The 60,077-nt window shown below is 40.7% G+C and overlaps 1 protein-coding gene across 3 annotated transcripts; it reads right to left on the reverse strand.

Annotated features, from left to right (window-relative positions):
* Nucleotides 1-5,558: 5,558 nt before the first annotated feature.
* Nucleotides 5,559-54,338, reverse strand: BCLAF1 (BCL2 associated transcription factor 1). 3 transcript variants are annotated; one of them, XM_063443267.1, is made up of 13 exons: nucleotides 54,217-54,338; nucleotides 49,960-50,016; nucleotides 48,038-48,154; nucleotides 45,563-46,456; nucleotides 37,063-37,701; nucleotides 36,797-36,966; nucleotides 30,136-30,241; nucleotides 28,877-28,961; nucleotides 26,087-26,262; nucleotides 12,290-12,449; nucleotides 8,980-9,126; nucleotides 6,691-6,885; nucleotides 5,559-5,940 (listed from the first exon to the last, which is right to left on the reverse strand). In XM_063443267.1, exons 3-12 carry the CDS (start codon nucleotides 48,133-48,135, stop codon nucleotides 6,691-6,693), a joined length of 2,670 nt encoding a protein of 889 aa, XP_063299337.1. In that variant the 5' UTR covers nucleotides 48,136-48,154; nucleotides 49,960-50,016; nucleotides 54,217-54,338; the 3' UTR covers nucleotides 5,559-5,940. The 3 variants fall into 3 exon arrangements, with proteins under 3 accessions (XP_063299337.1, XP_063299336.1, XP_063299338.1); XM_063443266.1 differs by having other exon boundaries at nucleotides 8,980-9,129; XM_063443268.1 differs by lacking the exon at nucleotides 8,980-9,126.
* Between the last annotated feature and the right edge of the window lie 5,739 nt (nucleotides 54,339-60,077).

Consider the following 60,077-nt stretch of genomic DNA (forward strand, 5'->3'; position numbering starts at 1 on the left):
TGATGAGGGTAATCTATTATATGATAAGGAATTTCCAACAGATCTGTGTGAACATGGGCATACCAATTCACAGTTTAAGGAGAGTATTGCTCAGTGTATCTTACATTCATGGACATGATAGCCTCTGGAACAACTTCCACTTATACCCAATACAGACTGAATACCACTATTTGCCTGCTGGGCATCTAGGGACTGCCAGTCCCGGTTTAGGTTTATTCACACGGCATTACACTGCCTAATGGGTTGGAGTCTAGAGTTCCTATGTCAGGATGCTCTCAGAATCTGCTATTCTTATAGACCTCCACTGGAACTAGGAGGTCCCCATTACTCATTCAATACCCATTGTAACACGCTACGGAATCGGAGGGCGCTATTTTGAATAACATGTTATCATAATATAACAATAATACACAACCAGGATCGGCCTGCTATGTCTGTGCCCATAAGAACGGCCTGCTATGTCTGTGCCCATAAGATCGGCCTGCTATGTCTGTGCCCATAAGAATGGCCTGCTATGTCTGTGCCCATAAGAATGGCCTGCTATGCCTGCGCCCATAAGATCGGCCTGCTATGTCTGTGCCCATAAGAACGGCCTGCTATGTCTGTGCCCATAAGAACGGCCTGCTATGTCTGTGCCCATAAGAACGGCCTGCTATGTCTGTGCCCATAAGAACGGCCTGCTATTGTCTGTGCCCATAAGAACGGCCTGCTATTGTCTGTGCCCATAAGATCGGCCTGCTATTGTCTGTGCCCATAAGAACGGCCTGCTATTGCCTGTGCCCATAAGAACGGCCTGCTATTGTCTGTGCCCATAAGAACGGCCTGCTTTTTGTCTGTGCCCATAAGAACGGCCTGCTTTTTGTCTGTGCCCATAAGACCGGCCTGCTATGTCTGTGCCCATAAGATCGGCCTGCTATGTCTGTGCCCATAAGTACGACCTGCTATGCAAGTGCGGCCGGCTATGTCGGTACCTATTAAGACGGCCTGTTAGGTCTGGGTGCCGAACCCCTGCTAGGCCGCAGAACTGGGGGAATATCACTGGGGAATGCCGGTGCCCACCAGTGACATGGAAATAGGCAGGTGTCCAGACAGGCACCTTTGCCAATCTATCCAAGAGGAAACCAGTATACGGCCATCTGAATATGGTGGGTAGGGTGAAGGCCCTGAACCTCATGCCTGAAGGGCAGGGTTTTTTGTAAGGCACCCGGTCATACATCTCCAAGGAAGACTTCGCACAGGCAAGGATCGGTGCTCAGACACCTAAGGAGAACGCGGTGTTTTTTTTTTCCTTGCCTTTACATCTACCTCCGTATCTGCTCCCCGGTATCCTTAGAGGTATCGGTAGTTACTTCCCACGTTAGGTTAGCTCCTGGCTCGGTTCAGTGGGTCTTACCTTCCGGCCTGCTATTTTCCCTTCTATCTGTTCTAGAATTTATGTATTTTCTCTTATCTACGTTAATTTTTTTGTTTTCGTAACTTCCTTTTCCTTTCGCTCGGGTCGTCGAGAGGCCTGACTTGACCTCCCCCGACCTCCCGGGCGCTTGTGGATTGCGGAGAACGTCTCTAGCTTTCCTCCGGCTACCAACGGTCGTCCTGGACCCTGCGCGCGTGCACGGGATCCGGGCGGACAGTTGGTAGTTTTTCTTTTCCATTGTTGTTTTCTTCCGTGGATTGCCATCAGCCTTATACTGATATTGGTATTGGGTGTACCCTGCAATTGGTCACCCCGAGTCTCTAGGGACTCTAGTTTGGACCACAGGAGGGTGCGGCCCTCCATCATCCCGATTCAAGAATACTTTATTTTCAGGAACAGAGAGCGAACCCTCTCAGATACAGGACGGACACTGATTTGTTATTGAGGGACACAGCCCTCCCTCAACCTCGGCCGAATACTGGGCTGGATACAGAGTACATGTTTGGAGGACACGTTCTCATAGAAGGAACCGATCACGGATGTAAACCCTACTGTTTGGTTGTTAACAGGCGCGGCCCGCTCAGGCTATCGGCCGGACGCTATCACGTTAGTCGATCACATTAGATGAGAACGCGGCTCTCTCATACACTCGTCACTCTACAGGGCCGGCCATTCGCTCACCACACAGGCTTGTACCTGTGCAAGACATCGGTGACTACATAGAGGGGCGTCCCTCCTGCATTCAATTGGATCTGACGCCCGTACTACTGATTTCGTTATAGAGGACTGCCTAGCCATACAAGATATAAACTTTAGTCTGGATCCCTCTATTCTATCTCCTGTGAGGGCTCTACTGGGTCCGGATCACTTAGGTACACACACTACTGAAGATAGTATGGCTAACGGATGGCTTCAGGTATTACGAGAGTGCAGGTGTTTGGTATTTTCTACACCTTATAAATCGTAAATCTGCTTTCTGTTTTGGATATCCAGGCTATTGCGGACCAACCGCACAGACCGTTTCTCCCATATCAAGATGACAGGAGCTACGGAAACCTTCATGGAGCGAAAGGACACTGCCTCGCTCGGATACCAAGATTAAGGAGGGCCAGTTATCCGGTCTCTGGGTAACCGTACACATGGTTCACATGGTAAGACCGGACATCCCGGTTGGCTTGAGTTCCCTGCTCATTACGACCTTGGGAGAAGGGGGCAGGACGGCCCCATCTCCTCGGAACGCATATCTGGTGAACAGGATTCGGAGTTGGTGGGTCCTCCGTCTATTAGCTATTTACCCCTCGCGGGAGCCATTCTGCCTTTTTTGATTCACGCTAACCTACTCTTCAACTACCGTCGAGGAGACCTACGAGACCTTGTGAGAGTACCTGGGGTACCCTGACTCCTACACGGACACCTTTCACTCTTAGGCGAGGACATACCTGGATGGAAATCTGCACTCCGGTTTGCACTCTCCATCCCTTTGAATATTTCTGGGATTCACTATTCCAGAAAATAGTCGACCACTGTTCCTCCACACGAGTTCAGTTCGGAACCATGACTAGACGTCCTTTTGGAATCTTTTCTCTACAGAGTCCGAGGATTACACAGTCCATTTGGAATGTCGGAATCACTCAGGATACGGCTAGTTGACAACCCTCTCGCAGGCACTACAGATTTATCCTCGGATGAGACATCTCACCAGGTAGACCAGGAGAGAACGAAGGATCATACTCGGTTATATTGCGTCTTGGTGGCAGTTTCTCCTCGCGGCCTTGCATCCGCAAAAGGCCTTCGTTATTTTACAACTACAGGAAAATAGCTGATAGGTCAGTTGCAAGCTCAGGTCCCAACCGCTAGGAAGCGGGTGACAACACAAGTTTGTTGGATCTATCAGCAGATGGTGTTTTTTCTGTGTGTTGAGATGCTTCATCGGCTGACATCTTCATTGATTCGTCTACTGTCGTTTTTTCGCAGTTGGTAAGTACAATTAGGATTACTCTGCTATCTCCTGGAATAGGTACCAGCGACACAACCAGCGTTGGATTGGTGATCTGAGCGTTGAAACAGCAAATACGAAGCCTCCTGTCATGTTATAAAATTGTAGATTATGCTAGCTTTAGTGTACCTATAATCTTAATTTTATTAATGACAGGAGGCGAGTATTTCCCACCCATTTTTATCCCTCCCTTGTTCTATGTTTATAGTTTGGTTTAATCAGGTACCTATGCAACTCTGCTTGTTGTCTCTGCTACCTGTTGCATGCTCTTATGTCTTTTCTTTCATAAGTAGGGTTGGGATATCTTCATTTTAAGGTAATTTTGGTTGCTACATTGGGTACCTACATGTTTATTCAGAGTACATTTCATTGGATAATCAACCTGTTCGATTCTGTTTTTCTTTCGTTTCAGTTTACAGTCCATCAACACTATCTAGTTTGACGGTTACTCTCGGATGGTGGACGTCATTATATTCATCGTGTCTAGGACTTCGTTTCTTCCCCATGATGTTCTCTGCCTTTTATTCTGTTTTTGTCGCAGCTTGAAAGAGGAAATGATGCATGGGGAGGGGAGTTTTATAGTATTTAACTTTTTTCTGATTGGTTGTTTTTCTGTGCTGCTGTGGAGTTCTAGTAAAGAGAGACTTAAGCAAATACGAAGCCTCCTGTCATTAATAAAATTAAGATTATAGGTACACTAAAGCTAGCATAATCTACAATTTGTACCTTTTAAAACTTTAGCTACTTATTTAAGATTACTAATCAATCAACAGTTGTATGGATATCCCCATTACACAGATCTAGTTCACATTTCAACCAATCCTATCTATATGGGCTGTGTCTACATATTGTATATGTGACATAAACTTTTATGATATTATGTATAATTACTCTTTATGTCTCTTATCATTTCCCCCTTGTAGGGGATCCACAGAGAAGAGATATATACGATTATGGTTATCTTTTTTTTTTTATAGATGCACATGTTGCTATTTTACTTTATATTATGATTAATTTTCTATTTTTATGCACTTTACGAGTTATTATAGGTGCCCATTTATAATATGGAGCTTTCTGCTTCAATTGGGCAAATTAACTGAATTAAACTAAACTGATGAAATTAGCGCAGAAAATACCGGAAATGACATCGGACGCTGGTCAGCCAAACTTCCGCCCACGTGAACGGCAGCCATAGAAGCAGCAAATTTAAAAGGAAAAGCAGCTGTATAATTTTTATGCACTGATGAAAACTCTGACTGAGTTGAAACGCGTCTGCATAGCTGTGAGCTTGTGTGTCACCATATGGGACCTGCACCGTTTGTTTAACATTTATTGTAATAAATTTGTTTATTTTTAAATATCATTGCTGCTTTTTCCTGAGTCTTGGGGGACATCATTCAAGATCCTCCACATAGCCTTTTGAGCCACCCTTGGGCATTATACACAGAGCCTGGCACGGCTCTGGAATTCGTGAGTGTATCCAATTACTCTTATACTTATTTATTTGTAAATACAGTCTATACTATGTATTTTTTTTTGTGTTTTAGGAATCTATTACATGGAACATTATCTGCACATGTATAAGTATTCTTAACTACTTTTGCCCATTTTCTATTGGTACCATTTGTACACGGGGAGTGGTGTGTGTATGTGGCACTTGTTCTCAAGTACCTTTATTTTACTAGTTCATATTTAGATTTATTTAATTTGGATTTATACATTAGTTTCAATCTGACAGGGATAGAAATATCTGCATTACTAGCCCAGATTTTCTATATTATTCTAAATACCGAGGTATATTGTGCAATGAGAAGTACGGTCAGAAATATGAAGGGGGGAAAACAGCTAGCCTATGACTGAAAGACATTATTCGCAGGCACCTTCCAGATCTACATAATAGACTGATAATGCACATTTGTTTCTCTTATACAGACTGTAAACAAGCAAACTTAAGTTTCTTGCCCCTTTACTAAATATCAGTGCTGTTAGGAAGAAGACAAATCATTTACTATGTGTAAGATATCAGTGAATACAAGCTTAATTTCTAATGTTGACTTATGTGACATTAAATACAATAAGCATTATATAAAACACTAGTATTACACCTCAGCAAACAAGATTTCATAAAAAGAGACACATACACATCCGTTTAGGAAATATATTATCCATAACATTTTGTTATAAACTTACATTTACCAACTGAACAAATGTTTACTTTATGACAGGATTCACAGAAAAAATAAAAAGGACATTCACAATCATTACCACACATCTGGCAGAAATACATGAAATGGAACTCTTAAAAAGCAGGTTTTTAAAAGTTGATGGTTTTTCAATGGCCAGAAGACAAGTTCTGTTCTTTTCTTCAGCAGGGGTGATGGCAGAATGTTATGCCGACAGTCTTTAAAACTAAGTTACAGTCCATCAAAATTTAAACTATCGAGTAGAATTAAAATCAAATGCTTACATTCAATTAGTGGATCTCATTAAAAAAGTTAATTGTAATTTCTTTCTTCTTTGCAAGTCAGTCCTGCCAAAAGGAAGATAATGTTATAAAGCCATGTTTCGTGTTTTTAATACCTTATTCATATAGAGTCAACAGTTTATGCAGCAACAATGAAAAACAGAGCAGCTCTGGATCACCACATACTAGTATAATTAAGAGGATGTTCATGTAAAAACCATGACAGATCAGTTTTAAACAAACATTTTTGTTGCATCTCTTTCTCCACTGGAGCAACCACCTATAAGTCATCTTTGGTTGCAAGCACCACTGCTGTTTTTGGATGCTCAGTGCTTCTGCGTGACAACAGGATTAAACAAAAAATGCACCAAGATCTTCAAAATGAATAAGCAGTATTTCAAACCAAAGACCACTTACATGTGAGTGCCCATAATGGAACATTTATAAGTTAGTAGATGCACCAAAATAAATCACAATTTACTAAAATGTCTGTATTACAAAATTATATAGAGATATTATACAGATACTCATATTTAACATAATTTTTTTTAAAAAATGTCAGTTTGCAAATGTATATAAGAGGTTACATCCCACAAAGCTTGCACACAGAAAATAAAAATAAAAAATAAAAAAAGTGAAAGCACAGGTTCATGAGAACCAAAACTATATTCTAGATTAGCATTTCCCTTAATTTTATTGCACAGCAGTGAAATCATAAGTTGCTTTAATTGCGGCTTTAAAAAAAAAAAAAAAAAAAATCAATCTGTAAATGTAGATAGCCGTTAAATAATTGAAAAACAGTCCAACATAATATACCTATTCATCTTTGTGTCTCTCTTCCAATACTTCTTCTTCATCCTCTAGTATGCCATCTCCTTGGTATTTATCATGAGTCCATTTTGGGCTGCTCCCAGATTTTTTAAATGTAAAGCGACCCCTGTCACGTTGAAAGTTGCCACGGCCTCTTGCTCTTTTTGCCCAGTAATCAACTCCATCATCTCTGTCATCATGCTAAAACAACACAGCAAAATCCAGATAACTCCACTTCTACAAAGCCATAGCTACAATGTGAGGAAAATCCTTTAACCACATGGGAAAATACAAATAAGGCCACAAAAAGAAGCAAATTGTCACTGAATGAGAGCTAGTCTGGGTTTTCACCATAATACAGGTTTGTAGCTGTAATTGTAGCATCAAAAACTATTTCATAAACATGTTCAAAGCAAATTTTTATACACAATACTTTGAAATAAAATGTAACCCACAAGACTGACTTACCACAAGGGTTTATTCCAAGCACTCCCAATGAAAACAGTAGCAGGACCAGTATTGGTCAAGAAAACTCAGCCCCTTACTGGTCCCAGCAGAAACTGGGAACAAACAGAGCTGAGCAGCTTTCATTTTAGAATGCATTGTCTCCATGATCAAATGATTAAAGTTGTGGGGTGTCAACTTAAGCCGTGAGAGTTTGAATAACCTATATTGTCACCATTAATAAGGCTTGGCTTGCAAATAAACAGGTGATATTTTGTTTCCAAAGTACTACCCTTTTATAACTGCGTTTCAAGTACCCTTTTTTGTCTGACATTTAACATATCCTTTTTACTCATGTGCCCATTTTTGAAGTACAGGTTTCCTTGTTAATGTGCTGTCTTATGGACGATAGACATGTCCTCTTCTAGACATTTTACTTAAACACAAATCTTAAAGCAGCACTGTCACATGAGTTTTTGCTATCATAGAATCTTTATTAAAAAAATACACGTATACGTTTTGTAAAACTTTCACTGAAATAAAAAAAAAAATTCATATACATAAGACAAACTAGCAACATCTTTATGGTATGCATCCAATGGCAAAAAGACGAGTTTTAGTGAGTCTTTCGTACCTTGCAATTTCATATAAGCTACCACTTGCCTCTTACTGTCTTTGAGAAAAGGGAATAAAAAATAAAAAAAAAATGCAAGTGACAGTGGGCCTTCAACTTTTTCACTACCGAAAACTTTATTGACAAAATATTAGAATAACATTTATTTGAAGCAAGGGATGCATAGCTAACAAACATACAACTATTTTAAGTATAGACTGCTTTGCAAACGTAAAAATGTTAAATATGTAAATGTACACATCTCTATGTAAAATCACTATAAAATGGGGGATACCACAGTACCAGTTAAAAAAAAAAAAGTAATTCAAACAATTGTAATTTTGTGCAGGTAGTTCAAAAACCACATTGGCTCCTAAGTAGTGTTATATACAACAACAGACAAAAACAAAAAAAAAATCAGAACAAGTGCAACAAGAATTTCTGATGCACTACCACAGTGCTGCAAGTTTAATGAAGGACACAAAAAAACAAACATTTAGTCAATATGTAATGCCCTTAAGAATACATTCGCACCTACCCCTGTTTATAGACAGATAGATATTCTCCCACCATGTACATCATGCAAAGTGATCCCAGCAAACACCAAAAATAGAGGCTTGGAACACCCAAGCCTGCCAAAATCCCGGTCAGAATTTATTCAGATTGCAGCAATCGTACCACACAAGTGGTGCGATCTGAATAGATTATGACCAGGATTGTTTTTTGTCTGTAAAAGCAACAGACTAAACAGACATTTGAGCGTAACATCCACATACAGAAAATACAGTTAAATCCTCTATTTCTAAAATAAAAGGTACTATGCTAAACTGCTATAGCAATTTTTTTTTTATCAATCTCTGGACTGCAAATGTATTGCTGACATTGAAATGGTAGAGTCAACTCACTCCTCCCACTCCATGACTTAAGAAGGCTATAATCCATTGAAACTTCTTGTACTATTTGAAAGCAGGAGGTAAGCTTATTTTTCAAGCAACTTTAGATTCACTATATCAGTGACTCGTGGCTCATGGCAGAGAAATTTTTTTTTATCTATAGGTTGGCAATCAGAGTATACTGAGGATGAGTGAGGTTTTATGAAGTAATTTCACGCCGCAAAATACATGAAAATAAAAATGTTTATACTTATTATGGTATTGAAGGGGTTGATTGTAATTTAATAAACATATTCCATGTTTGTGAGCAATTGGATCATGCATAAAAACCTCTTCAACACCCACCAGAAAATATTTCTTGCTCTTAGGAGTATATTCTGGATCCCACTCCTCTTCTTTAGGACGCTTTTGAAAAGCTGTGGACATATTCACAGGACCAGTACTTGTTCCAGCAAACACTCCTCGTCCACGGGCTCTGCCTCTAATTCGAAACTGCTAAACAATGTTTTAGTTGGTGGAGGAATCACTTTGAACACGAAAATAAATATTATCTGGTCTATTCTCTCCGATTATTAATCCGGTCATGTTTAAGAAAGCAATTCATATATCAAAATGCAATTCAATATATCAAAAACAATTTCTTTTTAATGATACACAATCCCACTAAAAATGTTTTTAAAAAAACAAAACAAATGGTATATAAGGCATAATGCACACAGATTTTACCATTTGTAATCATTAAAATGATGCTAGGTTGATGTCAGCTGGTGCAATATTCCTTGACAAAATCCTGACGAAGGACATACTGACAGCTAAAGACAAAGTCTCAAATCAAAAGTATGGTTTTTAGATGTAAGGGAAAACAAAAGGAGTATTAGGAATTTTCGACCTACAGTGAAAATAATTTCTATGCATCTTGGTACCATGCTATATAAAACATCTCTTGGCTGTGAATCATTTCTAGATAAGCTACGTGAAAAGAGAATTTTATTGAATAATAAGTGTGTGTGGGGGGGGGGGGGGGGGGGCTAACAAAAGCAAATTAATACAGGTAAAACTGAACAGGATCAGGGCCAGGGTTACAAACTTGGAAACGGGCAGTAACTATGTTCAGAAAATACTAATAAACTTTTTTTAAATGAGTTGATAGGGGCATCAGGGAACAATATAAATTACTCTCCCATAGTTCCTCTTCCATACTGTTTTCATTTGAATTGCTTGGACTACCAACATCAGTTTTGCCACAAAACCATTTAATAATGGTTGTACTTTAAAATACATATACATGCCACAGTATTTTGCATTGAATATTGAACTGGATCACAAGAAGTTCCTCATTGCTGCCCACAGTGAGAAACGGTCATTTTACCAGGTAATTAAAAAAACAAAACAAACCAAAAAATGAGCCTAACTAAACCACTTAACAGAAAATAAAGGTGTCGAAGAGAATGTGACAGTGACCAAATTAGCATTTTCAGGCGGCTTTGCCGAGATAGGCACTTGGTCAAAATGACATGTACCTAAAATACTAAAATAGATTACTAAAATTGTTACTTCCACTAGGCAAGCAAAAGGGAATTAAAACAGTGTCATGTAGTGTGCAAGCAAAAAAAATAAATAAAATTTAAGACCTCATTTACTTCCCTGCATGTGACTTATACAGCCTTCATAAACACTTCCCGATAGGAGTCATCTAATGATTACACTTCCTGTAGTGTAAATTCTGTTTAATTTAGTATTGTATTTTTTTTAATCTCCTGCTCTGTTAATAGCTTGGTAGAACCCACGGATGCCTCCTGTATGTTATTAAAATTCAATTTACAGAGCAGAAGATAAAAACTTTTAAAATAAGTTACATCTGATTAAAAATAAAACCATTTCGTTTTAAGGCAGGCTGTGTGGGTCACAGCCAGGGGAGGTGTGGCTAGGGCTGAATAAACAAACAAAACTGATTTAACTTCTAACTGGCAGAGAATCTAGCAGTGAGACTGTAGGAATATAAACCAATGCACCAAAACGGCTTTATTAAGCTAAAGTTGTTTTGGTGACTATAATGTCCCTTTAAGACAATAATGGACTGTCACAGATAACCTGGAATATATCTCTAAAAAGTGTAGTACTGTACTAAGGGAACAAAAAATATAAGAGCATGTACAATAATTTGATTTGGAAACTCAGGCCTAAATCAAACAGTACTCTTCAATTTAAAGAACTCTCTGTAGGTCTGTGCCTACAGCATAACAAATAAAGTTCGTTTGGTTCGGCCCCTGTAATTCTTTGCCCAACAGTCTAATGTGAAAATCCACAAGTGAAAGAGATTTACTAGGGGAATGTTGCCATGAAAGGGTTTGGAAACGGAACTTGGGAGGTTAAAGGTACTCTGATACAAATTAACTACATTTGACAATTTTTTGCCTCCTTAGTATGCTCTATTTTTTGCACACAAAACTGCCTCCTTAGCTTTTACTCAGGAAAACAAAAAAAGTAAAAAAAAAAAACACTTCCTTATCAATTATATGTACACAGTTCAACCACTAACAGCACTAAGTTGCCTGAACTAAAAGGTAATCTGCAAAAAGTGGGGACAACCTGGGAGACATATAGAAATAATTTCACTACCAGCCTCTATTATTTCTGATTGTCTGCAGTCAGGTTGTGAATTAAAAGCAGCACATTCAGTGCAGTTAGGACAATGGTCAAGTAGAAAGCCTTATGGTGCAGCATTCTGCAAAATATTTGAGCAAAAACATTTAAGCGTGGAAAAAAATATACAGATTATACATGAGACCAATACCTATCAAATGCATGAATTGGTGTCAGAAAACATCTGTAGTGATGGGTAAGACTTGAGAACAAAATTACTGAAAGCTGGGGCCCAGAGTGGGTGATTGAGTGTTGAGGAGGCAAAAAGCCTTAGAAAAATGGTTAGGAGGGAATCTAATATATAGATCAACTGAAATAATTTGTGTGGGGTGAAGCAACATTGATAACATAACAGCAAAGAAGACTATTGGAATGAAAGGGTTGATGGGGAAACGTGACGCACACAGAGGAAGCAACAAATGAAGACTGCTCTTGACCACAGAGTGAACAATCAAATCAACAAAATAACTGCCACAAGATTAACAATGAGGACAAAAAGGGCATGGGGTGGTAGAGGGAAAAATAGCAAGCAGGAGATGATCTAGACTAGAAGGACATCTAAACACTTAGAAGTTATTGTCACAGGTAAGCCCACAAACATAACAAGGGAGATCAAACTAGTGGCACAGATATCTTATTATGTACCATCAAAGTACAATTGCAAGACAATGACATAGACTTATGAAAATGTTGCTAAGTACGGCAAAGTTCTAAAAGTAGACCTAGAACAATAAAAGCTAGTGAAAAATGCATTCCCCTGGTTTCTATGGTGACTGCTTTTACAACTTTGTAAGTAACAGTAGCAGACATCTCTTCAATGTCTCATTACTAAATAAACAGAAATGCCCAAAGAGTGAACTATGTATGCCCCATTTGCAAGTAACATTTAAACCCCCTCCTCGGTAAAAACAACAACAAAAAACACCACTTTGTTTATGGTAAGCCGGACTATGAATACTCCATTTCTCAAATATACTTTTACACTTGGCACCAATCTTTAATATTAACTTACAAATGTCCCTCTGGATCTGTTCACTCCAGAAAATCCAGAAAACTCTTTAGGCTCCTGTGGACCTTTAAACTCTTCATTTCTGTCCTTCTTATTATCCCTTTCTTCATGTGAACTGGCAGAATCAGGAGAAGACTGTGGCTCAAGCTCCTTTCTACGCTTACTGCAATAGAAAAGAAAACACACATACAAACAAAACTCTTAAAACGAAAAATAAAGACTCCCACAGAAAGAAGAAATGTACAATAAGAGTGTCTCTCTAGGGCAATAAATTGTTCACTAAATATAGTGCAAATTTATCAACTTCAATCAGTTTTGTTAGAAAACAATACAATTGGATGTCACCAATCTAAACTCTAAATTTAACAGTACATGTTACTTAAAGGACAACCGTCACCTCAACACTATTTTACATAATGATCATTTCATGGTGTTTTGAAAGGAAATGTTAAATGAAGTAGATGCAAAAAAAAACAAAAAAAAAACATGCAACAGGATCCTTCACCTTGGGTCAGACAGAGTCTGAAAACATCCATAAACTAGTCTCTGTAGTCTTCCCTGCTTCACTCCCAGCACAGTACAGGAATATCATCAGATCTATTGTCAAAATCAAACCCTGACTGACCCAAGATGCATGTATATGCCTGAATGAAAAGGCCTTATGTTAAAGTTAGGGTTTTCATTATTTATTTATTTTTAACATATTTCATTTATCAAATAATGCATTTCCTTTCAAAACTTGATGAAAGAAACATTATATTAAAAGATAGTGTTGAGGTGATGGTTTTCCTTTAAGTGAACCATTCAGCTGGTTATTTTATAAGGATTTGTGTGATTCTGTCTCCCCATTTAGTTACTCCTTTCCATTGAAGGTAGTGGAACCGTTCCTTCAGTCTTAGGAGTGAAAAATACGTAATTCAGGGTTTGCCAACATTACTCAAAACTTACCTCTGATTTAACTTTCGAAAAGTTTACATTTAAATTATTTGAAACACACACAAGCAGAATGCAGTGCATATAAACACAGTAAAAAGACTTCCATCCAAAAATATGAAGTCACGTATACACATATTGAGCTGATACAATTGCCAGAAAACATACAGAGTTAAAGATATACTTGTTTGATTATTATATATGCCACCTTCCAGGTGGCATTAAGTGCAGCCACCAAATGATGTGCATGGTATCAGACAATAAACACTATGCGTGCAAAAAAAGAAAATATATATACATACATACACACATACATACATACATACATACATACATACATACACAAACACACGCATAACCCAGGGTTCCGCACTTAATGTTTCTCCACTTAACTGCTCCTGCTGCAATATCTCCGACCTAAAAGTTATAGTTCAGCGTATAAGAGCACTTGAGAGACCTGATATTGATCAAAAGTGACGTCGCTTTATTTAAGCAGCCATCATCTTCGCACAAAAACAAACAAAATCAAGGTTTTAGTCCCCACTGAGACATTTATTTTAAAAAAACAAACACAAGATCCAGTGAATGCGCTCATTCACTAAACAAGGCATAACATGACCCCTAACCAAGGGGGTATCGGGTGGGGAAAGGAGTTACGAGTAACTAAATGACATCGGAAAAAATGTTCTATGGAAAAGTATCTATATAACAATTGAAAAGTAATATCAGCACAGATACCACCTAAACTTAAAGGACCACTCTAGTGCCAGGAAAGCATACTCGTTTTCCTGGCACTAGAGTGCCCTGAGGGTGCCCCATCCTCAGGGACCCCCTCCCGCCCGGCTCTGGAAAGGGGAAAAGGGTTAAAACTTACCTTTTTCCAGCGCTGGGCGGGGAGCTCTCCTCCTCCTCTCCGCCTCCGTTCCTCCCCGTCGGCTGAATGCGCACGCATTTCACAGTGAGAATCACGCAAGCGCCTCTAGCGGCTGTCAGTGAGACAGCCACTAGAGGAAATAGGGGAAGGCTTAACTAATTGATAAACATAGCAGTTTCTCTGAAACTGCTATGTTTATAAAACAATTAGTTAACCCTAGCTGGACCTGGCACCCAGACCACTTCATTAAGCTGAAGTGGTCTGGGTGCCTAGAGTGGTCCTTTAAATGTAGACACCTATGAAGTAAAGGTTGTGAGTAACACAGAACGTAAACTTGTAAGAAAAGCGGAGTATAAACTAAAGTAAATAAAGTTAAGTGGCAGAGTCCGGCCCGTGTCTAGGGGTGAAGGGAGTCTCGTGTGCCACATTCCAGGTGCGAGTGGGAGGAATTCCTGATTGCTCCTGTGTTGCATCTCCCACCCCAAGCGCTGAGAGAAGGTTGGTGGCCTGCACCACATTTATAGCCTTAAACAAGCTCTTCTCAGAGACTGGAAGCAGACAAGCGGTGCGTTACTTTCGCTTCCTGGAGCTCTCTTTGTGATGGTTGCATTGATGTCCGCCAAATTAAAGTGGAGCGGTAAAGATTGTTAAAGAATGTGATGTTGTGAGACCCAATACGATTTGCTTGTCTTGGAGTGTTTGACAGAGCAATATTATGTCTCTTGGGGCAGCAGCCCGTGCCTTAGAAAGCGGTAGACACCATCTATGTTGAATTGCTTTGCAGGTAATCGAGTGGCCACCAGCCGTCTAATAAAGTGGGGCAATTCTTCCACCATAACCGTGTCTGCAATTCCCCTTATGTTCAGGTTCTTTGGACGACCTTTTCCATCCAGGGTACCCACCCGCAGCATAAGGGAAGAGTAACGTGCCTGCAATTGTTGGACCATCTCCCCAATAGGAGTCAGACTTTGCTTGAGGTCTATGATGTCCTCTTCCGAGGCTCTGACGCGAGGGTGACCACCTGCACTTCGGATTTCACCACTGCCAAATCGTCCGTGAACAACCTTTGAATGTCCAAATAGATTTTGAATGCCTTGTTCTAGAGGGGGTTCTGTGCACAGAGCCCTCCATGACTGGGATCACAGGTGTGTGGAGATGGGTGTTGAGGTCCCCATCATCCATACCACCCTCAGATGGGAGAGTGTAGGCCTCTGATCAGCTGACTCCATGCCCCTTGTCCACAGTGTACATTGGAACAGTCCCGATATCTCAGGTGTCTTTTGCTGCAGATGTTTGTAGCCTTTGAGATCTACCTATGTCGTGAGCTTGTGATAACTGGTACAATGGGAGTTCAGAGTTATGCTTCTTCAAGCACCAGTGGAGCGCACAATTCCTTGTGGGCTGCCCTCATGACAGGCTGGAGTATTCTTTTGGTGCCCGGTAGAAAAAAAGAAAGGCATCCACGTGATCCTCTCAGCACTCTGCAGCCAAATCAAGCAATGGCAAGGCTGAATGAGGAATAAATCCCTTGAAAATTAGCACAGTCCGCAAACAAAAGCAAAGTTTTAAACATAAAATTGTAAAATAAAAACGTTTCAGTTTTTACAGCAAAAAACTTTCATCAGGACAGAGCTAAAATAATACATACAGGGGGGGCGGGGCCTGGCAGCCAAGATGGCCGGTTGTGCTCTCTGAGTGCTCCTGCACTAGCTGGCACATAAACGCGAATCTCATCGAAAATAATAATGCCAGCAGCACACGATGCCCAGAGAGTGATGCAGGTCCACAAGAGTAACAGACAGATACCCGTCTGGCACCGATGCGCAATTAAACCATCTGTTCCGGGCATGAGGCCTACACTGGAGCGGAGCCTGCAGCATGGGGGAAGCGGCCGATCTCCTGGCGCGGGAGCCGCTCACAAGCGTGAAAATAACACAGCCCTGCTACCCCCCCCTCTGGACCGGTGGGGGTCATCCCGGTCCTCGCTGGGGGAAAACACCCCCGCAACACAGCCTGAAACCCAGCGGTCTCGTTGTGCCCCTGGGTCTGCCGCTATGACAGCACTCGAGCAACCCGGGGAGAGCACGGAGTTAATGAACGCAAGCCTTACCGACGAAGCTGATTACAAAACACGGCTGGACGCAATATTCGCAGCATTCTGGCTCAGGCTGGAGAGGCGCCTGCAACCACACGCAGAAATTAAGCATGGCACCCCCTCACAACCACAGCCATGAGGACGGCACAAAATGGCCGCTGCGAAACAACAGCAACGCTCGCGAGGCCAACGAAACCGCCCAACCCAACATAACCGACGAAGATTCCATCTCCCCACTCGGTACAACAAACCTCCTTCTGGGCAGGGAGGCATACCGGAACAAAATCCGACCCACAGTCCACACACCCAAAGGGGCTTCGGGAGAGCGAGGTTCTGGAGGGTCCATGGCCCCACCACGTACGGCATGGGGTCCAGAGGACACAGGGAAGTGCTTCCCGCAACACCCCGGGCTGGAGGATCTGAGTGGGTGCAGCCCCGATGCAACAACCTCCCGGGATATGATCGTCCAAAAAGCTCTGAAATAGACGACGGCTGCCACACGGCAACAACACCGGCATGGCCCGCAAGAGGGGTCGGTTGAATGAGGGTGAGATACACGCCCTACAGCACGAACTGGGCACCAGGACACTCTATACATGGCCAAACCGAGCAGCAGGACAAAGCTTACAACGAGACAGGTCTCCGCAAGTGGTTCATTGATATGGGACTGTAACACTTCTATGCTAGTGGTAACCAGACTGACCCGACATGAAACAAACAGGACTCACTGCCTAGCTGGCATATTCATCGGAATCAGCACAGCACTCCCTCATAGAGGTTACATGCCTGAATTGCTTATTATTTATAGATGCTCGGTGGTGCAGGGTAGGCTAGCTGGGGGGTAAATCTCACATGTTCTGACTTAAGGCTGCTGACAACAAGCCCAACACCACTAGCTTTGACTGCTTACTTAACAGATACCTGTAATACTCAAGCTGTTGTTAACCTAAAGCCTTCTAGCCTGTATATAGTTTACACATACGGCCACAACCAATGTTATGCAGTAGGGCCCGCTTATAACGTAAACACGCTTGACCGATACTTGTGTTACAATGACTCACAAGACCTGGCCTGTAAACCACTTACAATTCAAACGCGATAGCCTGTATAAATAACTACTATTATATGTACGAAAACCCTGTGTTATCCATTGCTTAGTTTCAACAATGTATACTGCCTGGCAATTTCTTGGTATTTCCTTCCTCTCCCTCACTGTAACTCTGCTATGGTGCCTTACTTTTATATAGTGCAGCACCGTCTTCAGCCTGAGTTTAACAATTGCCACATGTATGGGTATGTTCATGATATGACAGGATGTACTCATCCGTGCCTATGATTGCTCCGAGTGACAACCTAGCCCGTGAAAAAGCATAATGTACAATAAGCGTACCGCTGATATACGAGTAACCTACCCTTAACCTGTAACTAGTTTTCTTTAACATGTGAGCGGAACACGGCGCAGCTTGGTAATACTCACTGTTTAATGTTTACCATGTTCCATAATCGGATTCTCATAACAAAAATGTGCAAAGTTTCTTAATACCACACTGTTATACTTGTCTGCATATTAGCTTACGTTTGCTGTTGTGGCAGTGCAAGCATGTTTGTTATCTCAATGCACAAATAAAATAAAGATTGACAAAAAAAAAATAATACATACAAACAATTTATACTTTATGACAGTAGACTTTACACCAATAAAGATATAAACAAGTGAACTTACCAACTCACAAACCCTCATGAAAATCAAAATCACATGACCTAAGCAGGTGTCAAATATAAGCCAAAAATAAATAAATAAAATCGATAACCATGCGCAGCTGCACATATCCACAGGCTGGTTGTCATGGTACCAAATAAAAACAAAACCCATGTGGGGAATAACTTTGTAGTGAATTAAAATAATATTCATCTAACTTGCTTAAAGGAACACTATAGTCACCTAAATTACTTTAGCTAAATAAAGCAGTTTTAGTGTATAGATCATTCCCCTGCAATTTCACTGCTCAATTCACTGTCATTTAGGAGTTAAATCACTTTGTTTCTGTTTATGCAGCCCTGGCCACACCTCCCCTGGCTATGATTGACAGAGCCTGCATGAAGAAAAAAAATCTGGTTTCACTTTCAAACAGATGTAATTTACCTTAAATAATGGTATCTCAATCTCTAAATTGAACTTTAATCACATACATGAGGCTCTTGCAGGGTCTAGCAAGCTATTAACATAGCAGGGGATAAGAAAATCTTAAACAGAACTTGCAATAAAGAAAGCCTAAAAGGGGCTCTCTTTACAGGAAGTGTTTATGGAAGGCTGTGCAAGTCACATGCAGGGAGGTGTGACTAACAAAGGGATTTAACTAAATGGCAGAGGATTGAGCAGTGAGGCTGCAGGGGCATGTTCTATACACCAAAACTGCTTCATTAAGCTAAAGTTGTTCAGGAGACTAGAGTGTCCCTTTAAGAAAATAGTCATATGAAACATATGAACAAACAACTGTAGACAGCTGTAGTAAAGGCCTTTCAAAGAATCACAACAGAGGAAACACATTGTTTGGTGATGTCTAGGTGTTCGAGACTTCAAGCAATCAATGCTTGCAAAGGATTCTCAACAAAGTGAATATTAAAAATTTATATTTTAAGATGGCTGAGTCATAGGCTTTCACAGGGCTGAGACCACCTAGCACAGCCCACCCATCGCTTTATTAAGCCATTCAATTAGTGGGCACTCTTTTTACAGTTTTTACAGTCAAGCAATAAGACTTGCTTTTCCCACAGAAATCGCAAATCTGCAGTGATGTTACTACCGCATTCTGGGTGGGCAATATTCCCATTAACCCACCTTTGACCTCAGCAGTCGCTAAACTACTTTCAATTACTTCCTCCCTCAGGCTATCACAGTGGGCTAACTCTCCCACCCATGTAGCTGGCAATACCCTTGACCTAATTTTCTCTTATGCATGTACAGTATCTAATATCTGCAACCCTCCATTTCCTCTCTCTGATCACCACCTCTTATCGTTTGCTCTCAAGTAACCCCTCACCTAACAACCTCAGCCTAATCCCCCTCAACTCAGGAGGAACCTTCATTCTATTGACCTCCAGCTGAAATTGATTCACAACTGCTATCCATCCCTTCCCTCTCCTGTCCCTCACTGGCCATCTCCACATATACCACACTACCCTCACCTCTGCCTTGAACGCTGCAACACCGCTCCAAACATGCACCTCGAGGAGGACAAGCCCCCAATCGTGGCATAATAAATCAACACACTACCCGCAAAGATGCTACCATTGTGCTGAACGCTCCTGGAGGAAGTTGCACACCTGGGCAAACTATCTACATTATAGATTAATATTGTGTTCATACAGCGCAGCCCTTGCCCTCGCCAAACAGTCATACTTTTCCTCTCTCATTAGTTCATGCTCCCGCAATCACAGACGTCTCCTTGACACCTTCCACTCTCTTCTTCGCCCTGCTGTGGCCACCCCCCAAATTAACCTCCCAGACGATCGCTTTGCATGCTACTTTACCGACAAGATTGAACAGCTAAGAAAATAATTCTCCCCACCTTGCCGCTCACTTTCTCAACCACACGTAGATCAAGACTTTCCTACCCTTCAGACTTTTTCCCTGGCTACTGAACAAGAGGTGGCTGCGCTTTCCGCTCGCCAGCTCGATCCTGTCCCATCTCACCTTATCAGATCTCTCTCCCTCTGTCATGTGCCTTCCTTAACACACATCTTCAACTGCTCTCTCTCTTCTGGCGTGGTCTCTGCTGACCCTAAACATGCCACTGTAGTACCTATCCTAAAAAAACATCTCTTGACCTGTCCTCCCCCTCTAACTAACGTCCCATATCCCTGCTCCCTTTTTACTCAAAGCTTTTGGAAAGACTTGCCTTTATCCGTATGTCTCACTTCCTCAATTCCAACACTCTCCTTGACCCTCTTCAATCTGGCTTCCGCCCTCTCCACTCTACTGAGACGGCTCTTATCAAAGTTACTAACAACCTAATCACAGCTAAACTCAAAGGCCACTACTCCATACTAAATTTTTCTTGACCTCTCTGCTGCCTTTCACACAGTTGATCATGCTCTCCTTCAAACTCTTCACTCACTCGGTCTCTCTGACTGTCCTCTCGTGGTTTTCCTCTAATCTCTCCAAATGGTCGTTCAGATTCTCCTTTTCTAATGATACCTCCTCCCCACGTCCTGTCCTTGGTCCCCTTTTATTTTCTCTTTATACTGCCTCTTTTGGCAAACTTATTACCTCATTTGGATTCCACTACCACCTGTTCGCTGATGACACCCAGATATATCACTCCTCCCCGGACCTCTCCCCTGCCATCCTGCAACATGTCACTGCTTGCCATTCTTCCATCTCTGACTGGATGTCCTCCCGCTTTCTCAAACTTAACCTCTCTAAAACTGATCTCCTTGCCTTTCCTCCTCCTAATACTGATCCTACTCTTTCGCTCTCCTTTCAAGTTAGTGGTATCCACATAAGTCCATCCTTGCAAGCGCATGGTCTTGGCGTCATACTTGATTCTGGCCTCACCTTTTAATCTACAGGATTTGGCAACATACTGGATGTAAAGTTCAATCTTAAAAACATAGCCCGCATCCGCCCCTTTCTTACGCAAGATGCTACCAAGGAGCTTGTCCATGCTCTAGTAATTTCCGCATGGATTATTGTAACCCTCTCCTAATTGGTCTTCCCAAAAGCTGTATTGCCCCGCTACAGTCTGTAATGAATGCTGCCACCAGACTGGTTTTCCATTCTAGTTGGTCCTCTCACACCTCACCCCTCTGTCAGTCCTTACATTGGCTTTCTGTATCTTATAGGATTCAATTTAAAGTGCTAACCCATACCTATAAAAGCACTGAACAATTATAGCCCCTCATATCTCTTCACAGATCCATAGGTATGGCCCTTCTCTGTCTCTCTGCTCTGCCCATGACCTTCTCCTGTCCTCTGCTCGCAACTGTACGGCCATCTCACGCTTGCAGTACTTATCGCGGGCGGCTCCCTTCCCATGGAATAGCCTGCTTACCGCCATCAGACTCTCCCCTAGCCTTCAATCGTTTAAGAAGTGCATTAAAACCCATCTCTTTAGGTATGCTTATGGCCTCCCAGAGTAACCTCTACTTCACATACCTGTCTCTTGCTCTCTCCGAAAGGGCAGCACTTTATTCTCTCCTCCAACTCTGCTTCACTCCCACCTTATTTGATTGCTATTTCCTGTTCTAATGTGTTTTATACCCCACCTCCTATAGAACTAAGCTTGTGTGAGCAGGGTCCTCTTCAACCTATCGTTCCTGTAAGTTTTCTTGTAATTGTCCTATTTATAGTTAAATCCCCTCTCTCATAATATTGTAAAGCGCTTCGGAATCTGGTGCTACATAAATGGCAATAATAAGGTCAATAAAGACATGGTTGGATGAGTTTGGTGTGGAAGAACTTGACAGGCACGCACAGAGCTCTGACCTCATCCCCATGAACACCTTTGGGAAGAACTGGAACAGAGATTGTGAGCCAGGTCTTCTCGTGCAGCATCAGTGCATAACCTCACAACTGTTGTACTGTATGAATGGGTACGAATTCCCACAGAAACACTCCAAAATGTTGTGGAAAGCCACCCCAGAAGAGTGGAAGCGCACGCAAATATCAACATATGTATGGTAAGAAAAACAGGAATCAGGGAAGTTTCTGTACTGTTTACACCTAAAAAGGCTTGATTAGAAATTAAAAAAAGCTGCTCAGAGAAAAACTGCAAGGACAAATGCTTTATTCCAAAAGGGAAAAAAGTAAACAAATTAAAAAGCTGCAAATAAAGCTGCTCCAATGTTAAAGTGCTTGATATCACAGCTTTTCTTTCATCTTGCATCGTCTTTCTCAGCCTCAAGGCGTTTCATCAAATCCTGTGGCTCTCTCATGAGACCGATAAACTAGTAAAATACTACAGTATATACTCCTCCAAATTAACCAAACATTTAAAAACAAATCATAAATCCCACTCAATTTACTGATAAATTATATTGGTTTAAAACTTCCAACATGGGGCGGAGCTTGACTGCCATGCTGCCTAGATGTGTTCTGCAAGAGCTCCCAAGACTTGCTCTGATTAATGGGGACTAATCCCGGCCCACTCGCTCTAACTGACCGCAGTTCATAGCCTTTTTGATCACGGGACAACGCTGTACCCGGGGATACCTGCTGCAAGGTTCCCCCTTGCTGAATTGCCTGACTCGAGGCTTGCGGCCTACCAGAACTGGAACTGAGGGGAGGTGGCCGCTCCCCCAATTCCTAGGCCGGAGGAAAAGTCCCCACTCGATGCTGTCCCGCCCCTCCCCCCCCCTTTGGACCGGTGGGAGTTATCCCGGTCTCCGCTGACTCTCCCTGCACGCCCAGATTAGCTAAATCCTGCTATAATGACACAAGCACTGAACACAGCCACAACATGCAAGATGGCGGCCGGTCTAACCCAACGCGCGACCACGAGGTCGGCGCCAAACCCAGAGAGCACACTGGATACCCTAATGCAACGCATAGACACAGCCTTCGACCACATCTGGGCGCAACTTGAGGCTTACACTCTGGTGGAGCCGGTCCTGGACCGGAAGGGTGAGCGGAGCGGAGAGACGCGGGGAGTAAGCAGGCCCCCTCTGGGTGCAACTATCAAATCTCCACTAGTACCAGCATGTACTGGCCCACCCGGGCAGAGAGCGCACAGGGAGGTAAACTCCCAGCATTGTCCACAGAAGTGGGGACTCAGACGCCGCAGGTGGCGAAGAAACATCACGGGCTCCAGCTATACCCAACATGGGAAGGATCCGGACTCCAAGACGAGCCACCGAATCCGTGGAGCGGAGATGCGAGCTCTCAGAGCCAGGGGCTGGAGGGACACTGATCATCGCACCTGCTTTCCACCGCACCGCAATAGTTTCAACGGGCCCCCGAGCGCTGGCATCGGTTGACGCTAGACTCATGCTGCAGGACTGGTCCCCAGCCACCCTAGGCTGTTATCCATGTGGCCACCATCAACCACCTGCATTACTGTGCCACTAACCTGTGGGTATAAATGGTGCAAGACCTACTTTAAGCGGCAACCTCAGTTACACATGGATATGCGGGACTCAGTTACTTATATGCCCTCTGAGTTTATGGTTTTGTCTCCCTCAGTGAGGCATTTATTTCTACAGCGCGCACCATACATATTGGACAGTAACTAACATCAGCATGTTAGATTGTAAGATAAACCTGTCCCTTATAATATGTCTTATCTCCTCACCATCTGTTTCTTCTATTATGATAAACTGAAAGGTGCATTGTCCATTTATATGCAATATCGCGCTTATAATGTCTGCTATTGTAGTTCAGCATGTTTACCCTATTATATGTTTTCCGTGCAAAGCTCAGATTGAGGAAGCGCTACCTACTCTCACACAAAAGTTAAAACTAGCATGTTTAAATCAACCTTAAAGCTACTTCACAATACTTGCGTGTACCTAACCGAGCTGCTGAGTCTGAGGGACACTGTTGTCACCGAGGATGAGACCTAAGACCACATGGGCCTGTTCAATGTATTTTTTTTTTTTTTTGTCTAAGTAAATATTCTTAGCGCGAGCCTGGGCATCGCCTGAATTACCTACTTGCCCGCGCATGTATAGCTATTAGCAATACGGGGCAGGGGAGTCTCACTGGAATATGCACAGCGGATGCTAGCTACTAGAATTCAGCCTGTTTACATTCATTCTAATGTACCACAGTTTACCTTGCATTTAAATAATCAGCAATTAAATAATCGTTTAGCCCTAGCTTGAATTAACAATCAGTAAAATGTATCTATACCACTCATACTGTTATAAACACTGCCTCAGCACTGCTTTAATAGTCCTGCAGTATAGTCATAGGCAGTCCTTTACTCTTCCTAACATAAAATGAGGCTAACAAATACTCAGAGATGATATAAACTGCATTGTATTTTACCCGTCTTGTATGTAACCTTATCGTCTCCCCTCTCTCATTCTGTACCCTCATGATTTTCTGCCTCAATAAAAAAAGAGATTGACAAAAAAACTTCCAACATGGCTGTGCATTCCCTGTGTGCCTGTATAAGAACTATTAAAGAAAAAAAGAAAAAAAAAAAGTTTTTTTTTTTTTTACATTCAAATTTACACACGTGTCACAGATTTGACAACTGTTCATCCTGTATAAACCGAAATAAAACTGTCTATCTTGCCAGTTCTTGAATACGCAAATATTTTAAAATATAGACATTGGGGGACAGTGGGGCACAATATATAGGACATACTTTAGATAACTTCATGTGCTGGTTCTGGGATATTATAATGGTAGTAAAATGAAAAATGTCCCACAAAATGGTAATAAATGTCCAGACTACAGTTGGAAGACTTGTCAGTTTATCAGGAATGATCATGCAAAGATGAACAAGAAAGAAGCACAATAGATTGTTATTACGGGCACATTAAATAAATTGATTTATATGAATTTGATTATGTAAAGGAAATGGATTTAACTCCTCATGCATTTATCTGCATTCTTGTTTTTAGAGGATTTGTCTAAATACAATGTATTTTATTACTGCTATATATGCATGTTTTTTCAGTCTCTACAGGCAGACATAAAATATATGGATGGATGGAAATATGCAATTAAATAATGTATACTTTACATTTATTGATCCCCCTATTTTTTACAGGTTTTATTTTTTATGCTACTTTTTAGATTTTTTCTATTAATTCGTATTTAGAATGTTAATATTAATTTTAAATTATAATAAGGGGTTGTGCTACAGACACACATACACATATATATATATAAAAATAATTACAATCTCTGGCACTCTTCCCAAAATAGCAATCGCTAAAAAATTCTGACCAAGGTGCTTCTCGGTGCATATATAGAATCCCAAAGAATACACATACATATACACACATACATACATACACACAAAAAACCAATGTCCTTGCACTAAGGCTAAAATATTAAAGTGCCGGGTGCTTAACCTTTGGGCTTTTGTATTCAAGAAAAAAAAAAAAGAAATAGGCATAGGTGGGGACGTGGTCACACGTAAGCTTGCATGGTTTGCACATAGGAACGCCGGGAGCAACACCATTTACCTGGGGTAAGTCACTTTTTCTAATTATTGTTGCTATATATTCTGACAATGTTTTTTTTGTATTGTATAACTTGATCCTGAGGAAAGTCCCTGAGAGGACTGAAATGAACTCTATTTCTAATAGCTAGAACAATAATATAATTTATTGTAGATTTTACCCATTTTATCTGTTTCGTTTAAAGAAATCCCCTGCCAATGATTCTCAATTCTTGATTTAATGGAGAAACCCAGTAGTAATCCAAACAGAAATAACTACAACGTTCATTTTGAAGAAAAAAAAAAAAAAAAAAAAGGACACTTTCACAAAAAGTGAACAATACTATAAATGCAGAATTCCAGAAATGTAAAAACAATTCAAAATAAATACAAATGAAAACATTTGTAAGAAACGTTTTAAAACAAACAGGTCTACAGCAATCAATTTTGTTTATACTGCGGTGTTATGAGTTTAAAAAGTGCGGAATCAAGCATAATGAACCAAAGTTCTTACACAAACTGTTTCTAGATATGCACTGCACTGAGGTCCAACTTCCTGATGATGCCTGGACAATAGGACATAATAATTTGTCATTTTTTTCAGTTAGCTTGTTATTCCAAAGTTTTTGTCCTCATCCACCATTAGCCGTGTAAAAGACAAATACATTTTTTGCTGTAAGACAAACAATTGTGATTGTTTACATTAAATGTTTTCAACTGGAATTTCTCAGAAAGCAAAGCATGCACAGCTTATTTTGAGAAAAACACAGTTTGCTTACCTGTCCTCTTTCAAAATTTTGATTTCCTTTAGATCCTTTGGTGCTTTTTCCCGCTTGTGTGAAGTACTGGATTCTCTTGAGCACTTGGAATCTGCACGCTCTTTGCTGTGTGCTTTTTTGGGGCGGCCAACGTTACATTTTAGATCAGCTGAGCTGCTCCTTCTACATTTTTCCACCTGTTGATTAAGATAAATGCATCATTTCATTGTGCAGTTTTATCTAAAATATTGCGTAACATAAAAAAAAAAAAAAAAAAAAAAAAACAGCACATATAAATTTTATAAAGCCTTTATGAGATGAATTGTTTTCTTTTAAATTTCTATTGGAGATTATCTATGCTGACAACCTAGATAAAGGTCTCCGGCAGAGTGTAGAATCTAGGCGGGATATATTTGTGTATTAGTGAGGATAAGTGTCAGGATCTTAAACTGAGCCCTATATCTTACGGGAAGCCAATCGAGGGACTGACAAAGGGTTGAGGCGTGGGAGGTGCAGGCGGACAGGAAGATGAGCATCGCCGCCGCATTCATTATAGATCGTTACGGGGCTTGTTGGGAACATGTAAGACCACTAAGTAGCGGATTACAGTAGTCAGGGCGAGAGAGGACAGCAAGAGGCAAAAAAAATGAGGACTCATTCTACAGCATTGTCTCAACCATATTACAAAGATGCTATAGGCACCCAGACCACTTCATCTCAATGAAGTGGTGTGGGTGCAACACACCTGTCATTTCAGTCCAGCATCTTAAACATGGACAAGCACCTTTGCGTATTGGACGTTATATAGGGTCGGATGCACACAATATTTTTGAGATGGAAGTTGCAGGATTTGGCGATTAATTGGACATGAGGGGTGAAGGAGAGGTCAGAGAACACCTAGGCAGCGAGCCTTAGAGGTAGAGCAGATAGTAGCACCATTGACTTGGAGTGACACAGACAAGGGAGTAGCAACAATTGAGGGAGGGAAGACCTGTTTTGGACAGGTTCAGTTTAAGGAAATGAGCAGCCATCTAGTTGGATATAGCAGAGAGGCAGTTAGAGACACGCGTCAAGAGTGGTGGTGAAAAATCAGGGGAGGGCAGATAAATTTGCGGTTCATCCGCATATAAAGTATACTGGAAGCCAAATGAGCTGATGAGTTTACCAAGGGAGGCAGTGTAGATTGAGAACAATAGGGGACCAAGGATAGACCCTTGGGGAACACCAACAGAGAGGGATTGGCGAGAAGAGGCAGAGCCAGAGAAAGAAACACTGAATGAGCGCTGGGAGAGGTAGTAAGAGCACCAAGAGAGAGCGGTATCTCATAGACCGAGATTAGGGAGAATGAGAAGAAGCTGTTGATAATCAACAGTATCAAAAGCAGCAGAAAGGTTGGGGAGAATTAGGATAGAGTAGTGGCCGTGGGAATTAGCAGTGATAAGATCATTGTATACTTTGGTCACAGCTGTTTCAACAGAGTGATGAGCACGGAATCCAGATAGTAGCGGGTCAAGAAGAGAGTTGGATTGGAGGATATCTGTCAATCTCGTAGACACAACTCGCTCAAGGATCTTGGAGACAAACGGCAGTAGCGCATAGTGTGGAAGTTGGACGGGGAATTAGGGTCAAGGTTTGGCCTTTTCAGAATCGGGTTAAGGTTGCATGTTTGAAGGGTAGAGGAAATGTGCCAGAGGAGAGGGAGAGATTTAAAATTTTAGTGAGAGGCAGAGCAAAAGAAGGAGATAAAGTGCAGATGACATACGAGGAAATAGGATCGAGGTAACAGGTGGTGGGGTGGGAGGAACAGAGCAGAGCAGAAACCTCTTCTGCTGTAACGGGTGCAAATCAGCATAGGACAACTATTCATCATGCATTCCTCAGTGGTAGTCTAATTCTCACTCAAAATCAATCCAAGATGTCCATGTTTAAGCTGCACAGATGCAAAATCACATTCTGCATGTTTTACAAACATGCAGAAAGAGGCAAAAAAATTAGGACTCATTCTACAGCATTGTCTCTTAACCATATTACAAAGATGCTATAGGCACCCAGACCACTTAATCTCAATGAAGTGGTGTGGGTGCAACTCACCTGTCATTTCAGTCCTGCATCTTAAACATTTCCGTTTAGTAGATATGACAATGTGTGCATTGCAGGGCTAAAAACACAATTCTAGTGACGGCCACTAGGGACACTTCTGCTGTAAGAATGGAGTCAGACTCTGCTCACACACATCACTCTCATAGAAATAATTCGATTGGAGGAGCATACATGCTGTGAGAAGCATTGGATTAGAAGCTTGTCAAATGTCATGGGAGGAGGAGCAGACGGCCGCACTGAGTGAGTCTCAGCATTGTAATATTAAAAAAAAAAAAAAAAAAAAGCTTTTCCTTCCTAAACTTGATAAAGGGACACTAGAGGCATCCAAACCATTTCATCTCAACGGTCCTCCACATTTTAACCTTGCAGTGTAAATACATGGGATAGCATTGGTTTGGCTGAGATCATCAAGAGAGAGTAGCACCGCGTCGGAGAAAGGGTGAGAACAAAGACACTATCGTTAGGAATACACATTTACAATCATTCATTAACAGTGTTTTCTTACTATCATTAGCACCATTGTAATAGAGGACAGAAAACAAGTCTGTGTACAATTAAGCAATTGTGCAACAGAGATAAATGCAATGGGGAAAAAAAAAAAAAAGACAACGCACATATATGCAGTCCAAAGTGTGTGTTCTACAATACCTTTCACATTATTAGATATTTCACATTTTGTACTACTGTAACAGACTAAACACCATCGATTACCTTTGAAGGTTCTTCTTTCACATTTTTTTCCTCTCCCTGCAAACGAGCTTGTTTCCTTGGCACATGAGGAGATAGGTCTATCCTCCTGTATTAAGATGGAAGCAACCAAATACCAATAATAAAAAAATCAACATATTTAAACAGGAAACTGTACATTTAGCCTTCCTGCTAGTTTTTGTGCATATCTCAAATTCTGATTTAATCAACCTTGGAAGGATGAAAGTCTGAATTGACCTTTCCAGGAATAGAGATTAATATTTCAGGACTTTGCACTAAGCTATCTCACAGTCTAATGAAATTTTAGATTAGTAGTTTTTTTTTTTGGAAAGTGACAGACATTAAAGAATCACTATAGTGTCAGGAAAACAAATCGGTTTTCCTGACACAATAGTACCTTGAGGGTGCCCCCACCCTCAGGGTCCCCCTCCAGTGGTGCTGAAGGGATTAAAACCCCTTCAGTTACTCACCTTATTCCACCTCCGGGCTCCCTTAACACTCCTCCCCTGCTGACGTCAGCTCCCCCATCTGACGTCAGAGGAGCGGAATAAGCATTTTTCAATGCTTTCCTATGGACGCTCTGCGTGATGGAGGCATTAAATACCTCCAGCGTCGTAGATGCGCCTCTAGTGAAACTGCTATGTGTACAGCAGGCAGGGTTAACCCTAGAGGGACCTGGCACCCAGACCACTTCATTGAGCTGAAGTGGTCTGGGTGACTTTAGTGTCCCTTTAAAGTGTGTAATAAAATACTATCCCTTATAATTAACATATGCATAATACATCCAGGGCATATACTACATGAGCACTAGATGTCACACAAAAACACTTTGTAATGCTGAGCTTTAAAAAATAAAAAAATTAAGCAAATGAACATGAGGATGGCAGATAATTAAACATGTTTACATAGCTCACTTATTCATGCAAAGATTAGGCACTGAGTACACTGATGAGGGAAAGGGTACTAATGAGAGGAGGCAGTGAGATCATGAGTGAGCAAAAATATAAAGGATAAATTGAAGGCTTTTATGAATAAGTGGTTTTCCGAGTTTTGAGGGAAGTTATATGGGAAATTGCTGATTAGATGTGAAAAGAGAGGTTACATTCCAAGGACAGCAGAAGTCATAAACAGTGTCCATCTTTGTAAGGGCCTTGTTATTTTGTAAGATCCACATTTTAAGCAATGCCAGAACTGTAGTAACCAGTAACATTAAAAAAATAAATCTGGTTTAGTCTGCACCTGCCACTGAAGCAACAACATACCTGTGTATCTCAGGACTCTTTGGGCGGTTGCCTTGTGCCTCAGTGACTTTCTTATAGCCTGCAAATCGTTCACTGAGGGTCTTTCCGTCACCCTTGAAGTAATGCTCTGTTGGTTTTAGAGGAGAAACACTGCCTCATTAGTTTAACTCCCCTTAACATACAAAGCCACATTCCTGACAGTGGGACTTGCAGGATATGAACAAGTAAAACATATTCAATCCTAATAAGAGAGAAAAAAACAAAAGAACAACAACAAAAAAGTTACATTTAAACTCACCCCTGTATGCTTTCAGAATCTGAGGATATTATTGTTATGATCACTTAATGTGAAATTACAGAGTTAATACATGCTATGTGTTCAAACGATGGGGAAAAAATTTGAAAAACTCCTACAAGTCAACTCTTAGATGTCTATTAAACTACAGCTCAATCATCAAGCAGCATGGTAATTTTAGAAGGGAAAAGATGAAACTAAAATCAATGCAACCAGAAGTTTGTAAATTAAATCACAAATAGAGCTGAATTATCTGTCCACAAACCGTGTAAAAGAGTCAAGAAAAGCAGATCAACAGAAAATGACATATTATGCAAACAGACGCTATTGCTTACGTCCATTTCAACTGTTTCTGTTTAATCCACTTGAAAGCACCTGGATGTGTTGACTGAGAACCAAGTGGATGAACTGTGAATACATACTGTCCATCATACAACCAGATGTGAGATCATTTTAGCCATCAAAGTTGTTCAACTTTTGACCGCAGTGTGACTTTATAACAAGTTATTCTGGAAATCTCATTATGGTGCAAGGTTACAAACAAAACAAAAGTACAAACCTCACAACTGTACTGGAAAAAAAAAAAAAAACATTTACAGGAAACTACTATGGATGTAGGCTTTACAGAATCATTAAGAGTGAGCAATAATCACTCTATATACTAATGGTTATCATGCAAGGAGACAATCCCTTCAGGAGGGGCTGTAGCATTGGCATGGCTAAATATTACTATATACTCTGCAAACATGTATTATAATAACTTATATGAGGGTCTTGAATGAAGGGGAATTAAAACCACTTAGAAATGGACAATATTAGTTATAGAACACAATACCTGCTAAGAATATAACATTATTAACCAGTAAATGCAAATTTAAAAAGTGCATTTAGCCGTTCTTCAGTTATATATTGGGGTTGAGACGTTACCAAACTTGATGGAAGTATTTTTAAACTTCTTTGACAGATTAAAGGCTTTATACCTTGCCAAGAATCAAACTTGTAACTCTCTAACATTCTAAAGCTTGCTTTTGTAACCACTGAACTATATTTCCGACTATTACTAAACAAGTTATTAACACAGGATACATAAAACAATGCAATCAAAGGTTTCTGGTGACATGACCATTAAGTTCAACACGCAATGTAAAGTGATTTATTCAAGTCTCCAGAACATCATGCTTCTCATAGACTCTTCAGCATTACATATATATATATAAAATAAAGTCACTGACTGGTCAAACAGCCCACACAAGTGAGTATGGTAAAGCGCCAAAAATACACACACTTTCCCCTTAAAAAGGGGAGATAGTTCTTCCTATAGGAGGGAAAATGAATACACATTTAATAAATACACGTGGTGATGGTCATTGGAAACACTCACATTGAGCAGAGCCTCAAATCACACTACCATGTGTGCACTTTATTGACACTGCCCCTGTTCAAACTGATGATCTGGTACAGAACCCTTTGTGACCTGACCCTCGGTAAGAGTATTTGTGCCAATAAAGGGGGTCACAAGGCGTCCTTGCTGGGTCAGATAAGTTGAATAGGACCCACAGGACTAAATAGTTCAAAGTAATTACATTTATTGAAATAAAAACAATGAAATCAATAATAGGAAGTCCTTCACGCGTTTTGCCAGTCCTTTGCTTTTCAGTCTGTGTAATTCTTTCTGATCTGGTTTCATATTTATATCGGTGTCTTCATCCTGATTGGCCTTGTACTCCACAATTTACCAGAGCATGAATTGGAAGAGGGACAGTGTCACCAGAGCAGACATGTGAGCTTTTGAGCCTATACTTATTGACGCTCTGCTCAATGTGAGTGTTTGCAATAACCATCACCATGTGAATCATTTAATCATATTATTGAAACTCGATATGTTTTTCCTTCTGTAAGAATAACTTTTTCCCCTTTTTCAGGCACTTCACCATACTTACTTTTGTGGGCTGTTTGACCACTCAACCAGTTTATTTTATTGTGTTAAGGGAGGAGAAATGTACAGCAGTGGTAGCAGCTTGATTTATTTTGTCACTATATGTATTTAAGCAAAGAGAGCGTTACCTGCGCTCTGGCCTAAATCCCCATGTACATTTAAACAAAATGGAGGCTCTTAAGTTTTATTCTAATGCCCATTTGAATATATAAGCTCACCTGCCACATCAAGGCAAGCCTCAATAGGTGTACATGGGGATTTAGGCCAGAGCGCAGGTAACGCTCTCTTTGTTTTTACTATGTATTTTAAGCTGTTGGATACTAAGCTACTGCTGCTGTAAGCACGGTGCTTTAGCTTTGTGTTTGTATATGTATTTAACCCCTTAAGGACCAAACTTCTGGAATAAAAGGGAATCATGACGTGTCACACACGTCATGTGTCCTTAAGGGGTTAAGCGTCTGTTTTTTCACAAAATGTTCACTATTTGCATGCTTATACATTATGTATTTTGTTTTTTTAATTATGGTGAGAGCTAGCATTTGCGCCAGGGTTCCGTTACTGTCAATGTGTCCCAGTCTGCCCTGATACTGTCAAGATATACAGTGCTTGGCAGAAGTTGATATCCTTATTGTAGCCATTTACCTTTTGTTATATGACAGAAGGGAAGATGGTGAGAGCAAACTGTACTATTTCTTAAGCTCTTCTTCTGGCATTTCAACATCAATAGAGACTGAATTGATGGTAGCAGCTGCTACCGAAGAGTGTAACCCTCAACAACATCCAACAGGCCCTTATTTCTATGTCCCTGCAGTAGACAATTCCAACCACTTGCATGTACTTTAGTTTACTAAGCAACATCAACCGCCATTTAATAAGGGATTTGGAAACATGATTTGTCTACTAAAATATCACGTACACACACACACAGATCAGCCACAACATTAAATCAACCTGCCTAATATCATGTAGAACCCCTGTGGCGTCTGGCACAAAAACATTAGAAGATCATCATTTAAGTGCTGCAAGTTGCAAGGTGGGACCTCCATAGATCGGCTCTGTTGTACCAGCACATTGGAAGACACTCAATCCCTCTGTTCCTGTGTGTCTAACTTGTCTGGTTACAAATATGTGTCTGTTAGTCCACCCATTGTACAGTGCTGCGGAACTTGTTGGCGCAAATAAATATATATCTAGTTAAAAAACAAGCCCAACGTTTCAGTCCCCTCTCAGGACTTTGATCAGGATGATCCTGATAAAAGTCCAGAGAGGAGACTGACATGTTGTGCTTGATTTTTAACAATACTTCAATAAAGATTTTCGGAGGAGGGGGATATATATATATATGCATATATATATATATATTTCCTGTATATTTCCCCGAGTAGTCCCTGCACTCAGACTTCGTCCATACGATTGCCGGGTATATAAATTACGTTAGATTATGTTAAATTGTATGGCACGCATTTAGAAAAATAACACTAAATTGTCATAAAAATTACTACTTGTTTACATAAAACCTCATTCTGTATTGTGAAAAAAAACATTTCTACTCCTTGAGCTGAATGATTCATGACCAGGTGTCCTATGTCACATAGATTTTATATTATATGCCTATTTTATGCTAGACAGGAGCTCAGTGTAAATGATACAAAAGTAAATATTAACATGAAAGCAACTTATAGGTACACTCCAAGCACAGAAACAACAGCTTATTTTAATGTACATGGTGCAACGAATCTATGGGTGCCATTTTTTTCTCTTCATCTTTTCCATAAGACAATACAAAAACATGGAAACTATTGCAAGTTGAGGGGGCTTTATTGTTTCCCCTCTCAAACTATTAAAATAAAGCAACTGCACCCCTAACCTCCTTAAAATATAACCAATAAGCTGTAATAGTTATTGTGCTTGGATTATCCTCTGAAGAAAAACATTTTAAACACTTATTACTAACTAACTATCCATTAACAAATATTTATTAGTGCTTATACAGCATAACCTCTGACAATGTAATATGATGGAGAAAGTGATTTATAATGTATGAGATACACAATACCCTCTTTAAAAAAAAAAGTTAAATAAAATAATGGTCAACATACAGCTTGTGTCCACTTACCGCCCAGCATCCAGTACATGCTTTAAAACCAAGCATTACAACTTGCAAGAGCCACTATAAGGATAGGGCTGTAAGATTAATTCCATCATACCCAGGAATTTTTGGAGCTAGTAATTCATTTTAGGCCATTTGTGCCAGGAAGACTTGTTTTGCATGTTTTTGCATCAGCAACAGTATATTTTATTGTGTTACAGGGATTTGCCATTTCAAAATATTTTTTCCAGCACCTAGTCACAATGAAAAAGAAATCAACACTTGGGCAATTTCAGCTCATGATCAATAGAGAGCTGTGTACATGTGCTTGGAAAACGCCAACAAATAGAACAGCACTTAAAATAATGCACAATTAAATTTGTGTCAGTGTTTGTTTACTTATTAACTGCTTTCTCTAAAAATGCAGGGAATTTTGCAAGAACAAACATTTAAAACATTTTCAATTTCCCAAGGTGTGCTATATTATAGAAAAGCAATTCAAATTTAATGTATTACTGAACCCTTTAGGGTTGACCTTTTTTCTTTCACATAAAGCTTATTATTAAGCATTCAAGATAAATATAAATCCCTCCCACCCTTTTTGAAACGTAGAACAGAGCAACGTTGTATGGACTTTTAAATGGTGTGGTTTCTCACGGAAACTGTGAATCACATACTGTAACAAAAAAAAAAAAAACTTAAAAAGTGGGGGGGGGGAGCAACCTAAGATTGCTCATTTTTTGGTATACAGTATTACTCTGCACTTTTTGGGCAAAAACCATTTCACACACACAAAAAAAAAAAAATAGTACTTGATAAATTATACAAACTCATGACATAAGGAAGATGTGCCACGTTAACGGTAAAGCTATGCCAACGTTGACAAGTTATACCAAAACACAGATTGTAAACTATACCCTGGCTTAGATTCCTTAAAGGATGTATTACTATGGGGTGATACAAAGAGAGACTCCCCAGAAAATTAGATGTTATTTTACACCTACCACTGAGGAGATAAGTCAGAATGCATTGAGAACAAAGGTTTATAGATTAATCCTGTATATTTAGCATTTTCATTTGTTTAAAGTGCTTTGCCAGAAATATATTCGGATTTATCTTGTTTAAGAAGTATATTCCAGAATGCTCAAAACAATCCAGTATTTTTTACACACATTTAAATTACAAAAAACATAAGAATGCCATCAGTTTTTATGTTTCACTTAGAGAGAGATGGTGCCTTACAGAGATTGTAGGCTTGTGGACGATTTGTGTTTGCAGCCCTAAATGGTTCCACATACTGCTATTCGTCTTACCTAAAAGCCCTACACATATATCAATGAAGGGATGAGCCTAACAGAGCCAATGGTGACATTATCTATTCTCACTAAATTATACAGATTTTGCAATTATTATTTTGGCAACTGTTGGATCAAGCTGTATGAAACCATGGAACCATCAACGGAACTGAAAAATGTGGTCTAATGGAAATAAAAAAAACAAAAAACATTTCAGTCTTAATTTAAGGTTTTTGATTGTCTATCTGAAAGGAAATGTGTTCTATTCACTTGTCTGAGAAAGAGTATATAGGATCAATAAAATTCAACAGGTAATTAAAAAAAAAAAAAAAAAAAAAAAAAAACACGAAATGGTCACTTGGGTCATTAACTTGCTTGTTCATTTACCTATGTATACAGGAAGATGAAAATACAACCAAACATAATTACATGAAAATTTAAATTTTTCATATAAATCTGCATCATTTAAACATTCCTCTAGTGGCTACAACATAGTTACAAAAATCTTTCTCAATACATTAAATTTTTTAAGGTCTTCACATTCAGTGTCATTACGCAGAGCATGATGATGCCAAACCCTGCTAATGCTTCTCTATGACAAGCATTAGACTGACAGAGCTCAGCAGTTATTTGACACAACTTTGATTGGACCAGCGATCTGAGAGTTAAAAGAACACTAACATGAAAAATGATTGTCTAAGTATCTTAAAGATGTTCAATCTTACTGACTGCATATAGTGAATTAAACAGAAGACATAGCAAAGTATATGCAACTTGTCCTTTGTTTTTGCTACCTAAACTTGTAGCTAAAAGCACAGGTCAAATAAAAACTGATCTGATTAGATTAAGATTTTATACGGTTAATGAACTAGAGCGAACGAAGACAGTCACTGGGTGCACATGGTAATATTCCATCTAAAAGGATCAGAACTAAAAGCAGACATAGAATAAGGTGGTCCACTCCATTAAGACATTTTGCTGAAAATAGGTTCACTATTCAGAAAGCCTAAGCTGTAAAGAAAACAGATCAATAACTTGGAAAAATGCAGCAGTACAAATGTGCTTACCTTTCACATGCTGAACTAACGATACAATGTGGTAGGTAAATATTTCTGGGGATGCTTTGCTGGAGAAGGAAATCTTCATGTGGTCAAAGATGCAACGGAAGTCTTGTACTTTCTTCACTGAATGGACAAGCGTACTCGCTAGAAGCCGGTCATTAGTCAGTGACGGTGGCCTTTGAACAAGAGACAAATTTGTAAATTAACAAAGAAGGAAATGGAAGGGTGAAAAAAAAAAAAATAAATAATTCAACTTATTTAATGAAAATTACCTGCTATCATCAAGTGGTACATTGAACGTTCGGAGTTTGACCTCAGGATGATGTGATTCAGAGACTATTACTTTCATTCTAAGTGGGCTCTCTTCCCTGAACATCACCTTCTCTCTTCCATCAACACTCTGGTGTAAAGGAAGGCTGTAATCAAATATGTCTTTCATCTTCTCTAACTTTGCCTGATCATGTGACTGGCTGTCTTTCTTCCCCAATGACCTCTCTGTATTTTTCTCATCATCCTTGTGCTTATCTTTTGAAGCACCTTTATGTCCCTTTCCTTCCCTAGTTTTCTCTCCTTCTTTAGCACCTTTCACTAAAACCTTAGTCTTGTATTTTGTTCCTTCATCCTCAGAGTTCCAGTGAGACATAGTGGATATTCCTTTGCCCTGATCTGCAAGGACTGCCTTTCTAAACTGTCTATAATCCTCTGGCTCTTCTAGATCTTCAGTTTCAGAAATGGCTGTGAACTGAGGTTTTACACTATCTTTTCCCCCAAAATAATCTGAAACTTCATTATCACCCCAGTCTCTACTACATTCCCTTTTTCCTTTATCCGAACTTCTTTCCTTCTGACTTTCTTTTTCTCTTGCACTGATCTTTTCAATTGGGAACAACCTATGTTCTTCATCTGTATACCTGCAGACAAGAGATATAAGAGATATATACATATAGATATAGACAGATATTCACACATGCAGGATTGATAGGCTGTGATTACAAGGGGACTCTAATGACCATAATCACTACAGTTTGTAAAAGTGTTTTTCACTTTTTATCTTTATTTTTTTTTTCTTAAACAGCTTTTAATACACCAACACAAATTGAGGCTCTCCTCTCACCTACAGTTAGACTCATCTGTAGCCACACAAAATACAGAAGTTTCATATATGAATTAGCAGTACAAAACAGTCTGATCTTGGACACTGAAGATAGGTTGACAGTGCACATCTAAGCAGCAACAGGAATATGCAACTATGGACACCAGAAGAGATCACATACAGACTCCTAGCATATCAACATCAATAAGCTGTAGCAGTTATTTTATTTAGTGTCTCTAACTTTTTTATGTCACAAAATGTCACTCACATCAAGAGATTTAATAAGTTACTGGAACAGCGATTGATACGTTTACTTGGAATGTCGGAAGCCAGGCAATATATTAATAACCGACATACACGCAGAAATGTAGCAACAGTCTGGACACTTGCCATTCAAACATTAATACCTGCAGACACGGCATCTGGAGTGCTGCAGGTTACCTACCCCTGATCTAAAAAGACACACCAAAATAGGCAATAGAGAACACACACACTTGCCAGTTTAATTATTCTTGCTCTCCTTTCTCTTACTGCTCACCTGTTACCTGTGAGAACATGGGAGGCTTGTAACAGGTCCCTGATGTTCGTATGCTGTCTCTTTGTGATGCAGTACATATAACAGCTCAATTTGCACCCTGTTGGGTGTTGTGACTTTAAAGCAGCTGTGTTGCAATTCCACATTTTGCAAGCAAATGCAAGGGACTGCAGAAATCAGCCTCTGATATTGCCACCATCTACAGGACGTTTTCAGAATTACACTTGGTTCACAGACGAATATACCAAAATCGATGCTGGGTACCTGGCTAAACCCAGCAACGTCAGCTGGGGACAGGCTTGGAGACCAATCGCTGGAAAGAGCTCATTAGTCAGTAGGGGGCCATTAAAAATGGTCCCAGCTGACTTACAGGAGCCCCAGGTATCCATTGATACATGAGGTTAGTGGTGTGAGCAGGGATTTAACCCTGCTCACACTGCAATCACTACGTAGGCATTTTAATTAGGGATCGACCAATTATCGGTTTAACTGATATAATCGGCCATATTCGGTATTTACGGCAATATCGGTATCAGCCAATAGAGATACCGATATTGCCGATAATACATACCAGGACCGCCGGGCCCATAACAAGTCTGGCGGTCCTGGGGGGCCAGCAGCAAGCGGTTACTTGCCTCCCAGCAGCTCCCTTCAGCTCCCATGTCAAATCTCGCGAGTCCCGCGGCCGCAGAGCGTTCTCACGGGTTACCATGGCAACACTCCACGCGGCACTAAGGGCCGCGAGATTTACACAAGGAGCTGCTGGAGTAAGCGCTTTGCTGCTGGGCCCCCCACAGTACTCAACAAGCCACCGGACCACCAGGGAATACTATATCCCCCCTCCCTGCTAAGAAGCAGGGAAGGGGGACTAAAAAAAAAATACATTAAATATTTAAAAAAAAATTTACACAAATGACATCTCTACACACAACACACTACACACACTACACACACACCGCATTATAAACACACTACACACACACACCGCATTATAAACACACTACACACACACACCGCATTATAAACACACACACACTACACACACACACACCGCATTATAAACACACACACACACTACACACACACACACACCGCATTATAAACACACACACACACCGCATTATAAACACACACACACACTACACACACACACACCGCATTATAAACACACACACACACCGCATTATAAACACACACACACACCGCATTATAAACACACACACACACCGCATTATAAACACACACACACACCGCATTATAAACACACACACACACCGCATTATAAACACACACACACTACACACACACACCGCATTATAAACACACACACACACACACACTACACACACACACCGCATTATAAACACACACACACACACACACACACACACACACACCGCATTATAAACACACACACACACACACACACACACACACACACACCGCATTATAAACACACACACACACACACACACACACCGCATTATAAACACACACACACACACACACACCGCATTATAAACACACACACACACACTACACACACACACACACACCGCATTATAAACACACCGCATTATAAACACACACACACACACTACACACACACACACACACACCGCATTATAAACACACCGCATTATAAACACACACTACACACACACACACACCGCATTATAAACACACACACACACACAGCATTATAAACACACACTACACACACACACACACCGCATTATAAACACACACACACACACACCGCATTATAAACACACACTACACACACACACACACACCGCATTATAAACACACACTACACACACACACACACACCGCATTATAAACACACACTACACACACACACACACACACCGCATTATAAACACACACTACACACACACACACACACACCGCATTATAAACACACACTACACACACACACACACACACCGCATTATAAACACACACTACACACACACACACACACCGCATTATAAACACACACTACACACACACACACACAGCATTATAAACACACACTACACACACACACACACACCGCATTATAAACACACACTACACACACACACACACACACACACCGCATTATAAACACACACTACACACACACACACACCGCATTATAAACACACACTACACACCGCATTATAAACACACACTACACACACACACACACCGCATTATAAACACACACTACACACACACACACACACCGCATTATAAACACACACACACACCGCATTATAAACACACACTACACACACACACACACACCGCATTATAAACACACACTACACACACACACCGCATTATAAACACACACTACACACACACACACACACCGCATTATAAACACACTACACACACACACACACCGCATTATAAACACACACACACACAGACACACCGCATTATAAACACACACTACACACACACACACACACACACACCGCATTATAAACACACACTACACACACACACACTGCATTATAAACACACACTACACACACACACACTGCATTATAAACACACACTACACACACACACCGCATTATAAACACACACTACACACACACTACACACACACCGCATTATAAATACACACTACACACCGCATTATAAATACACACTACACACACACACCGCATTATAAACACACACTACACACACCGCATTTTAAACACACACTACACACACACACCGCATTTTAAACACACACTACACACACACACACCGCATTATAAACACACACTACACACACACACCGCATTATAAACACACACTACACACACACACACACCGCATTTTAAACACACACACACCGCATTATAAACACACACTACACACACACACACACTACACACACACACACCGCATTATAAACACACACTACACACACACACACACACCGCATTATAATCACACACTACACACACACCGCATTATAAACACACACTACACACACACACACACACCGCATTATAAACACACACTACACACACACCGCATTTTAAACACACACTACACACACACACACACCGCATTTTAAACACACACTACACACACACACCGCATTTTAAACACACACTACACACACACCGCATTATAAACACACACTACACACACACACCGCATTATAAACACACACTACACACACACACACCGCATTATAAACACACACTACACACACACACCGCATTATAAACACACACTACACACACACACCGCATTATAAACACACACTACACACACACACCGCATTATAAACACACACTACACACACACACCGCATTATAAACAAACACTACACACACACACACACCGCATTATAAACAAACACTACACACACACACACACCGCATTATAAACACACACTACACACACACACACCGCATTATAAACACACACTACACACACACACACACCGCATTATAAACACACACTACACACACACACACACCGCATTATAAACACACACTACACACACACACCGCATTTTAAACACACACTACACACACACCGCATTTTAAACACACACTACACACACACACCGCATTTTAAACACACACTACACACACACCGCATTTTAAACACACACCGCATTTTAAACACACACTACACACACACACACACCGCATTTTAAACACACACTACACACACACACACACCGCATTATAAACACACACTACACACACACCGCATTATAAACACACACACACCGCATTATAAACACACACACACCGCATTATAAACACACACTACACACACACACACCGCATTATAAACACACACTACACACACACCGCATTATAAACACACACTACACACACACCGCATTATAAACACACACTACACACACCGCATTATAAACACACACTACACACACACCGCATTATAAACACACACTACACACACACACACCGCATTATAAACACACACTACACACACACACCGCATTATAAACACACACTACACACACACACCGCATTATAAACACACACACACACTGCATTATAAACACACACTACACACACCGCATTATAAACACACACTACACCCACCGCATTATAAACACACACCACATTATACATTATAAACACACACCACATTATACATTATAAACACACACCACATTATACATTATACACACACACACACACACCATTATATACACACACACCATTATATACACACACACACACACCATTATATACACACACCATTATATACACACACCATTATATACACACACACACACTACTATATACACACACACTACTATATACACACACACTACTATATACACACACACTACTATATACACACACACACACTACATTATATACACACACACACACTACATTATATACACACACACACACTACATTATATACACACACACACACTACATTATATACACACACACACACACTACATTATATACACACACACACTACATTATATACACACACACTACTATATACACACACACACTACTATATACACACACACACACTACTATATACACACACACACTACATTATATACACACACACACACTACACAAACACTGCATTATATACACACACACTACACAAACACTGCATTATATACACACACACTACACAAACACTGCATTATATACACACACACTACACAAACACTGCATTATATACACACACACTACATTATATACACACACACACTACACAAACACTGCATTATATACACACACACACTACACAAACACTGCATTATATACACACACACACTACACAAACACTGCATTATATACACACACACACTACACAAACACTGCATTATATACACACACACACTACACAAACACTGCATTATATACACACACACTACACAAACACTGCATTATATACACACACACTACACAAACACTGCATTATATACACACACAATGTATTCACTTTACCCACACTACACAAACACAGACACTGCATTCACTATACACACTACAAAAACACTCTGCATTCACTATACACACACTACACAAACACGGCATTATACACACACACACACACAAACTACACAAACACGGCATTATACACACACACACACACACACTACACAAACACTGCATTATATACACACACACACACAATGTATTCACTTTACCCACACTACACAAACACACACTGCATTCACTATACACACTACACAAACACTCTGCATTCACTATACACACTACACAAACACTCTGCATTCACTATACACACTACACAAACACACACTCTGCATTCACTATACACACTACACAAACACACACTCTGCATTCACTATACACACTACACAAACACACACTCTGCATTCACTATACACACTACACAAACACACACTCTGCATTCACTATACACACTACACAAACACACACTCTGCATTCACTATACACACTACACAAACACACACTCTGCATTCACTATACACACTACACAAACACACACTCTGCATTCACTATACACACTACACAAACACACACTCTGCATTCACTATACACACTACACAAACACACACTGCATTCACTATACACACTACACAAACACACACTGCATTCACTATACACACTACACAAACACACACTGCATTCACTATACACACTACACAAACACACACTGCATTCACTATACACACTACACAAACACACACTGCATTCACTATACACACTACACAAACACACACTGCATTCACTATACACACTACACAAACACACACTGCATTCACTATACACACTACACAAACACACACTGCATTCACTATACACACTACACAAACACACACTGCATTCACTATACACACTACACAAACACACACTGCATTCACTATACACACTACACAAACACACACTGCATTCACTATACACACTACACAAACACACACTGCATTCACTATACACACTACACAAACACACACTGCATTCACTATACACACTACACAAACACACACTGCATTCACTATACACACTACACAAACACACACTGCATTCACTATACACACTACACAAACACTCTGCATTCACTATACACACACTACACAAACACTCTGCATTCACTATACACACACTACACAAACACTCTGCATTCACTATACACACACTACACAAACACTCTGCATTCACTATACACACACTACACAAACACTCTGCATTCACTATACACACACTACACAAACACTCTGCATTCACTATACACACACTACACAAACACTCTGCATTCACTATACACACACTACACAAACACACACACTCTGCATTCACTATACACTACACAAACTCTGCATTTACTAAACACTACAAAAACTCTCTGCAATCACTAAACACATTCCCCAAAAACACACTCTGCATTCACTATACACACTACACAAAAACACTCTGCATTCACTATACACACTACACAAAAACACTCTGCATTCACTATACACACTACACAAAAACACTCTGCATTCACTATACACACTACACAAAAACACTCTGCATTCACTATACACACTACACAAAAACACTCTGCATTCACTATACACACTACACAAAAACAGTTTTTGTGTAGTGTGTATAGTGAATGCAGAGTGTTTTTGTGTAGTGTGTATAGTGAATGCACTCTGCATTCACTATACACACTACACAAACACACTACCGACAGATTATCGGTACTAAAAAAATGTTTTATATCAGTCGATCCCTAATTTTAATGCCTAGTTAAAGTGCAACTTGCAGCGCTTCAAGCAGCTCGTCAAAAAGTCTAAAGGCCAGTAAAATTTCCACAGCAAACTCAGAGGAGACCCAGGTATCCACGAATACCTGGGGTTAGTGGTGTGAGCAGGGATTTAACCCTGCTCACACCGCAATCTTTAACAGGCACTAAAAATGGCAAAGGGGAGCCTTCCTGGTTTGAACAGGGATGCACACACCGAATATGCTGGGCATTCTATGGTGCTCTACAGGCTTTAAAAGCCCACTTTATGTAGGACGGCATAAAACTCCCTAAATGGATTAAGAGTTTAACATAGCATGAAATAGAAAAATATTTTTTATTTTTATTTTTTTTAAACAAACATTTACAGCAAAATATGGAAACATTTTCTTACTTAGTGATCTTACCTTTTAAGGAACTTGGGACCCTTGTTAACTTCCTGCTCTACAGGATCCATATACACAGAGTAGCGAGAACGGCCCTCTTCTCGTGTAGGATTCTGTCCCAAAACAGTTTTTGTTGGGCTTTTGTGGGCAGGCATGTGAATAGGACTATTTTGTGAGGGACTATAGCGTGTTGAACCATTGCCACCAGATCCAGACCTCTCTGGAGTTTGTGCAATGGAATGTGAATTTTGAGACATTGTGTCTTTAGTAGAGTGAACAACACTCAAAATAGGGCCATCAGAATGTGATGAACCCTCACTTGGGGGTGAAGCCACAGGCGATGGGCTACAAGGTGACCTGGGACTGTTATCATATGCAGACAGACCTGCCCAGCTTTCCCCATGAAGATCTAAATCTTTGACAAGTTCATCTAAAGGTTCAGATGGGTCAAATGCATCCTTTTGATCATCACATGTTTTAGTATTCAGGGGAATTTCTGATTTATCCCCATCAATTCTCTGTGACTTTTTCTCCTGGGAATTACGAGATTTTGTGACAGGTGACCTGCTGTAACGTGATGAGGATCGGGAAGATGAGGATCTGGGTGATTGAGAAGACTTGTAGGATCGATGTGATCTGCTTCTAGATCTTTGTGATGATGTAGATCTCCTCTTTGGACTCCTGGAACGAGAGCGACCACGTTTTGGACTTCGGGAGTACCTCCGATTCCACATAGGTCTATAACCACCACGATGGTATCTTCCACCTCCTCCTTGATAATAACCTCTTGCTCTCCCTCTGAAGCCAAAGGGACGTCTCATTCCTCTATTGTTTCTATAATCTCTGCGAAAATCCCTGTTGTAAACACGCTCTCTACTGCGAGAACGAGAGTATGTTCTGGACCGTGATCTGGAACTTAAATTAGAATAAAATTGAAAGTGTGTGTCTATTCAATAGGAATTTAACTGATAATTCCACTGTACATTTTAATGGTATATGCTGGTCCAAAGACAAGAGATGGTTTTAAAATTAACATTTATTTACAGGATTGAAAACCTGAATTAAACTGCACTGAAGTAGCATTAACTTAAAATTTCATTAATATAATTTGACCTTGTTAATAGTATAAGTACATACAAAGAATGATCTTTATGATACACAAGTGAATATTATACCAGTTCACCAGTGGTCTTAGGGCAAAAAAATAAATTAAAAAAATCTGACTCATCCTCCTAAATATTTAACCCTACCTGGTCAGTTTTCCGGTTTACATTTTGAGGGGGAAAAAAGAGCTGGTATTCTTGGTGTCTTACATGATTATGATGACATCCACCATATAAATGTCCTAATTGGCAGAGGGACAACAGTCAAAATGTCCAATAAATTCCAGCCAGAGAGCCTTCAACAAAAGAAATTAAAGGACCAAACATGACTCAATAATTAAAACAAGGCAGACAAAAAGACACACCCAACTAAAGAGTGGTGAGGAAAACAAACGGTTTTGTAAACTACAACATAAAAACTCAACTAATGTCGCAAGAGTGGATGGAGTGACCACACTGCATTACTTTCCTCTGGAATTCCTCTGGATACTAATCAATTTGCACAATATCTACCACCTTTCAAATTAATGAAATTAACTTAATGTTGGTGGTCTCAAGTATATGTCTCAGTGTAGTAGTCATCAACACCAGTTATTCTCCACTTTCAGCTAGCTATAAAATGGAGTATTAGATAAGCACAAGGCCTAAACAAATAAGACCTGACCACCACCGCATTTGAGGTCTTCACAGCTTAATGAAGGCGTTGCGCGCTTTTGGCCAAGGCAGCATAAACTGCAGCTACAGACTATGCCATAATGCACACTATCTAAAGTTTGAGTCAGTTTCCTGACTTAACCAGGAAAAACGGCAGGGCACATTTTCATTAAAAAAAATAAAATAAAAAAATAATAATAAAAAAAAAAAGTTATGCTTCATGAGTATAAGAAAGAAATAGCCTAAGAAGAACACACCGCTTACACAGTGAACTCCACAGCCCCTTCCTTGAACCTATGAACTTTCTTCAGCACCAGTTAATGCTGCCTACTATCTACTACTCGTTTAAAGAGCTTTGAGTCAAGGCATAGTTAGGTTTTAGGGAAAAGGAAGAGCCAGTATTCTTTATTTATATATTTGTCCTGTCCCACGGAGTAAACTAGGATAATAAGGCCATTTGTCAAGTGGTTATAAGAGTATTACTTTGTAATGTCTTTATTTCCAAGGTAATTCAAAGAAAGTTACTTACATTTCTGCACTACAATTCCTTGTTTAAGACATTTAAATTTCATTTTAAGTCACGAAGAAATAAATTAACACTTAGTTGTGGTGATTGTATTTTTGCTGGCTACAGCAATCTAGTTTTCACTGACTGTAATACAGTTAAACAGTCATATTTTTGGCTCTTTGAAAAGATATTGCAGGATCACCAAACACCAAAAAAGAGCAGTCTACTTACCTGTATCTTTTTTTCCGTGAATGTGATCTCGACCTAGATGATGATGGAGATCGAGACTTTGACCTTGAAGAATGAGATCTGGTGTTTGATCTACCCATTTTGAAAAGGTCTATTTTTCTATTTTAGAAAAAAAAAAGGCAAAGGAAATTATAATACGATAATCACTTCATAGTAGAATATGATTCACCTTGAAGATTTGGGCATACCATGTGATATATTTATTGTTCCCCCTCTCCCTCTTGCAAATAAGTTGAATACTAGAGCAAATTCTGTTTAATTAAAAGCAAACCAATAACCTTCAAAGGTTTTTGCATATTTTGCAAAGCCCCCATAAGATGACATCCTTACTAGGGGTACAGAGGACCAAGGATAGAGTAGAAGGCATATACTTACCTTAGAGGAACACAAACACGTATTCCTGACTCTACAGTTGAGGCTGTCAATGAGGCAGATCAGGGGCAGAGCCAGCACAAGCCAAACACAACCCTGGCCAATCAGCATCTCCTCATAGAGATGCATTGAATCAATGGGTGGAGACACTGAATCCTCTAGTAGCCAGTGAAATTGTCACTAGACTGCAATGTAAACACTGCATTTTCTCTGAAAAGGCAGTGTTTACTGCGAAAGGTCTGAAGGCAATGATTATACTCACCAATACAAATCTAATAAGCTGTAGTTGTTCTGGTGACTATAGTGTACCTTTAACCCATTAATGACCGCGGACGTACAGGGTACATCTGACAAAAAATGGTTGTTAACAGTTATGTTGCCTTTGAGAGCGTATGGTAGTCCAGGAATGAGATTACCCCCACGATGGCATATCATTTGCAAAAGAAGACAACCCAAGGTATTGCAAACGGGGTATGTTCAGTCTTTTTTAGTAGCCACTTAGTCACAGACACTGGCTAAAGTTCGCATTCATAATGTTTTTTTGCATTTTTAACACACAAATATAAATGCTAACTTTGGCCAATGTTTGTGACTAAGTGGCTACTAAAAAAAAGACTAGACATACCCCATATTGAATATCCTGGGTTGTCTACTTTTCAAAAATATATGGTTTGAAGGGGGTAAGTTACATTGGCCGGCTTAAAAAAATTTCCCAAATTGGACATGGGTGCATGATGACCAGCTGTTAAAATTCCAAGTTGGAAAACTGGACTGCGCACGCTCCAAATTAAGTATTTTAGCCCCCAGAGAACCCAACACACCTATACACGGGTGGTATCACTGTACTCAGCTAAGAACATGTTAACATTGGGTATTTCTAAACTCAGGACAAAATTTATAAACTATTTAGCGTGGGTGTTTTTTGGCAGTTGTAGGTGCGTAAGATTTTGGGGGTCAAAGTTAGAAAAAAAAAATTTTTTTTTTTTTATATAGTAAATTATATGCTATTATGAAAATAATGGTATCTTTAGAAAGACCATTCAATGGCGAGAGAAACTGTATATAATGTGTGTGGAAAATTACAGCTAAACACAAACACCGGAGAAATTTAAAAACAGCCCTGGTCCCAAACAGTAAGAAAATTGAAAGGCAATCAGGTTACTAAATGGTTAATCCGACCCCATATTCGCTGCCATCTTCTCTGCTTCATCCGAATGAAGTCATGCTAATGCGGTACTCTCATGCATGTGCAAGGTAAAACATTGGATGTCTTTGTAGGATCCATGGCCATTACACTCTTTATAGCTGCAATGCTGCTTGCACGCAGCAGAGTAAAAAAAAAACAAAAAAACAAAAAAAAACAAAAAAACAAAAACAAAAAAAACCTGGCACCCAGCACCTGGAACTACTTCTCCCAGGTGTCAGGTGATAGGAATTCCACATCCTTGTTTAAGAATATCATATTTGATGATCTGAAGTTCAGATACATGTTACTAAAATATGTAAAATGCACATTTAACATAGTTTCTTACCTGTAATTTCTAATAACTTTGAAATTAACCTGGATTTTTCTTTAAAAGAAAATGCTTCTGCAAAAGAGAAACCATTTTAATTACTGCTCTCAATAAAAATAGTTGAAATCTCTACCAATCTTATATCCACTAAAGTGAGTATTCGACTTAAATTTCAAGCTTAATAATTATTCTGTCTAGTCCTCTTTTATTAGACTTTTAGCTATTTTCAGGCTACTTTAAAATACTAAAAATGCATTTCAAATTGTTATAGGATTCTTTATAACTCAGTACCGGCTTATTTTAACCCCTTAAGGACCAAACTTCTGGAATAAAAGGGAATCATGACATGTCACACATGTCATGTGTCCTTAAGGGGTTAAAATACAAGACTTCTAGCATCAACAGTGACCAAAGAAAATACAGAATTTACACATGATAAAACCTTCTATAGTGAAGTGTACTGGTAATACACAGCGTGCACATAGTGGGGGGGTGCGCTGGTAATACACAGCGTGCACATAGTGGGGGGGTGCGCTGGTAATACACAGCGTGCACATAGTGGGGGGGTGCGCTGGTAATACACAGCGTGCACATAGTGGGGGGGTGCGCTGGTAATACACAGCGTGCACATAGTGGGGGGGTGCGCTGGTAATACACAGCGTGCACATAGTGGGGGGGTGCGCTGGTAATACACAGCGTGCACATAGTGGGGGGGTGCGCTGGTAATACACAGCGTGCACATAGTGGAGAGGGGGTGCGCTGGTAATACACAGCGTGCACATAGTGGAGAGGGGGTGCGCTGGTAATACACAGCGTGCACATAGTGGAGGGGGGGTGCGCTGGTAATACACAGCGTGCACATAGTGGAGGGGGGTGCGCTGGTAATACACAGCGTGCACATAGTGGGGGGTGTGCTGGTAATACACAGCGTGCACATAGTGGGGGGGTGCGCTGGTAATACACAGCGTGCACATAGTGGGGGGGTGCGCTGGTAATACACAGCGTGCACATAGTGGGGGGGGTGCGCTGGTAATACACAGCGTGCACATAGTGGGGGGGGTGCGCTGGTAATACAGTGTGCACATAGTGGGGGAGTGCGCTGGTAATACACAGCGTGCACATAGTAGGGGGGTGCGCTGGTAATACACAGCGTGCACATAGTGGGGGGGTGCGCTGGTAATACACAGCGTGCACATAGTGGGGGGTGCGCTGGTAATACACAGCGTGCACATAGTGGGGGGGTGCGCTGGTAATACACAGCGTGCACATAGTGGGGGGTGCGCTGGTAATACACAGCGTGCACATAGTGGGGGGGTGCGCTGGTAATACACAGCGTGCACATAGTGGGGGGTGCGCTGGTAATACACAGCGTGCACATAGTGGGGGGGTGCGCTGGTAATACACAGCGTGCACATAGTGGGGGGTGCGCTGGTAATACACAGCGTGCACATAGTGGAGGGGGGGTGCGCTGGTAATACAGTGTGCACATAGTGGGGGAGTGCGCTGGTAATACACAGCGTGCACATAGTGGGGGGGTGCGCTGGTAATACACAGCGTGCACATAGTGGGGGGGTGCGCTGGTAATACACAGCGTGCACATAGTGGAGGGGGGGTGCGCTGGTAATACACAGCGTGCACATAGTGGAGGGGGGGTGCGCTGGTAATACACAGCGTGCACATAGTGGAGGGGGGGTGCGCTGGTAATACACAGCGTGCACATAGTGGAGGGGGGGTGCGCTGGTAATACAGTGTGCACATAGTGGGGGAGTGCGCTGGTAATACACAGCGTGCACATAGTGGGGGGGTGCGCTGGTAATACACAGCGTGCACATAGTGGGGGGGTGCGCTGGTAATACACAGCGTGCACATAGTGGGGGGGGTGCGCTGGTAATACACAGCGTGCACATAGTGGGGGGGGTGCGCTGGTAATACACAGCGTGCACATAGTGGGGGGGTGCGCTGGTAATACACAGCGTGCACATAGTGGGGGGGTGCGCTGGTAATACACAGCGTGCACATAGTGGAGGGGGGGTGCGCTGGTAATACAGTGTGCACATAGTGGGGGAGTGCGCTGGTAATACACAGCGTGCACATAGTGGGGGGGTGCGCTGGTAATACACAGCGTGCACATAGTGGGGGGGTGCGCTGGTAATACACAGCGTGCACATAGTGGGGGGGTGCGCTGGTAATACACAGCGTGCACATAGTGGGGGGGTGCGCTGGTAATACACAGCGTGCACATAGTGGGGGGGTGCGCTGGTAATACACAGCGTGCACATAGTGGGGGGGTGCGCTGGTAATACACAGCGTGCACATAGTGGAGGGGGGGTGCGCTGGTAATACAGTGTGCACATAGTGGGGGAGTGCGCTGGTAATACACAGCGTGCACATAGTGGGGGGGGGTGCGCTGGTAATACACAGCGTGCACATAGTGGGGGGGTGCGCTGGTAATACACAGCGTGCACATAGTGGGGGGGTGCGCTGGTAATACACAGTGTGTGGGGGTGTAGTGGTAATACACAGTGTGTGTGGGGGGGGTAGTTGTAATACGCAGTGTGTGGGGGGGTAGTTGTAATACACAGTGTGTGTGTGTGTGTGGGGGGGTAGTTGTAATACACAGTGTGTGTGTGGGGGTAGTTGTAATACACAGTGTGTGTGTGTGTGTGGGGGGGGTAGTTGTAATACACAGTGTGTGTGTGGGGGTAGTTGTAATACACAGTGTGTGTGGGGGGGTAGTTGTAATACACAGTGTGTGTGGGGGGGGTAGTTGTAATACACAGTGTGTGTGGGGGGGGGTAGTTGTAATACACAGTGTGTGTGTGGGGGGGGGTAGTTGTAATACACAGTGTGTGTGGGGGGGGGTAGTTGTAATACACAGTGTGTGTGTGTGGGGGGGGGGGTAGTTGTAATACACAGTGTGTGTGGGGGGGGTAGTTGTAATACACAGTGTGTGTGGGGGGGGGTAGTTGTAATACACAGTGTGTGTGTGTGGGGGGTAGTTGTAATACACAGTGTGTGTGTGGGGGGTAGTTGTAATACAGTGTGTGTGTGTGTGGGGGGGTAGTTGTAATACAGTGTGTGTGTGGGGGGGGTAGGTGTAATACACAGTGTGTGTGTGGGGGGGTAGTTGTAATACAGTGTGTGTGTGTGGGGGGGGTAGTTGTAATACAGTGTGTGTGTGTGGGGGGAGTAGTTGTAATACAGTGTGTGTGTGTGGGGGGGTAGTTGTAATACAGTGTGTGTGTGTGTGTGTGTGTGGGGGTAGTTGTAATACAGTGTGTGTGTGTGGGGGGGGTAGTTGTAATACAGTGTGTGTGTGTGGGGGGGGGTAGTTGTAATACACAGTGTGTGTGTGTGTGGGGGGGGTAGTTGTAATACACAGTGTGTGTGTGGGGGGGGTAGTTGTAATACACAGTGTGTGTGTGTGTGTGTGTGTGGGGGGGGGTAGTTGTAATACAGTGTGTGTGTGTGTGTGTGGGGGGGGGTAGTTGTAATACACAGTGTGTGTGTGGGGGGGGTAGTTGTAATACACAGTGTGTGTGTGTGTGTGTGTGTGTTGGGGGGGTAGTTGTAATACAGTGTGTGTGTGTGTGTGGGGGGGGGGGGTAGTTGTAATACACAGTGTGTGTGTGTGTGTGTGGGGGGGGTAGTTGTAATACACAGTGTGTGTGTGGGGGGGTAGTTGTAATACACAGTGTGTGTGTGTGTGTGTGTGTGTGTGTGTGTTGGGGGGGTAGTTGTAATACAGTGTGTGTGTGTGTGTGTGGGGGGGGTAGTTGTAATACAGTGTGTGTGTGTGTGTGTGGGGGGGGGTAGTTGTAATACAGTGTGTGTGGGGGGTAGTTGTAATACACAGTGTGTGTGTGTGTGGGGGGTAGTTGTAATACACAGTGTGTGTGTGTGTGGGGGGGGGGGTAGTTGTAATACACAGTGTGTGTGGGGGGGGTAGTTGTAATACACAGTGTGTGTGTGTGTGTGTTGGGGGGGTAGTTGTAATACAGTGTGTGTGTGGGGGGGGGGTAGTTGTAATACACAGTGTGTGTGTGTGTGTGTGGGGGGGGGGGGGTAGTTGTAATACAGTGTGTGTGTGTGTGTGTGTGTGTGTGTGTGTGTGGGGGGGGGGGGGGGGGGGGTAGTTGTAATGCACAGTGTGTGTGGTTGTGTTGGTGGTCACACAGGGAGGTTGCAGGTTGATTGCTCCAGGCTCCCAGTGCAGCACACTGTGTCCGGCTCGCTGTACACAGCAGTCGGTGTCGGACGCTGAACACAACGCACCTGACAGATGTGCGGGGACAGCAAGCACTCACTACAGCCACAGCTCCCGTCCGGCCGCCATTTCTCGCCGCTGTCTTCCTCCTCCTCCGTGTAGCCAGCCTGGAGAGGAGGAGACTCGGACAGGAAGATGAAACAACAACAAGGGGCGAGTGCGCAATGACGACACTACGTCATGGCCACGTGACCTCAATGTGCCTACGGGCTATTGAGGTGGTTGGTTGGAGGCCATCTAGTGGCAGCACAGTAATAGTGCAGGCTTGTGCAGCTGGCAGCAGTGGACTCCAGGCTTTCGTTGCGCCAATTTGCAAAATTAAGAAGATAAAACTAAATGTAAAAAAAACTGCCCTTTTATCTAGGCATGTGTTCTAATATCCATAGGATTTAAAGCTTTCCACAGTACATTCCTTGTCACTAATTTCTCCCATACCATGCTTGTTAGTAAAAAGCAATCAGTTGCAATTTATGGCTAAAATCCACATAGGTTTATATATCCTGGTCATTTGGTCACAGTATGTCAGCCCAAAAAAGAAAATTATCGCATCGTGATGTGAAAAATATCCATATAGTTATGTAAAGCTAAAAGGAAAACCAATGTAGTTCAACTGGTATAGGATGTCGGCTAATTGTTCCTTTTATATGTGTTCACTATAACATACAAAATAATTAAAAACACTTACATATTTAAACAATTGTAGACTTACACTTGGAGTAAAATAGGGAGGAAGAGTTCAAAGTATAATCTATATATATAGATGCACAATTTAACTTAGGTGTATGAAATGAAAGTGAGCCTCACAATAATCACAAACACAATAAATATTGTATGAAATGGCACATAAGGGAATGTATGAAATAATGATATTGAAGTTCACAATAATTACAAGTTTAATAAATATTGTATGAAGAGTGCACAAAGGGGAAGGTAAGGTAAAGAGAAGGGAGAATATAAAAGGGTGGGTGAAAGAGATTAACCTGAACATAAAAATATGAGGATAGACGAAGCTGTCCCAGTTAAAATAAAAGCCACCCTGGGGTTGATACTGTACATTACGGATAAAGGAAAATAATATTGTAATCCCTAGGAAAAAGGGAAGAAAAGAGAGAAGGGAAGGGGGGAAAGTGAAAGAAGAATAAAAGATAAAAATGCCCACTATCCTGGTCCAGGGTCCTGCGACGGCAGTAGGGTTAAATATGAAGACTATTTATAGAACTTCATATTACGGAATGAATGTTGTAATAGTAAGCTGGAGGTTGAGCGTCTCCAGGAGGTTCAAGTTCATAGGGCTGACTGGAGAAGGTATGAGAGAATTTGCGTGTTGGATGTTACCTAAGGGGAGGTTAGAGGGGAAGAGGGTGTGGGGAGAGTTGTGGTAGGATGTCATTAAATATACTATCTATTAACGCAAGGAAGGGGCTTAAATTCAGGACAGAAAAGAGGCTATCTGTATAAATTACTGACTGACAGTAAAACAGATATTGAGTTTGTTCAAGAGACACACTGGGTTAACTCTACGTCCAAACTATGGAACTACAAAAAATTTCCAGTAGTCCATAGATCTAATTTGGCCGGAAAGAATAAGAAAAGAGGGGTGGCAATTGTTTTTTCAAGTAGCTTGAAATATGAGCTGATACATGAGGAGGCGGACCCTGGTGGTAGGTTCCTCATAGTGATAGTTCGAATCAATGACATTTTGTACACTTTAGTAAATGTTTATGCTCCAAACCAACTTCCATATAGATTTTTGGGAAATCTGATGCAAAAGATTGACCGCGTATCGTCTGGAAGTCTAATTATCGACGGGGATTTTAACTGCATTATAGATAATAAAATAGATAGGAACAGAACTAAGCCCGCACATACAGACGGCAATCAAAGAATAGTACCATCAATGATGCAAAAAACTGTCTATTCGATGCCTGGAGAACGTGTAATCCAGAAGAGCGTGATTATACGTTCTATTCAAACGTTCATCAGACTTATACCAGAATCGATTATTTTTTGGTTAAAGCCGAAACTTTGGAGCGAGTTAACAAGGTGACAATTGGACCTATAACATGGTCCGACCATGCACCTGCAAACTTAGTTATTAAAAATAATGCTGAATATAAATGTAGAGATAGATGGAGACTTAATGAAAATTTATTAAAATCAGAAATTAATGTAGAAGAACTGCGTATTCAGACTAGAGAATTCTTCGAAACCAATGATACAGGGGATGTCTCTAACACCATGTTATGGTGTACCTTTAAATCATACATGAGAGGATGTCTTATAAAATTGGGTGCTAATATAAAAAAGAAGAAGGGAAAAGAGCTGAATGAGCTTTATATTGATCTGGCAAAACAAGAACGCTTACATAAATTTTCTATAGATCATAAAACCCTGGAGGATATTAAGGAGATTAGGAAAAAAATATTAGTAAGAACTCAAGAAAAAATTAATAAAGTAATGTTAATATTAAAGCAGAAATGGTATTACGGAAACAACAAAACAGGGAGAAATCTTTCAAATAAACTAAAAAATAAAAACAAACTTCAATCCATAAACTATATAACAGTTGGTAGTAAAAAATATTTTGCACCAACTCAAATAGCCAATGCATTTGAAGATTATTATAAAAGTCTATACAATATAAAACTCAATGAGCCATCAGAAGGGGAAATAAAACAGTTTTTGGATAAATTGAGCTTGCCAAAAATATCTATGGAGAAACTAAGTCAATTAAACGCCCCGTTCTCTACTCAAGAGATTAGTAACATCATTAAAGCACTAACAGCGGGTAAAGCACCTGGCCCAGATGGCTTCTCTTCAATTTTTTATAAAAAAATAAATGATATCATTTCTCCATACATAATAAGGACATTTAATGATTTTGCTAATTATAAAGCTATTCCATCGGAATTACTCCAGGCCTCTATAATACCAATTCCTAAGATAGATACGGATCCAAGTTATACTTCAAACTATAGATCAATTTCTCTTATTAATTTGGATATTAAAATTTACTCTAGAATTTTGGCTGACAGACTTAAACATAATATACCTGATATTGTACACCTAGATCAGTGTGGGTTTGTAGAAGGTAGGGGCACATCGGATAACATCAGGAAACTATTGAATGTCTTATATCATGCGGATCAAAATGCGTCTCGTTTTGCTATGGTTACCCTCGATGCCGAGAAGGCCTTCGATCGGGTGAACTGGAAGTACTTGGAGGAAGTACTGAAGGCCTTCGGCATGGAGGGTCTCTTCAAGGAGTGCACAATGGCGTTATATAAAGATCCTCAAGCCAGAGTTTCAGGATATATGTTCCAATCAAAATGGTTCCCAATTAGAAACGGGACGCGACAGGGATGCCCCTTGGCACCCCTGTTATATATCCTCTCTATAGAACCGCTGGCTGCCGCGATCAGACAGAATGATGATATCAGTGGGCTAAAAGTGAACAGCTTGGAGAACAAAATTACACTTTATGCAGACGATGTTCTACTTGACCTTACAGACCCTATAATTTCTATTCCAGCCGTATTTCGACTTATTAATGAATATAGTAAATTCTCAGGTTATAAAATAAACATAAAGAAAACACAAATTCTGATAAATGGTCTAGGTGGACCTGGGGTAGACAAACTTAAAAAATAATTTAAATGTGACTGGGAAGCAAGGAATATAAAATATCTAGGGGTAAGACTATCTTTAGATTATAGAGAAATTGGAGAACTTAATTATACAGAAATTGCTACCCAATTTAGGAGTATCTTAAAAAACTGGAAGGGATTGGAACTGTCCTGGCTAGGAAGGATTGAAGCAGTAAACTTCTACCTTCTCCCTAAACTGACTTTTTTATTTCGTAATCTCCCGTTGAGGGTGTCATGCCAGACGATACGCGGTCTTCAAAGACAGTTATCAGATTATATATGGCAAGACAAGAGACCTAGAGTGCCACTGGAAATATTACAGAGAGAGTGGAAAGAAGGGGGAATTTCTTTTCCAGATATACAGAAATTATATACGAACAATATGGTAGCTCACCTAATCAAGTGTGATAATTTTACAATGTCAAGACCAAATTGGTTAGATATTGAAAAATTGGACCTCTGTAATATTGAACCCTTATATCTCTGGTGGTGTGATAGTGAATTTGTAAAAAATATAAGATCTAGCAACCCGATGAACAACACAATGATTTATATTGTTAAGTATTTGAAAAGAAAATATGGAACAAAATATATATCAAGTAATGCCCCATTAACATGTTTAAAACTATATATTATGGACATAAATATTCAAGAATGGGAAAAATGTGGAATAGTAAAAATCGCGGAACTCCTAACTGATAATAATATATTATCATTTCCAACGCTACAGTCTAAATATAACCTCCCTTCGAAGGAATTATTTAATTATTTAAGAATAAAATCTTTTATTATGGGAAAGGTTTTTTCGGAAACCTCTCCAATTGACCAATTCGTAGCATTCCACTCTAAAAAAAAATTGCATCTAGATTTAATCAATTTATAAGAACACAAAGGCAAATAGATAAAGCGCCTGAATGAATAAATGGGAACAAGAACTCCATTTCTCATCGGTTGAGGACTGGATTTCGAGCAAGATATATACATGGGGTGAATATACAAGAAGTGTACTTTAAAATTATATATCGTTGGTACTTGGTGCCTACTCGCCTCCATAGGTTTCAACCCACACTCCCACCAGATTGTTGGAGATGTGGTAAGGAGTTGGGCTCATTCTCCCACATTTGGTGGGACTGTGAGGAGTTGAAACCTATGAAAGTAATGCTATCGGAACTGGTTGACTTTATCTATGGGGTTCAAGTTGTTACTACACCTCAAATGTTTTTGTTTCATTTAGATCTGCCAAAAAGCAATTAAAAATTCTTATGATCCATATTTGTATGGCAATAAAAATAGTTTTGGCCAGAAACTGGAGAAATATGGGTGCATTAAACTGGCATGATATTTGTACACAGATAGAATTTCAATGTGGTATGGAAGCTGGGATAGCTCTAAATAAGATCTCTAGAGAGAAATACAATGAAGTCTGGGCCCCTTGGGTTAGATATCTTAACCATAAAACTCAAACCCTCCCCCCTTATAGATAGCCACCCCTAAGCTGTAGTGAGAGAGATAAGTGAGAGTATGGATAAGGAATGTCTTGTTTTTTTGTTTTTTTTTCTTTTCGTGTATGAATGTATGACTGTAGATACAGCAGGAGGTGAATATAGGTACACTGGAACCATGGTTTATTGTCTATTATGAATAACATTATATTGTAATGCAACTAATGGTATTGTGTTCTAAATATATCTTTGAACATATCTGTGAAAACCTGTATATGAATGGAATTTTTTTTTTTTTAAATGAAAAATAAAGATTTATATATATAAAAAAAAAAAAAAAAAAAAAAAAGGATGTCGGCTAATTGGCAGTAGAAGGGTTAATATGGAAAAAATAAATGTATGGTCGCAGTATAAGTATGTTATAAGGCAGTGAGACTTTCACTTGTGCCTGTGCTTGTTTCCACTCAAGGCCAACAGATGTTACTGCTCATTCTCCCTCCCTATTCCTTGCAAGAGAAGTGCTAACAAAGAGTATGCATATTACATTTAGGGTTCCCACCTTTTGGGGGAAAAAATACCGGCCATGCTTATTTGCATAATTAATTATATATTCGTGACATCACAAGACACAAGAGAATGAGAGTATTTGGAATGAGAAAAATCTCTAAATCACTAATAAACTACTTACAATGTGTGCACTTTGCCTGTTTTTGCATATAGCATTGTGTACGTGTATATAGTCAGGGGCGGACAGAGAACCCTCAGGGCCCCCGGGCAAAA

Source organism: Pelobates fuscus, chromosome 2, assembly GCF_036172605.1.
Source record: "Pelobates fuscus isolate aPelFus1 chromosome 2, aPelFus1.pri, whole genome shotgun sequence".
Classification (NCBI taxonomy): Eukaryota; Metazoa; Chordata; class Amphibia; order Anura; family Pelobatidae; genus Pelobates; species Pelobates fuscus.

What these genes read in the sequence shown, in the direction of transcription:
- BCLAF1 (XM_063443266.1), bottom strand. Translation starts at nt 48,135, where the DNA reads ATGGGTAGATCAAACACCAGATCTCATTCTTCAAGGTCAAAGTCTCGA. An exon ending in AAGAGTCCTGAGATACACAG is followed by an intron (nt 28,962 to 30,135) that starts GTATGTTGTTGC and finishes ATCTTAATACAG; the next exon opens with GAGGATAGACCTATCTCCTC. An exon ending in TGAAAGAAGAACCTTCAAAG is followed by an intron (nt 26,263 to 28,876) that starts GTAATCGATGGT and finishes CTTAATCAACAG; the next exon opens with GTGGAAAAATGTAGAAGGAG.